At 44.2% G+C, this 56,635-nt stretch overlaps 2 protein-coding genes across 2 annotated transcripts; both read left to right on the plus strand.

The window, feature by feature from the left end:
* The first annotated feature begins 10,867 nt into the window (after positions 1-10,867).
* LOC146340531 (prostate stem cell antigen-like) lies at positions 10,868-17,001 on the plus strand. The gene is made up of 4 exons (XM_084808143.1): positions 10,868-10,921; positions 11,606-11,705; positions 12,547-12,666; positions 16,102-17,001. Exons 1-4 carry the CDS (start codon positions 10,910-10,912, stop codon positions 16,218-16,220), a joined length of 351 nt encoding a protein of 116 aa, XP_084664269.1. The 5' UTR covers positions 10,868-10,909; the 3' UTR covers positions 16,221-17,001.
* Positions 17,002-38,594: 21,593 nt separating this feature from the next.
* LOC146340532 (nucleoplasmin-like) lies at positions 38,595-53,461 on the plus strand. Its single transcript, XM_084808144.1, has 9 exons — positions 38,595-38,621; positions 38,928-38,949; positions 41,220-41,308; positions 41,419-41,504; positions 43,855-43,974; positions 44,244-44,337; positions 48,015-48,211; positions 51,170-51,233; positions 53,396-53,461. The coding sequence occupies exons 2-8, from the start codon at positions 38,930-38,932 to the stop codon at positions 51,218-51,220; spliced, it is 657 nt and encodes a 218-aa protein (XP_084664270.1). The 5' UTR covers positions 38,595-38,621; positions 38,928-38,929; the 3' UTR covers positions 51,221-51,233; positions 53,396-53,461.
* Positions 53,462-56,635: the final 3,174 nt, after the last annotated feature.

The following is a 56,635-nucleotide window of genomic DNA, read 5'->3' on the forward strand; positions in this document are numbered from 1 at the left end:
ATTCTCTGCTCCTTGGGGGTGGGGGTGGTATTGTCTAATAATTTGTTTGCCAGACCCAGAGGCAAGGGAGGGACAGCATTGTTGCTGTTTTCCAACAACAGTAGGCTCCACTCAGCACCCGGTGCCTAACACCAATGCTTCTGTCTGCCTTGATCCTGCTGGGAGCTGTGCCAGCAATTTCAAGCCTCATTGGAAATGCTTGCATAACAGCCTCATGCAGCCATATTAATGAGCTATGTATGATGCCATTGCACGTATATGTCAGCGAGCCGTCTAGGATGCTGTTGCATACCTTCATGGGGATGGAATAAATTCACTGCTACAAGATGCAGGGACTGACAGGCATTCGCTTCAGTGGCTTTAAAAAGGAATTAGACAAATTCATGGAAGAACTGTCTATCAACGCCAGTTAGTCATGATGGATATATCCACCCTCTAGGTTTTAGAGGTGGTATTTCGCTAAGGGCAAAACTACACACTATGTTAAATACACAGCATGTTGGTCATCCTAACTTTTTGTTTTAGTTTAGTCTGAGTGTGCGGGCCCCCAATCTGGATTGGGACGACTGTGTGCAGGTTGGGGGGGGGGTTAAATCTTCCCACTCACCCGGTCCTTCCCCCCTAAATTTTCCCCTTGGGGGCTAAAGAAAGAAAGAAAGAAAGAAAAACTTCATTGGTACCCAATCCCCACCTACATGTGGTGGTCGCAGTACAGACTGGGCTCACACCAAAGTAAAATAAACATTAGGATCACCTACAGTTGACACGTTTATCATAATGTGTAGTTTAGCTCTAATGTACCAATTTCTAGAGCAACAGTGGGAGAGAGCTATTGCTTGTGGGCTTCTCAGAGACATCTGGTTGGCCACTGTGGGAAAGTACTGTACTAGATGGACCTTTGGTCTGATCCAAGAGGGCTCTTCTTATGTTCAAGTATTCTTAGGGCTCTTCTTATGAAGAATAAGTAATTAACAAGTTAACAGTTGTTGTTTTGTGTATTTTTTTAATATAATAATTTCCCAGTTCAGAGATACCAACTGTCTCTGTCTCTACTGTAAACTTGTAGGTAAATGTCTACCATCATCTCTGCCTGTCTGTGCCAGAATGTGACAATCTAACTGTGCAACCCTATGCACGTTTACTCAAAAATAAGTTCAGTGGGCTTAATCCCAAGTAAGTGTGCATAGGATTGGAGCCTAATTGGAATGACAATGGAAGTCTTGTGGAATTACATTATCTAATGTATGGAATGTGGACTGGATACTCTACATATTTATATTTCATGTATATATCATACTCCTTTTGGTTTGAAAAGCTCAGCTTTTCAGCCATTCTTTAAATAGATGTCATAGTGTACCATCTAAGGCCATGAGTTCTACCAATGTCCTGCACTATAGCCTGGGTTGCAGGGATCTGCTATGGATCAGTTCCTGAGCAGGGTTCAGGTTAGGTCAGTTTTCTCATGTAAACAACATGGAAAGAGATCAGCACCATGGAAAGCTCCAAGTGGGGCAGGAAGCCAGGCAGGGTTGTCTGTATGTTGCTCAAACAAGGAGCAGAGCAAGTTGTTGTTGTTCAGTCGTGTCCGACTCTTCGTGACCCCATGGACCAGCGGTTTAAATAAGAGTGCAGAAGAATTTAGGCTGGTTGGAGCTGCCTCCATATTGACTGAGGCGTTGTCTCTTAAATGCACCTGGCCTGTTTTAGCAATCTCAGGCTGCAATAATGCGAGAGCGGCTGTGGCATGCTAGTCTCCTCATGGCCCAAGTCCTCAGTGTCTGAGGATGGTAATGAAACCTCCTCTGAACTCAGGGAAGTTGGTCCCTGGGGTCTATCTGGAGAACTAGATCTTAGGAAGTCTCATAAGGCTTTCTGTAGCCTAGTCCCCTCCCTGAACCATCAACTCTGGAGCCTCTTCTTCTGAGAACAAGGGGTCAGAATTCTCTGAGGATGAGGCTTCAGGGTCTTGGTCCAAGACAATATGTTGTATTCAATATTTCCGGTGCCAGATATCTTAGGTTCAATTTCATGGTGACTGAGCATTAGAGGATGCCAATTTAAAACTAGCCAGAATGTTGGTCCATTTAACTAAGTATTCTCTACACTGAATGGCAATAACTCTCCATTCTAGCACTGAGCTATAATCCTTGCCTTGTCTTTGTGTAAGAGACAGCAACCATATCCCTGACAGTGCTTCTGAAAGATCATACTTAAATGTACAATGATATAAATGTTTTGTTTGTAAAAAAACCAAAAGTGTTGATTAAATGCATAATATTCTGAACTTGGAAAAAAAGGCAACTAATTGGCAGGATGTATTGTACAGAAGTCTACTGCTTTTGTTTCTATGGACTTGTAGGAATCCAACTTTATTGCATTGACAAGTGGAGGATCCTGATAATTTCTTCCCATTGCATGTGCACTTGGAAACAAATCACAAGGGAAAATAGTTCTGGGCAGCCCAGCTTGAAGGAAGCATAGTTGGGGAACGATACCTCTCCCCATTTTATGAATGGGCAAGCCCCCTGCCCCATGGCAGCCATTTTGTAAGACTGCACACAATATTATCTCAACATTCCAAATGAGGCCACCAACTCAAAAAGGTTGGGGACACCTGTATGCAATTCATAATGTCATGTACATATTTTCTCCATCCTCATTGACCAAGTTAGTAATAATATACTGGATTACTGGATTCCAGCTTATCAAACTAGTGATATATACATACATCTGTCTGTTTTGCTTTCTCTAACATTTGGATTTTTTCAATCACAAGTTTGTCCCATTTCCTCATCATTGTGCAAACTTAAAAAAAAAATCAGATGTAAATGTGATGTTTTGGTACACATTTGTCCTGATATACAACATTTTCCCTAATATATGAACTTTTGGCAAGCAATTTCCCCTAATTTATTCATTTTGCTGTTTTCCCTAATATAGGCATATTTGTACACTGTTTTTGAATGAAGAAGTGTATCTCAAAATTCTCATAAGTGTGAAAACAAAGGGATAGTTACACTCCACTTTGCACATTGAGGGCACAATCCTATGCATGTTTAGAAAGAGAAAAGGCCTACAACTCCCAGCGTGCCCCAGCCAGCATTGCTTTTCTCTGTCTAAACATGCATAGGATTGCACCCTAATTCAGAAAATGCAAATTTGATCAGTTCTTCCCACACTGTGATCTGAACAAAATTCTTACCCATCTGTATGTCAGACTAGTATTATAACTTTGTGGGTTTCTCAAAAGAGTTATTAATCTAACCATGTTCAATTGTTTCCAGATTTTTCTGAATAATTTGCTTTTACTTGGTTTATTACTTTTCCAAGTTTTTGCAAAAAACAAAAACAAGAAAAATTGTTTTTGAATGATGCAGAGCATCATTCATCCAAGTCAAGGAGCATAGCACTAAAAGCCAGCCAAGTTATTCTGGCACTTGAGGCAGAAAATCTTGTAAACACTTCTCCCATATCTGGCAGTGAAACCACGATAATAATAAATGAAATAACTATTTCCTGCCCTTCCAAGTCACCCCAAATCTGCTACTTGACGCAGCCACCTCACTATGCCTAATGGTAGGTCCAGCATTGGGAAATCTCAACAACAGGGTGGTTCTGTTGGGCCTCTGTCCTGATCCATCAGAATTCTACTACCAAGAGGAGATGACAGCTCAAGCAAGGTAGAGACAGGTAGGCCTGGGGCTCCAGAGTGACCAGGGTACTGAGGCAGAACTCAGGAACACACTTAGCAATTCTGCAGCTGAGATAGAAGGAACACATTGTCTCAGTACTAGCCTGGAACATCTGCCAGAGCTTTCTAGACTGGGCCAGGAGTCAAGACTCAAGCTCCACCTTCTGAGTGCTGCATCTGGCTAGTTAAAGTGCCAGTGCCTTTTTATGAAGACATTGCTGTCTGCTAGGCCAGCCCTTTCCAACCTGGCACCCTCCAGATGTTTTGGACCACAACTTCCATCACACCAGCCTCTGGCCATGCTATCTGGGGATGATGGGAATCACAGTCCAAAACATCTGGAGGGTGCCAGGTTGGGGAAGGCTGCTCTAGTCAGTGGGGTTTCAGTTTGCTGGGATATTTTTGGGGAAAGCTCCTCAGGTGTTTCCTAGTTCTCCCAGGAGTCCAAGCTTCAGTCATCAGAATCCAGTGGCAGAGATACATCCTTGGGGTTCAGGGAACAGAGTGAAGAACTCTGGTGCAAATAGACCCACTCAAGAAGGACCAGGGAGTGGATCCATCTTCTCCTCGGAGATACTATTGCATGAGGACATGGCAACTGAGGATTCATCACCTGGGCCCATGACAGCTTCTTGCCCTAACTCAAGTTCATGTAGCATTACATGGTCTGATGTACAGTGTGGGCTGGATGATCTGCATATCCATTCCAGGCCCTGGGAATGAAGATTCATCCACCTCCTGTGCAGAGCTCCAGAGAAACCATCACCACCACACTTGGGACGTGAGCTTTGCTCCCAGTCCAGCTCAGCTTAGCCCACTCCCACCAGTCACCATTAAGAGCTGGTGTTGCTGGTGGAAAGGAAGAGCACTCTAGGGCCGGGGAGCAGAGATCTTTCCACCCTCTGGACTTTGCACCAGTGGCACCATCATCTCCAAATCTGAAATGGAGTCTATTAGTCAATGTAATAGAACAATGCCACCCTATAACTTTGACTAGGGCCAGAATCAAGAGGTGCAGGGGCATAAACTGAGGGCAGAAAATGGGAGCCTATGCCTGCAGAGGACCCCAATAGTATTTTTAATGTGAAGTGTGCTGATTACAATCTTTCCTTATTGTTCCCTTAACAAGCATGCACAATTTCTGCACTATTCTAATTTTATGATCATAAACTGCCCCAAGGGCATTTGTCAGTTGGGTGGTACATACATTTAAAGATATAAATAAATAAATTTAGAGAGAAGGGCCTTAAAGGGACTTGCCCAAGTCTAAGTGGCTGTGGAAGGACATGAGTACAGGTCTGCACATCAAGACCCAGGCTGTGTTTCCACGACAATGGAAGGGTGAAGCAAACAGAGGAATACCAGAGTTTTCATGGAATCAGCATGGCTCCGGGCAGGGCTCCATGAAGGACTGCACCACACCATTATAAGTTGCTGACAGAAACATAGTTCTGGGTGGGGTGGGGGGACTGGAAGTGAACGTCATCAGACTGGGGGGGCCTGCTCAACCAATAAGAGAGGCTCCCCCTCCAGGCTCTACTCCCCTTAATGGCAATCTCAGGAACAAGCCTCACTGACCACAAAAGGAGTTACTTCTGAGTAGACTTCTTGGACCAAAGCCCCATTCTGTCCATTTCCCCCCCTTTCCCTCTAAATACCAGGCTACCACATTAGCAGGCACCCCTGAATACATGTGCTATCGCATGATAGCACAAATGTGTGATAGACAGTGCATTTTCAGGAACAATCCTCATCGACTACAACAGGAGTCAGCAGGTGCCCCTGAACTAATGCGCTATTGCGCAATAGTGAAAATGCGCGTTGGTGCTATTTCATGAGAGTGTTAGCGAGATGCTGACATAGAGGGTATGCATATTGATGGAAGATCTGTGCAATGGTGTTATAATGAGATAGCGCCTTAGTGTGTAATACGAAAGCTGAACTATGAAGCTTGTGAAACGGGGCCGAAGGACACAAAGGAATATTAGCTCTGTATCCTCCCCATGTGTGGCTCTGGGGAACTGACCTGAGATAACCTGATTTTCAGGCTGTAGTGGGAGTACTTGCTTGCCTGCAATAGCACGCTTATACGCACTAGTGATGTAGCTCTTATTTTTGGTGTTTTTTAAGAAGTTGCTTCCTCGGCATCCTGCTCCAAAACAACATGGAAACTTCTGGAAAACAGGGAGGGAAAGTGTTGAGTCAGTGAGGACACAGGCAGGTGAGCGACACCCCCCATGGGCAGGGCTACATGCCCCCATGGGCAGGACTATGATACTGATGCAAGTGCCGGCGATGGAACACTCCCCGACAGGACCGTAACTGAGCTGAAATAAAGAGGAGAAGCTAGACTATAACCAGTCTCAGAAGAACCGTTTTTCTGTGATAAACTCCAGGATGCCTGTTGGATGGCCACGGCGTGATGTAAACTGTGTGGCCTCCACATGCAGCCAGGTTGGAGTAAATTGCTGGCGGAAACCCCACCCCACCCAATCCATTATTTAATGAACCATACTGGCATATAGTTAATCTAAAATGCAGGTTACCAGATACTAGTTTGTCATTATTAGCTGATGGACCCAAGGCTAAACTAGCCCACGGTGTCACTATATGGTCAGCATGCATGGTCCTCCATTTGATGAGGATAATGATCATTCTTTATTATAGTGTGCTCCATAGTTCCATGATTTGGTTGCCCACACTGTGGATGTTCTCTAGTGAGAAACTGATTTGATCAAAAGCAGCTTTCTGTCACTTCGGGGACATGAGCAGAAGGGTATAATGCCTCTGTCTGAACTTTGTGAAACATCAAGGGTAATTTTAACCACTATTAACCAGTCACCAGTGGGAGGTGCTTCTGGCTTCTACTACTACCTGTGTGAGATCCTCAGGTCCTTTCCATCCTGCCCTTTGTGTTCTGGCTCAGCGTTAATGGCAGAAACATTGCGCAGTTTCTGATGACTTCAATATAAATGGAAGCATCACCTTAGCTAAAGGAGGGATAGATTTTAAGCCTTGAGTTGTACCCCAGTTTGGGATTATTTTACAATGAAATGTGGGTAAGACATGTCTTAAATAAACAATAAATAAATAATCATAGCTTTGAGGGAACCTAAGGCACACTAGGTGGTAATTTCCACTGAAATTTAGGATGCAGATTTAGAAGATTCTCTTTTTATTATTTTAATGTATGAACTCTGAAAGCGTGCTTATGTATCATATATAATAGTACAAGAAAACAAACAAAAAGGATAATTTAAAGTATCAACAAAACATTAAGAGTATCTTAGGTGATCCAATAAGACAAAAATGATTAATAACATTTTTTTGCTCTTCCCATCCACAGATAAAGGCAGTTAAAAAAGAGAGACGGCGTCTTGTTTAACCCCTTTTGTATGCAATGCAAAATATTGCTATAAGAATTCTGAGAAATTAGGTAAGTAGTGTCTTGATTTCATTTTGTATATGCAGTGTATTTATGAATTATAAAGTTTGAAAAATCTTCTGCCTAGGAGTCAATGGAAGGCAAATACTGAGATCTGATGTCCCATTTAATAGGATTAACTTCTTGGCCATCAAAGCTGTCCTCTGCCTTGCACATTTCAAGTGACTGAAATAAATCCTAAGAGCAGAGGATGTCTGGGAAAAGAGAAGAGCATTAATATAATTCAATGGCTATCAATGACTTCTGGCCATGATGGCTATATGCTACCCCCAGTATCAGAAGCAATATGCCTAAGTACACCAGTTGCCTAGGAACATGGGTGGGAGGGTGCTGTTGTACTCATGTCCTGCTTGTGGGTTTCCCATGGGCAGCTGGTTGGCCACTGTATGAACTGAATTCTGGACTAGATGGACCTTGGTCTGGTTCAGCCTGGGCTCTTCTTATGTTCTTATAATTCAGTCTGCATAATGGCTTCAGCCCAGGACACACTGGACAGTCAGATAGCATATGGAATAACATAGCTTGACCTGTGTTTCCACTGCCCATTCTTAAGTTTAGCTTTTGTGTGTGCCTTTGCCTTCTGAGGCATGTTTGTTGACAACACACAGAAGGGCTTTCTCTGTGGTGGAGTCCTATATATGGAACTTCCAGCCAATTCAGTTACTTTCCTCTCTATTATTCCACTGGCATTTGAATATATTTTCTTTCAACAAGCCTTGGATACTATGGTTGCTTAATTGTTAATTCATTTTATTGGTTGTTAGTTTTGGCTCCTTCTGTTCTCACTTTTTGATGCTGCTTTTAGTCCGGTAATTGTGTTTTAATGATGGATTATTATTATTATTATTATTATTTCCTGTTCTTATATTTTGTAAGATATTTTGAGTGACTCATTTTTGACAGGGAAAAGAATGGTATAAATATTTGTATAAATAAATACATCTCTAACACAGAGCAATATCCAACAGAGTGCTTACGCCCCAGCTGCTTCTGTTGTGCCCTGCCAATTCTGTTGAGCAAGTGGTGGGTCCTGGTTATTCCATTGTACAAGCAGGATATACCATGTGCACAATGGAGATTTAACACTTCCTAAAGGAAGCCCCCAAATTAAGAGAAACGTTCATTTCTGGATCAGGACTGGTCAGTGGAGCTCCCTAAGGCAAGCTCCACTGACCTGACCTGTTCCAGAGACAAGTGGTTCTACTAATTTCCAGTTACCCCCGGCAGCAATAAATCTTCATTCTGCAAGTGGTGGGTGCAACAGAACCAGTGGGGTGCAACAGAAGGGAATCAGTGGGGTGCAACAGAATCAGTGGGTGTCCAATGTTGTGGTGTCCAATTTGTGTGCTTTAGTAACCAGTGTCTTACCTACCTGAGAATAAGGTTTAATACGGGGAGTTTAGTGAATCTCCTACCCGCCGTCTACTGGGAAACCACAAATAATCAGTGGTTGTGGAAAAGGGGGTGGGACCAGGGGCATGGTTTTGTGGCGAACACCGGAGGTTTGGATTGGGAACCCAAATGGGTCAGATTTGACCCAAAGACCTGAGGTTCTTTACCTCTGCTGTAACCCCCGCCCCTCGCAGATGGAATGAACCCAGACTTAATTGATTTATAAGGAGCCTGGAATACAGAATTACAGTCCCTGTTGCCACAGGATAGAATCTAGTCTCCTGGATTTCCCTCCCAAGGTCTATGGCCTCCTGTGCCTCCTCAGATACCACCTAGGGACCATATGATTGCTCTCTACATCTTCTAATTTCCATGGCCACATCTCAGAGCTTCAACCTTAGCTGGTCCCTCCCTGACATCCTACATGGCAGATGATGGACACTAGCAGCCTGGGTGAGGTTAAAAGGTACCTCCATCTCTTTGGGTCATTTCCTGGGCTCCCCATTTTGTCATGAGCCACCAAAGGAAGGCATTTCTGTTTTTAGATGTGCCAGTTTTCCCTGGAGTACAAGGCAGACTTGCCTCAAATTTGATAGTCACAGACCTGATCCATTTCCAAAGACGTAAGAACTGGGGGATGGAATGCATGCAATGAAGGCACCAGACACACCTCGGAGGGGAGGGGATTCTACAACCTCAGGGATACCACAGAGGAAGCCCTTTCACATGCTGCCCTCCAAAAAAACTCTGAGTGCTGTGGTATTGATAATAGGGCCTCCCCTGCTGATCCTAGCACCTGGGCTGATCTCTATAGGTGAGGAGGTGCACTTTTAAGACTTTTAAAGGCTTTATTTAATTGCTGATAAAACACAGGCTCTCCCCCATGTCTGTCTGAAATTTGGCAGTTCTGATCATGTGGGGTTCTAGTAAAATGTCTTAAAATTTCATGACAATTAGATGGAAAATACAGAAATTACAGGCAGCAGAAGAGCAGCTTGGATTCCCATTGAAAGCTATGAGCATAACAAAAATCGATGTGATTTTAATGAACAAATAAACTAAATGAAATTAATTTTAAAATATAACACAAATGAATGGAATAACAAAATAATAATGATAAAAGAATCCCACAACTTCTTATTACCCTACATAATAATTCCTCTTGTCAGAGTGGTCATGACCCCCCCCCCCCAATAGTGATGTTTGTTGGAACCTACTGATTCTACCCTCACATGCATACACACAAGCAAAGATGTGTAAACTGTAACTGTAATATAGCTGATCTATTTTGTATGGAGAAATCTCTTGAAGCAGAAACAACCAATCCATAAAACCAATGAACAGATGCAAACTTCAGGAATTCTTCATGAAGAATCTCCATACTCTCTCTCTCTCTCTCTTTCTCTCTCTCTCTCTCTCTGTGTGTGTGTGTGTGTGTGTGTGTGTCTCTCTCCCTCCCCACTCATAGGAGGAAATATTTTGAACATACGTCGAGGTTGCTCCTCATACAGCCAAACCAGAGTAAACTTTAAAAATAACTATATACAGTGTAACTGGTGCTGCAGCAGAACAGATTACTGTAAAAAATACAATATCTGGCTAAGAGCATTATGTAGCTCGGCTTGGGTTTGTTGGAGCTGCTCCATTCCTACAGCTCCCAGTAGCATAATCAATCCATGACCATGTGATTTTCTTCCAACCACAGCGCAGGATAAAACAGAAGAAAAAGCCTCCCACAAGCTGTAGCCATATTAAGATTGCCATTTAAGCTTTGCCAAAAAAGAGGACAAAAGAGGACACAAATTTGCATAACATTTGCATATGCCGCTTTGTATGTATAGGTGCAAAGTTAGAAATGGTAACTATAATTTGAAAAGAAATAGAATGCATCTCACCATAGTGGAGATGACTGACCTGTGTCCCTGTTGTTCAGTCTGCTGTCCGGATGCTAACCGTGGTTGGGCAACTTCAAGGCTCCTGCCCTCCCTCCATATGGTTCTTTGACTTTAAATCAGACTTGAACTAGATAGCCCATCTGTGAAGATGGGAGACAAAGGGAAAAAAAGGTCAGGCTTAGAGGCCTGGACTTTTTGGTGGGAGGGGGGGTCTCCCTGAGAGGAGTAGTTTCAGTTCCCCAGTTAAGTTTCAGTTTCCTTTCCCTAGTTAAGTTTTATTTCTTCAGGTATGAAATAGTACTTTTGGTTTTGAGGGAGGAGGGTATAAAAAGAGAGAGTCAGGAAGAGCAGAGGCTGAAGAGGGGGCAGGAAGATGCAGGAAGAGGAGCTTTCTAGGACCTGGGAGTGAAAATCCATCTAGTTCTTGGCCAGAGCTCCAGAGAAACCATTAGCACCACACATAGTACTGATCTGTGCTCCACAAACATGTACCCAGGGGTACTTATCCAGCAAGGGAATCTATGTTCTCAGGTTGCCAGTCGGTTGCTGGAGTGGGTTATCTATGCTCACAGGGGATTTTGTGCCTGTTTCCTTGATAAGTAGTTTTGGTGGGCAAGCTCCAACTCTTGGTGTTCTTCTGTCCCTGGGCACTGATATTATCACACACCTGCACACCTGCCTGTGGAGTTTCAGAACACTCCATGGGAGTGACACCATGCTGTCACTCCCAGTGTAACGAGCTGGGAGTGGGAGAGGATGGCACCAAATGTGGTACCCATTAGCACTCCTAATTCTTATCCTAATCTTTTTTCAAATCAGATCATTATGGACATTTATATGTTCTTGGTTTGCTGCTTCAGAGTTTTACTGGAGATTCAGTAAGAAAACTGCTAACTAGGAAGGTATAGCGGGGCACAGAAGAAACCTGCAGTGCATCAGCTTCACATCTTGGATGATACATGCAGAACTATCACTGTCTCTGCCAGCCCCAAGACAAATTCTCAGTCTCATTGAGGATTGATTATCCCAGGAAGTATTGTAGGAAGGACTTGCTCAACCTTATCCACAATCCTATTGCTGTTGTTGTTGCTGTTTTCAATGCACAGCGACCACCATCTGACTGAACTCGGAAACCTTTATCATTGTTGTTGTTTTTACTATTATTGTTATTATTATTTTCAGACTGAACTAGGAAGCCTTTGTCTTGGTTTAAATCAGCAACAACTGAAGATGGACAAGCTTCTAGTTTTTGGACTGTGGATGCTTCTCAGCCTTTCCACTGGTAAGTGGGCTCATATGCTTGTCTACTCAGAGGTAAGTCCCGTTCAGTGGGGCTAATACCCAGGTAAGTGGGTATAGGATTGCAATGTAAAGAAAAACCGGAGAAGCAAAAGGAGTTTTGAACCAAATTCTGAACATGTTGTAAACAGTGAGAGCATTTTCACACATGAGATTTTAATTAGCTTTTTCATTTCCTGCATCTTAAAATAATAATAAAAAATATTTGGCCCTGATCCAACTAAACTATGTCATGACTAAGATTAATACCATTCATGAAAAATCTTACTAAGTTACTGTTTGTGGAGGAAAAAAGGTAGTTCAACCAACTTCTTCTATCAGTTTCACTGGGGACGATCAGATGTATCTTTAGCTGGATCAAAGCCTATTTTCCTCCATCAAGGACTGAGCAGTCATAACTAATCTGTTTCAATATAGTCATGTTGTGATTTTACTGTTGTATATTGATATTACTTGCAAGCCATCTTAGAAAAAATTGTTCTTAAAAGTGCAGTATAAATATTTTAATTAATTAATTAATAACAACACACAACAAATTTACTAGTGAGCTTAAAGTATTTTCACATTAGGCTTAACTTGATTTTGGACGTCTCATGCAGCCTTTTATGTGCTGGTACATTTATGTATGATTGTTGCTAAAGTGGGTTAGAAGCATTTGTAAAGCTAGTGAGCATTCCCATCAAGGTAGCTTTGACATTCCCATAACAAACTGATATAAGGAAATAATGTTTTACGCCTCATGTGTGATCATCCCTTGGCTTCCCAGTTTTTCTCTCCCACCCTTCATTTCTGTTTCTATCCCCACACTCCACCATCTTCTGCAGCAAATGCCCTCTGGTGTCACCAATGTAACAAGCCAATTCCAACAGAGAAGTGTCCTGTGATACAAGAATTCTGCTGGGGAGGCCCAGGAGCAGGATGCTACACAAATAACCTCTATCTTGGTAAGTGTGCAAGGTACATTTGGAATGACAGCAGTGGGACAGTTTCTAAGCAGTCTCCCAGCTCTGAAAAGGTGATGTCTCTTCCTCTTTTCAATGGAAAATATTCTTTTCTGAAGTAGGGCCCCACTGATTCTGAAGGATTTACACAAGCTGTTCATGCCCTAGAAATGATCTCCTGTATGGAGGTGTTCTAATTCAGGGGTGAGGAATCTCTCTCAGCCCAAAGACTGAAATGAATTTCCAAAAAGCTCTCCAGTAAGTGGTGGGGCCAAAGGCAACAGGATTGGGGTCAAAAATACCCCCAAATACCAGCATATTTTAGCTTCAAGCTCTTACGGCCAATAACCAAGTCTTAGGAGAGGCATTTCAGTCTTCTGGAATGTGGAAAAACTGCAAAAAAAGCCAGGAAACTACCAAATGATTAGTTGTTTGAGGGGAAGGTATGGGGTCAAGGGAATCATAGAATCATAGAATAGCAGGGTTGGAAGGGACCTACAAGACCATCAAGTCCAACTCCCTGTTCAATGCAGGAATCCAAGTCAGAGCATCCCTGACAGATGGCTGTCCAGCCTCACCTTGAATGCCTCCACTGTGGGAGAGCCCACCACCTCCCTAGGGAATTGGTTCCATTGTTGTATTGCTCAAGCAGGAAGATGGTGTGGATTCTCCAAAGAGCCAGATTGGGACACAGAAGGGCTGAATTTGGCCCCCAGGCCTGAGGTTCCTCACCTCTGTCCTAGCTAAACCAAGAGTTGACTGAAATCATTGAAAGAAAGGGCAAGGCTGGAATTAGGGATGTCCGTTGCTGTGAAATCTGGCCCTCTTTAGGCTTGACGGGCTCCTGCTGCACACCTGACTTGGCTCACATTTGCGGGCTGAGTCACGTGGCTTTTCTGAAAACTGGGAACTTTTCCAGTTTTTAAAAATTTGTGTAAAAAGGAATTTGAGCAAATTGCAGCTGCAGTTTGTGGAACTTACACAATTTTCAGCCATAATTTGCACACATCATGCACATTATGGCCGAAAATTGCATGAGTTACACAATTTGTACAATTTGCACAAATTTCTTTTTACTCAACCCTCCCCTCTGGAAAATCCACAAAGTGGCCTGACTCGATGCAGATCGAGTCGGGCAGTTCCCAGGGAAACGAGCTGAAGCCCGGGTGGCTGAGCGGATGAAAGCTCGGTGTGCTCCATCCCCCAGATGGATTCCTCTGACATCCCTAGCTAGAATGCATATCTCTTTTAAGTCTGTATTGGCTTTTCTCTCTTTGGTGACATCTGCACTATCAGACCCGAGCTCAGTTGACGGTCAGAGCTTCCCGCAGGAGACACTAGAATTGTAGCTCTGTAGAGTCAGGAGGCATGTTGGCATAGAGGGGCATGGCTAGCAGGCATCATCTTGGCCCCCTCACAATTCACTGCATGGGTGTGTGTTGGGGCAGTGGCTTTTGCACAGAGCTTTGGACACCTAAAAGAGTGACAGTGGGCCTGTTCAGATGTCACGCTAAGCCATGGTGGTTAGGCTTTTTTTTTTGCTAACCACAGTGGCTTAGCATGTCATCTGGGGGGAGAAAACCACGTTCCACATGGTTACAAACTACGCCGGGTAATCACCCCCTACAAAAGGGTTAAGGGCCCCTGGGGTGGCTTACCGTCACATGTGGCAGGCTCCCTGGTGGCTTAAACGGGCTCCAGAGGACCTCCAGGCCATGAACATAGAGTCCACCGGCTAGAGTGTTTGGCACTGCAGGTGCTGTTCTAGCCGACATGGACTTTTTCTATGGTTGTGCGGCCATTCGGGCTGCTGGGGTGGTTGCTGGGAGCCTGTTTGTGCCGCAAAGGATGTCGGGATGAGCACAAACCACTGAGGTAAGCTTGCCTGGTAACTATAGGAGGGGGGTAGTGGAACCACACAGATCTGCATAGTTCCCAGTTGTCTGACGGGCCCGTGTGTTGTGGTTTCACTACCCCACTCTGTAGTTACCTTAACCACCCTCCCGCCATGTGTGTGAATAGGCCCAGTATGTTCAGAGAGAGTGGATGGGATAAATAGAGTGGGAACTATCTATGTTTTCCCCCTTCTTTCTTCATGGTAATGCAGAGCTCTAATTACTAGTTCCCCTCTGAAGTACCAGTTCCCCTCTACTCAGCACTGGTTAGGCCTCATCTTGAGTTCTGTGTCCAGTTCTGGGCACCACACTTTAAGAAGGATGCAGGCAAGCTGGAGAGGGTTCAGAGGAGGGCAACAAAGATGATCAGGGGAATGGAAACAAAACCCTATGAGGAGAGACTGAAAGAACTGGGCATGTTTAGCCTTGAGAAAAGAAGACTAAGGGGACATATGATAGCGCTCTTCAAGTACTTGAAAGGTTGTCACAGAGAGGAAGGCCGGGATCTCTTCTTGATCATCCCAGAGTGCAGGACACAGAATAATGGGCTCAAGTGACAGGAAGCCAGATTCCGGCTGAACATCAGGAAAAACTTCCCGACTGTTAGAGCAATATGACAATGGAACCAATGACCTAGGGAGGTGGTGGGCTCTCCCACACTGGAGGCATTCAAGATGAAGCTGGACAGCCATTTGTCAGGGATGCTTTGACTTGGATTCCTGCTTTGAGCAGGGGGTTGGACTCGATGGCCTTGTAGGCCCCTTCCAACCCTACTATTCTATGATTCTAAGTTTCCTGGGAAAAATACTTCCAATTTTTCTTCCTATTTGGTTTTTTTCCAGAAATGTTCCCTCCCCCCATTCTGTACCAATGTGTGCTGAATTAAAATGATCTGGCCACACTGCATTCAAGTAACATGAGGTTGATGTCAAGGAAGATTCCAGTACAGAAATAGAGATATATTAATTCTTTCAGTCAACTGAAACAACAATTATGAAACAACAACCTGTGCTGGACTTTAGATATTCAAAATGTAATGGTGTCCATCAAGAGCTGAGATCTCAGGACATCAAGGAAGATAAGTAGCTGAACAGAGGGAACCAACAGTTTTGTAATGTGCATGGCCTATGATGTTCTCTTAGGGATGTGCAAATCAGCAAAACTCAAGTTAATCGCAGTTCTCCGAATTTCACCTCAAGGCTTATTCCAACTGGTGACCGTATCAAATTGTGACCTTGGTCTTTTTCTTTTGCATGAAAATGTGTGTGTATTTTTGTGCACATTTCCCCAAATGTACTCCTTGATTGTGCACATTTTGACATTAACACGTTTCTCCCATCGATTCAAGCTCATTTGTGTGCATTTTTCAAAAGTACACATTTTTCTGGTGCATTATTTTGTGTTTCACAAAAAGCATTGCAAGCTCATAAACATATCAACTTCAACTGCAGATTTTGTTTGATTTCGGGATTGCACACAGGTAAAAAAAAGAAAAGAATTGAACAAATTTCTCAGACTTCCCTCTCTCCTTTTCTTTTCCCAGGAAACAGCTTGATCCGTTCTGAAGTGGGTTGCATCCAGAACTGTGAGGATAACAAAGCCGACAATTTCTTCATGTGGCATGAGCACTATTGCTGTTTCACAGACTATTGCAATGCCTAGCCTCAGGCAGGCAAGGGAGAGGAGGTGAGAAAAAGAGCGTCAATGTCCTGATGTTAGAGTGCTCCTACCACTCTCGCTTTCTTTCCCAGCTTACCTTGTCACTCTCCAAGCAAAGTATGCAGCTGATACCATATCATCCATAACAAACAACATCCCCCTTTTTCCCTTGTGCTTTGCTATCATATCAGACAGAGCTTTGGGGCCAGGGGAGAGACTATGGAGGAGTTGTTCAGGTGTCATTTCAGATATACAAGCCATTGGCACAGCACCCTGACAATTTCCCCATATTTCATGAGTAAACATGGAGTGGCTGGCCACCTCAGATGCTGACCATTCCTCCTTGAGCATGGCTTTTGGCAGTGGGGGAAACATGATAGCTCCTACTATACAGCCTCACTATCCTACAGAGCTCCTCAGCCCTGGAACCTGTTCTGGGACCATGTGCCTAGTCTTCAGGTCCAGCTCTTGGGAGGGCTCCAGCACCCACATCTTTTTCTCCATGTGCAGAAAAGCAGCCAGGAGAGAGGGTGCTGAATGGGGAAAAAAAGCTGGTGGAGAAAAGGGCAGAGAAGATTCTTTCCCTACCATTCCTCTGCTCTTTGAATTGGTTTGACTGAATTAATAACTCCTGAGTGTGCTATTTGTTATAAAATAATCAAAAGCATTGGGGGAAGTAGTCACCTGACTGCATATCATCTCTAGTTTGGACCAAATTATTGATTTACTTGTTTATTTCTCCGGCAATACATCACTATGATTAAAACCAATTACAGTTTACCTGAATCACCAAAAGTCTCAGATTGTTTCTTTGTCTTTTATAAGGAAGTTAAATAAATAATGGGAGGTGAAGGCTGCAAACTTAGGTATGTATATTTTCTTGTGTCCTCCCACTGAATTGAGGAGTTTGTTCTATTGGAGTCTTCAGCTTTAGCATGCTGTGTCCGACCCCCACTAGCCTACCCACACAAATAACTACAAGACAAAGATTTAAAGTCTGAAGTTTGTGGGTAGGTTCTTGTCCTCAGACCCTAAATTAGAGGGTGCTGTTGCAAGGTAGGTTTGTTAGTCAGCTGAGAAGATTAGCTGCTTATTAAGACATTCTTATCTGACGAAAGAAATGATTGCCTATAAGATTACATCTTGGGTGTAAAAAGCTGAATAAAACCACTAATTATAAGAAACATGAAGGAACTTAAAAGAGCCAGAAATGTCAACACTGAGGAGGAGAGGGTGTTATCTAATTCTAAGCAAACCAAAATGAATCACTACTTCCAGTCATCAAATAATAACCAAACCTCCTTCAAGTTTACAATCCCTGTGGTGAACCGGTTCGAACCACTGCCCTAGAATGCGAATTAACAATCTCACTGTGAATTTAAAACAGAAGGGAAGGGATATTTTCTTGCCCTTCATCCAAGGAGTTTAGGGCAGTTTACATACATCAGGGCAGCTCCAGGGGCCGATTCCAATCCCCTAGAAACCTGGAATCCCCCAGAATCCCAGAATGTCCGAGAACCCCGCTACCAGTGTGCATCCTAAAAAGGCAAAATTTAGCACTAAAACAAGGTGTGTGCCTTGTTTTAAAGCTAAATTGGCCCTTTTTAGGGCACCATCATGAATTGTCGCTGACTGCTTAACTGCTACTGCCACGGCTGAGGCAAATTTGGGAGCAGCAGTGGGTGGTGGGAGCAGCAGCAGGGACCACATTTAAGGTCAAGGGGCTGCATGTTGCTGCAGACGGCATGTTGCCTGCTCCTAATTGCATGATCCAGCTCCAGGGTTGTGCCTAGAATTAAGCGAAGTTAGGCAGCTGCCTCAGACAGCCGATTCTGTGTCATGATAGAGCAGCAGACTGTACATTTATTGTTCTGTTTTTTAAACCAGGGAGAGGGGAAACTGCGCTTCTGGGATTTTCTGCCTCAGGTGTCAAAGCAACCTGACCAGCCTTAGGTACGATGCACCTTGATTTTTTTTGGGGGGGGGGATTTGCTGTTGGGCCAGTCATGCCCACCACTCACGTTATCCTCAGACGACCTTGTGAGGTAGTTTAGACTGCAATATAGTGACTTTCCCAAGGTCACACAATATGTTTTTGGCTAAGAAGGAGTTTGAACACAGATCTCTCAGATACATCAGAGGAAGAAGACCTGTCAAACTCTGTGGAATTTCCCTTTGAGGACACTTGCATAAGATGGGGCTGTGGAAACACATCCTACTGGAACCATGTTGACACAGGTAGGGTAATCAGGGGCAGAAATCCAGACCACCATAGGAAAAGATGCAAGTCAGTTTACTTCCACAGTACATTCATTACAAGTACAAAACATTTTCCCAGAAGGCTACACTACAATATATCAGCACACAAGGCTCCGAACACAACCATGAATAATTACTAAATGATGATGGCTTCACTGCATCGTAATGTATAGGGCTTGGCCAACAATTTCAGCCAAGATTTTTACATCCATTTTTTGGGAACGGGAGGACGTCCCAATGTTTTGGGAGGCAAGCATTTTGGGGCAGTGCACTTGGCTACTAAACATTTTATGAGGCTGGTTTTATTCCTCCTTGTGTACTTAGGGTACTGAAAATGACTGTATGTAATCCTGTAGCATAATTTCTTTCCGACTTCCTCTCTGTTCTATTTTCAAAATGGCAGCTGGGCTGCCAGTCTTTCAGCTTGGATCTGAATGGTTGAATCCTGCAGTGCTCCTTCCCTCTGGAACTCCCTACGCTAGGAGATCTGTATGGCTCCATCACTGCTTGCTTTTAGGAGGGCAGTTAAGATTTTTCTTTAAACCAGGCTTTTCAGCCCTCCTAGATATTAGGTCTCAAGGAATGGAGTGAAATAAAAATAAACAAATACAAGAGGTGGTTCATGTCAACCACCTCACTTTCAATGCTTGCAGGGGATCTCATGTCAAACTCTCCCAATGGTATCCCTGGTATGTTACAGTAGCAGTCAGTCCCCAGCTTGGGGGGGGGGAGTCAGTGGGTACATTTAAAATTTTGAGGCAGTGTCATGGGTGCTTTCACAAAATGGCTGCCATGGGAGAGGCTTGCCCATTCATAACACAGCTGCCATGGAGGGCATGGCTGGTCACAGATCACTCATTTCCCATAAGGCAAAGCGGTGAGAGTAAAAGAAAAGTAACTTGCCAAAGAACATAAGTAGAAGTTGATGGTGACCTGAGCTCCAAAACACAAAACCACTCTTTTGAACCCAAATAGATATGGTCTTGGAGGGCAGCATTTCTTTTTGTCAGGTCTAGCCCAAGTGCTCCTGTGGGCCCTGTAGTTTTAGTGTCAGAATTTGATTTCAGAAGAGGATTGGGAAGGTTTAGAACCCAGTTCAGTTGTGAGAAGCTCAGGGCCTGAGGCTCTTGCCTTAGCTATATGATTTATGAAAATTTGTAATAATTAAGCTTTTGCCATGAGATTTGCTACAATAAAAAAAGTTTCACAGATTTGAGTATTCTGTGACAGAATGCCAGAGTGTATGCAAGAAAGATGGTCCATGACACTTTGCAGCATGCCAGTCTCCCAATTGGGGGTGGGGGGAGTTTTCAAAAAAAATTCTTAAGAAAATAAAAATCAGGAGAGGCAGGGAGCCTGGGTGTCAGGAGCGCCCTAGCTGCCTCTTGCAGTCCCCACCAATAGCCAACTCAGGACACAGATGACGAGGAATTCTTTCCAAGACTTTATTCCTTTATGACTCTTTCAGAATACTAATCACTAGTGACAAAGCAAGGAACAGCACTGGGGAAAGATAGCTGAGTAGCCTAAGCTCCAGGTAAGGCAGTTGGTCCCCATTTGAAGGAGAACCACGGGAAGACCCTGAACTTATGGGCTAGGGAGAGATCCTCCCTCTTTCCCTTGGGTCCTCGGGATGCGACCGTTGTTTGCGCGCCAAGCGAGCGCTACACCTCCTTTCGGCGCCCTCCATCTGTCGTCGCTCCCTGCGTCTGTGCTGAGCATCCAGCAAGCCCCCCTCCAGCGCTCTCTCACTGCCAGGGTCACTATCTCTCCCAGGAATGCTGGCAGGAGGAATCTCTGCCAGCTGCTGTGCTTGTGAGAGATGAGCGAGCTCCTCTCCCATAGATTGCTGTTCCTCCTCAGAATCAGAACTGCTCTGGGGCTCTATGGGCTCAGTTTCCACCCTGACACTGGGTACCAAAAGCGGTGTCCATGGTCACAACGGAGACCTCAGGGTTACAGTATTGTAACATAGCTGCTGGAGGGATAGGATAGGAAGGGCCCTGTAATAAATGCAAACTCTACTCTCTGTCTGGATGTAGGGATGCATAATACTATGTAGATACACACCGAGTATGCACATGGGGCTATTGATCTAGCAAGGGAAGCTATGTTTTCAGGTTGCCTCTTGATTGCTGGAGTGGGGAATCTATTCTCACAGGGAGTTTTGTCTGTGTTTCCCAGATACATGGTTCTGGTGGGCGAGCTCCAGTCCTTGGTGTTCTTCTGTCCCTGGGCACGGGTGTTATCACACACCTGCATGCTTGCCTATGGAGGTTCTGCGTTATCTATGGGGGTGACACCATGCTGTGTGCCCATCACGGTGTACAGGGAGTAGGAGAGGAAGGTAGAGAACATGGTGTCTGCTGGTGCTGCTAATTTTTATCCTAACATTTTTCAAATCAGATCATTATGGACATTTACACACTTTTGGTTTGCTGTTTTAGAGCTTTATTGGAGTTTCAGGAAGAGAGCTGCTAAAAAGGAAGTTATGGTAGGGCCCAGGAGAAACCTGCAATGCATCAACTCCACATCTTGGATTATGCATACTGCACAATCACTGCATCTGTGCTGCATGAGAAATCTACCATCTAGCTGAGGATTGGTTGTCCCAGGAAGTATTGTAGAAAGGATTAGCTGAACTGCTCCTCCTCCTCCATCATCATCATCTGCACATAAACCATCATTTGACTGAACTAGGAAGCTTCGGTTTAAAATAACAACAACTAAGCTTCTAGTTTATGGGCTGTGGATGCTTCTCAGCCTTTCCACTGGTAAGTGGACTCATATGCTTGTCTACTCAGAGGTAAGTCCCATTGAGTTCAGTGGGGCTTATACCCAGGTAAGTGGGTATAGGATTGCAACGTAAAGAAAAACTGGAGAAGCAAAAGAAGTTTTGAATCAAGATCTGAACATGCTGTAAACAGTGAGAGCATTTTCACATGTGAGATGTTCATTAGCTTTTGCATTTCCTGCATTTTAAAATAAAAACGTTAGCACTGATCCAGCTAAACTATGTCACAAATAAGCCCCATTATTACTCACCTTGACAAATCATAATAAATTACCGATTGTGGGGGTAAAAAGTAGTCACAAGTTCAATCAACTTTTTCCCACTGGAGGCAACCAGGAGTACCATTAGCTGGACTGGCACCTATTTTCCTCTCTCAAGGCCTGGGAAGCTACAAGACAATCCAAAGCAATACGTTTCAGTATTGTCATATTGTGATTTTACTATTGCATTTTGATCTTATCAGGAAGCCACCTCAGAAAGGTTTGTTTTTAAGACACAATACAAATAATGGAGTCACATATTAATAAATAATTAATTTGCCAGTGAGTTTAAAGTGTTTTACATTGGAGTCTTAACTTGTGATTGGACTTCTCACACACTCTTTTATGTGCCTATACATTTATGAAGGATTTCTGTTAATCTGGGATAGAAGCACTTGTAAAGTAAGCAAGCATTCTGGCCATAGAAACTCTGACGTTCCTGTTACAAACTGTTTTAAGCAAATAGTGCTTTAAGCTGCATGTGTGATCATCCCTTTGCTTTGATTTCTTGCCTCTCCATTTTTCTCTCCCATCCTTCATTTCTGTTTCTCCCCAGCCAAGTTCTGCAGAAAACACCCTCTGGTGTCACAGTTGTGACAAGCCAGTTCTAACAGGGGGCTGTCCTGAGACATCTGAATTCTGCTGGGCAGGCCCAGAAGCAGGAAGCTACTCAAAAAAACCCTACATTAGTAAGTGTACAAGACAAAATACATTTGGAATGACTGCAGTTGGAGGCACTTCCAGAGTGGCAACACAGCTCTGAAAGAGTTATGTGTGTCTTCCTACTGTCACTGAAGATATCCTCATTCTTATGTAGTCGCCACTGATTTGGAAGGATTCACATGAGCTGTTCATGCCCTAGAAATGATCTCCACCTTATTTATTTATTTATTTATTTATCTATTTACAATATCTGTATACTGCTCCACATCAGAAGATTTTGGAGTGGTGAAGAAACAAAGATAAAAGAATAAAACACCAGGTTATAACAGTTAAAATGTTTTTTAAAAGACAAATTCCAATAAGATCGACTTTAATAGATCATGGCTGGTCACCTAAGGATGGCTTCCTGAAATAACAATGTCTTCGGGAGGTGGTGGAAGGAACACAATGTTGGCGCCTGCCTGACCTCCAAAGGCAGAGAGTTCCACAGGAAGGGGGCCACCACACTGAAGGCTCTTTTCCTGGTGGACTCCAACCAGGCCATAGGTCCATTTTGAACTTCCTTGGAGATGTCCTAGCTCAGGGGTTTTGAAGCTCTTTCAGCCCAAGGACCACATTCAATTTCAGAAAAGCTTGTGGGGGCTGCATTCCAGTGGTGGATAGGGCCAACGGCAAAAGGCCTGGTGCCAAAAATACCCCAAATGCCAGCATATTTGAAAGTAAAGGTCTAACTGTCAGCAACTAAGCTTTAGGAGAGGCATTTCAACCTTCTAGAATTTGTAAAAAACATACACGGCACCATCACTGGAAAACTACCAAAGTATAAGTGGTTGGGAGAAAGGGGATGGGACTCCCTGGGTAATTCTGGATTTTGCTTCTGAGTGGGCCTGGAGTTGAGGTTGCCCACCTCTGTCCTAGCTACACCTGCAGCTGATTGATTTAAATCACTGAAGGAAAGGACAAGGCTGGAATGCACATCTCTTTTAAATCTATATCATGTTCTCTCTTTCTCTTTGGTTACACCTACACTATCAAACTGAAGCTGAATTAACCATCAAAGCTTCCCCCAAGAGACACTGGAAGCTGTAGTTCTGTCATGTCCCCATCCCCACCCCTACAATTCTTCTTGGAATAATTCTTCTCAGTCCTATGTCTGCTTATGGCACTATGGCTTTTATTCCTTGGGAAAAAGTTATGACAAACTAATTTGGGTTTGGAGTGTAGACATGCTCTTAGGGCAAGCCAGTTATGGATGTGTTCTAAAATTCATACCTAAATCATGGAGCAAGGGGTGCCATCATTAAACTTCACAAGACTATAGCCAGGGGTCCATGGTCCCAAGACATGGTCTGAAGGCACATGAGGCAGCCACCTTGCTGAAGCTAAGCAGATCTGGGTCTGGTCACTGCTTGGAAGGAGAACCACCTGGGAACCACATGTAGCTACCTTGAGTTCCACAATGGAAGAAAGGTGGGATATGAATGTAATAAATACATAATAAATTACACACACACACACACACACACACACACACAATATCATGGGGCTTCTATAATCATCAGTATCTAATACATTTGTCTTAATCACTCTAATTATTAGGAAACTGCATTTTACAGTGACAGGCAATGGGTTTTAGCAGGGAAAGCAATTATACTAGAAAGTCTGTGAAGTGCTGCAGCGCGTTGGGTACTGCAGTCTTGCAATCGGCTCCACACTCAGGTCCAGAAGATGCAAACTGGGTAAATCCTGGTCTATAATAAACTCACACTAATTTCTCATACATGTCCTCTCTTTTGCTGTTTACAGGAAATAGACTGATCCATTATGAACTGGGTTGCATTCAGAAGTGCCATAATTCCAAACCACCAAGTCGTGCCAAGTGGGAAAAGGTTATGTGCTGCTTCACAGACTATTGCTATGCATAGGCTTGGGCTGGGTGGGGAGAGCAGCTTAGAACAAAACAACCTTCAGTGTTAAGATGCGCAAAGCAGGATGCTTCTTTCCACCCTTGGAACCTCCCACATGACCTACAGTCCCATCAACGCTGCACTGCGGAAATGGAGCAGCACGTCAGTAACTCCCATCAGGATTTTCAAGTGAAGTTGTCATGTTTAAGCTCCGTAGTGGCTTGCTGCTGAAATTCAGTGGTGTGCTGGTGGCAGATGCCATACCAGAGCACATGGGGGGCATGTGGGCCACATTTTGCCCATGCCTGCTCTAAGCCAGCTCTGCAGCTGGTATGGTATCAACCGTAACAAACAATGTCCCCCTTCCCCCCCTTGTGCTTTGCTATCATATCAGACAGAGCTTTGGGGTCAGGGGAGAGACTATGAAGGAGTTGCTCAGGCAGGTACAATTTCAGATACACATGTCATTAACACCACATCCTGATAATTTCCCCAAACAGTTTATTTCATGAGTAAACATGAATGCTGACTGTTCCTCCTTGATCTTGGATTTTTTTTTGGGGGGGGGTAAGGGGCAGGAAAAAGTTCTAGCTTCTATTATACAGCCTTGCTGTCCTAAAGGGCTCCTCAGCCCTGGAACCTGTTCTGGGGCTATGTGGCTCGCCTTCTTGGTCCAGCTCTTGAGAGGGCTTGGGTACCCACATCTTTTCTTCCATGAGTGGAAAAGCAGCCAGGAGATGCTTGGAGGAGAAAAGGGAAGAAAAGATTCTTTCCTTGTCATTTCTCTGATATTTAAATTGATTTGACTGAATAGCTCCTGAGGTCACTCCTTGTTTCAAAATCATTGAAAACTTTGGGGGAAAGAGACATCTGACTGCATGCCATGTCTAGTTTTGACCAAATTATTGATTTGCTTGTTTATTTATCTGGCAATATATTGCTTTGATTAAACCTAACCAAGGTTTACCTGAATCACCTAAAGTATTTGGCTGTTTCCTTGTCTTTCATTAGAAGGTAAACTAGTGATGGGAAGTGAATACTGGAAACATAAGCAAAGAGAAAAGACAAAACCTAATTTTATTCAACAATATAATAATTGCCCACAAGGCTACACTTCAATATATGAGCACACCAGGCTCCAACCACAACGGGGGATAATTACCAAACGATGGTGGCTCACTGCATCCTAATTTACAGGGTGATTTTTACATCAAATTCAGTGGTGGGTGGACCTCTCCACAGTTAGGGCGGAAGACACAGGGCTCCTTCACATGGAGCTTTTATCCTGCGATTGAGATTGCCCCTTCATAGAAGTTTGTGGGCTCTTTACATGATGCCGTGACCCTCCAGGGCATCTCCTGCACTAAATGCCCTTTGTTCCATTTTTAAGTAGATTGCAGATAATGAGCTATCGAAATACCCTGTTGTGTTCCGCTTCAGTTTCCTCCATGAAAAGAGTAAAAGCGGCAAGAAGAGGAGCGAGATCAATGAAAGATAATGGCAGACTCAGATATGGAGAGAAGGAAGGGGGAAGGGGAGGGGGGGGAAGGAAGCACATGTAAAGGGAGTCAGTTGTGATCCTACATTTAAAATGGAGGCAGAAAGCCCAATTTTAAATGCAGCATTTTAGGCTGGTATAGAGATGCCTAATGTTTTGGGCATCAAATATTTTTGGGTGCTGTATTTAGCTTCTTAAAGCTTTACAAGGATGGTTTTATTCCTTCTTGTGTACTTCAGGCCCTGGGGATGATACTATGTAATCACACAGCATAATTTCCTTCCCACATCCTCTCTGCTCCATTTTCAAAATGGCAGCTGGGCGGTCAATCTCTCAGCCAAGCTTTGAGCTGCGGTGTAGCTTTTCAAAATAAGAAGGAAAAGAGGAGGAAAGAAAACTACATTCACCATCCTGTAGGAGCTCAGTACCCTCCAGCCAAACCCAAGGGATTTTTGCCCCCACTGAAAAGTCCCCAGTATTGTTCCCTCATCTTTGCAGGGGGATGGAGGCGATGTGATGTGATGTGTGTGTGTTTAGCCCTGCCCTACTAAAATACACCTTCAATAAAACGATCTTCAGGCAGAAGCAAGACCTAAACTTTTTCTGGTGAATCAACAGCAAGGCTTCACTGATGGAATTGCATACCAATCCTGGATGTACTGACCAGGCAGTCTTTTTCGAACTCTGAATCAGGGCCCTACGTGAAGCAGTCAGACTGAATATGTTAAGACACAGGAAGGTGATGTCTACCAAATGGTACCAGTTTCACCCATGTACCTCATGATGTAAATAACAGTCCCCTTTTTGGTGCATTTTGGTGCAGTCCAAACAACGTTAGACTGGACAATTTGGAATTATATACACCACTCCCCAACAGGTTCTGTTTATTTCATTCATTTACCTTATGATGTAATTATTGGTACAAATAAATTATTGGTACCCCCAAAGTGCCACCCCTAAATTCCCCACATATGATTGGTGGTTTTGGAGGTGCCACAACTTCTGTAATATGTCCAGATAGCCAGACTGTTTGTACTTTATTATGTAAGTGCTTTGACACAGGCTCTTGGACTATATATCTGTTCATAAGCAAGGCCCAACCCAGCTGTTAGAATGAAGGGAGAGCAATTCCAGCCAGAGAGCCTAAAGCTTCTGGCTTATGTCCCTTGTTTAGAAATGGAGTTTGTTGTTTATTCATCCAATCGCTTCTGACTCTTCGTGACTTCATGGACCAGCCCACGCCAGAGCTTCCTGTCAGCCGTCGCCACCCCCAGCTCCCTCAAGATCGAGTCCATCACCTCCAGAACCTCCAGAATATCATCCATAAGGAAAGGTTCCTCCTGTGCAAGCACCGGGTCATTACTGACCCCTAGAGGGACGCTGCTTGTGCTGGCGTTTTCATGGCAGACTATAGCGGGGTGGTTTGCCATTGCCTTCCCCAGTCATGACTACCTTTCCCCCAGCAAGCTGGGTACTTATTTTACCGACCTCGGAAGGACGGAAGGGCTGAGTCGACCTGAGCCACTTCCGCTGGGATTGAACTCAGGTCGTGGGGAGAGTTTTAGTTGCAATACTGCCACCTACCACTCTGCGCCACACGAGGCTCTTATGAAACGGAGTACTGTTATTCTTATAGGCTCAGTTGTTGGAAAGGAACACTTATGAACACAGGAGATCCCATGGTTTTGTCAGTGTTTCCAGATAGGTGGCTTCAGTTGGTGAACTCCAGTCCTTGGTGTTCTTCTGTCCCTGGGTGCTGATGTTATCACATACCTGCACACCTGCTTATGTGGGCTCAGGATAATCCATGGGGGTGACACCACCCTGTGTGCCCATCATGGTGTGCTGAGTGTGGGAGAGGCAGGTGGAGAATGTGGTACATGTTAGTACTCTTAATTCTTACCCTAGCATATTTCAAATCAGGTCTTTATTGGACATAATTGAGTTGCTGCTTTACAGCTTTACAGGTGATTCAGTAAGAGGGCTGCTGAATAGGAAGGTATAGTGGGGCACAGAAGAAACCTGCAGTGCATCAGCTTCACAGCTTGGATGATTGAGCTCTCACTGTCTCTGCCAGCCCCAAGACAAATTCTCAATCTAGTTGAGGACTGATTATCCCAAGAAATATTGTAGGAAGGATTCGCTCAGCCTTATCCACAATCCTATTGTTGTTGTCATTGCTATTTTCAATGCAGAGCGACCACCATCTGACTGAACTAGGAAACCTTCTTCATCATCATAATTGTTGTTTTTTTTACTATTATTGTTGTTATTATTATTGTTATTATTATATTCAGTTCTCAAAGATCATCATTTGACTGAATAGGAAGCATTCGTCTTGGTTTAAAACAACAACATCAACCTCACACCTTGGATTAGGCACACTGTACTTTCACTGCCTCTGCCAGTCACAAGATCAAGCCTCAATAAAGTTGAGGATTAATTGTCCCAAGAAGTACTGTAGGGGGGATTTGCTAAACTTCCCGCCCACCCCACCCTCCGGGCCAATTCACTTAAACCATCATTGGCCACAACTAGAAGCCTTCCTTGTGTTTTAAAACAACAACAACAACAACAAACTGATGATGAAGAAGCTTCTGCTATATGGGCTATGGATGCTTCTCAGCATGTCCACCGGTAAGTTGCTAAAGGAAAACTGGAACAGTAAAAGGTGTTCTGAATCTCAAACCAAGATCTCAGCACCGTGTAAATGCAAGGTTTTAATTAACATTGCGTATCTTGCATCTGTAATCAAACAAATTTAAAACTAACATTTAATTTAAAAATATGTGTCTCTTTGCTTTCTGTCCTCCATTAGTGACATTCACATGCATGAACAAATGGCACACATATGGTTGAAAGTCACTTTTGGTGTTATGTGTAAAGATACACTAATGTTGATGGGTTGATGTCTTTTTGGTTGCCATCTATGGACCAGGGCATACGATCAGTTGAATCAAGTGATAAAACTTTTATTGAATTCTAACAGCTCAGGTTGAAGGTGGTGGTGGGGAGAGAGTTGCATGTTGAAATGATTCTCTACAGAAAAAAAAATCCCACTCTATGCATAGAAAACCAAGATGTCTGGAAAAAGTTTTCTGCTAATCTTCTTCCTGAGGTCCATAAACATGTGATGCAGGTGGTCCGATATCAAATAGGGATACTTGAAGCTTAGTCTTCTAGATCACTGCTTCATGTAGCTCATTATTGTCTGTCTTGACTGGCAGCAGCTTTCCAATGTTTCAGACACAAGTCTTTCCCAGCTTTACTTAGAAATGCCAGGGAATGAACCTGGGCCCTTTTGTATGCAAAGTGAGAAAAAAATTGCCATTGAGAAAAAAAAAATCTCCTTGGTTGCCAGATTGCCTTCTCTGATATAGACCTATTCAATCACTAAGATCACTGGAGGAGGCCAATGATCTTAGCAATCATTGCCCCAACACAGCCCTGCTCTGGGGCATTATGGTTGAATTACAATCTGCAAATTGCCACCTGGTACCAACCTGGAAACAGGCCTTCTTGATTGTGGCACCCGCTTTGTGGAAAGCCCTGCCCCAAGGTATGTGGGAGGCCCCAAACAAACAAACAAACAAACAAGCAAACGAATTCCTTGACTCTCAGATCCCCCCTCTTTTTTTCTATTCCTCTCCCTCTTCTGCAGCCAACGCCATCTGGTGTTTCCACTGTAATAAGCTGAATGGAAAAGAGAATTGTCCCATGAAAAAAGAATTATGCTGGGCAGGCAAAGAAGCAGGGTGTTTCACACTGAACCTCTATATCTGTAAGTGTGCAAGGAAAGTTATACAGAGATTGATTGCAGTGAGGGCCCTTTAAGATCGGCCTCACAGCTCTCAAAATGTTGTGCCATCACTCATGGAGTGAAAATACCCTTCAAAAGAGCCCCATTTAGGGTGCCACCTCCAGGCTGGAGGGGGCTCTCTGCAAGGTCACCCTCCTGCATCAACAGGGCCCTATAGCAGGCTTACGTGGTGGGGGCAGTAGCAACAGCACCACTCTAATAAGTACTGAGTGGTCCATAGTGGTAGTCTGAGGGCTGCCATTTTTATTTTCCATAATGCCCCAGAGCCGGGCTGTGTTGGGGCATGTAGGAAATTAAAATGGTTTAAGGGGGGCCAGGACAGGTGTCAGCAGTGGGCCCTGCCTGAGATTGTCAGGTGCTTATGCCAGGCCTGTCCACTAACTTCAGAGGAGCAAATACTGAATATCATGGATGCAAGATTCACTGAAGCTGTTCATGCCCTAGATGTTGTCTCTGCTTCTGGTGAGATCCCCTCTAAATGAACAGTTTATTGATGAACAGCAGGGGTGTTGATCCTCTTTCAGCAAGAGAGCTGAATTTCATTTCGGAGAAGTTCTTGGTGGGGGGCACATTCCAGTGGTGGGCAGAGCTGAAGGCAAAAGGACAAGGTCAAAAATGCTAGCATGTTTTAGCTTAAAGCTTTTACATCAGTAACAGCCTTGGGAGAGGAATTTCAGCTTTTTAGAGGGGGAGGGGGAAAACTGCACAAAAGCCAGCAGACCACCAAACGATCAGTGGTTGGGAGAAAAGGGGATGTGGACAGGGGAAGGGGGGATAGTCATTTGGGGAATCCTGGAGGGCTGGATTGGGATGCTAGGAGGGCCAAATTTGGCCCCAGGCCTGAGTTTCTGCACCCCTGATTTAAAGCATAGAGGCCAAGAATAGAATGTGTATGTGTATATTACAGCTTGGACCTTGATATCTGAGGGAGCGCCTCTCCCTATATATACCTGCCTGAGGACTCAGATCTGTTGGAGGTAGGGATGATGGAGAATTCTGCCATGGATTTCAGTGAGGCCGAATGCCAGTGGATTCGGCCCCCCAAAATCCATGGCAGAACAGCCTCCTGCCCCCTCCCCCCCACGGAATCCCCCCGGGATGGCACTTACCTGGGGCGGATGCGGCGGATTTGGTGGCAGCGGTTCTGGCGGTGGCGGCGGCTCCAGCAGCAGCAGCAGGGGAGGCGGCTGGTCTTCTGCCGCTGCCATTGCCATCCTTGCAGCCATGGTAGGCTACGTAAGAATTTACATAGCCTATCATGGCTAACACCCCCCAACCTCCCCCCAGCATACGCAAATGGCGGCGGCTACGGCGGCCGCCATTTGCGTTCCCTATTTTCGCCGATTTATCTTACGTAAATATTTATGTAAGATAAAGCGGCGAAAAATAGGGGAACACGAATAGCATAGCAGGCGCGTTTTGTGTTCCTTTATTTTTCGCCGTTCTAGCCTACGTAAATATTTACGTAGGCTAGAACAGCAAAAAATAAAGGAACGCAAATAGTGCCCACTATGCTATTTGTGTTCCCCTTTTTTTTGTTGTCTTATCTTACGTAAATATTTACATAAGATAAATCGGCGAAAAATAGGGAACGCAAATGGAGGCTGCCGTAGCCGCCGCCATTTGCGTACGCTGGGTTTTGGGGGGTGTTACCCATGATAGGCTATGTAAATTCTTACATAGCCTATCACGGCTGCCTGGCTGGATGCAAATGGCGGCTCCTATGGCGGCTGCCATTTGCATCTGCAGCAGCCCGTCCACGGCTGGAAACCCGGCTGCGGACAGCCCGGACCCGGCCGTCGAGGACTCCAGGGGGGAGGATTGGATCACCTCCCCCTTTGTTGAGGATTCCAGGGGAAGGGACGGAGCGCCTCCCCCCCACCATAAAAGATTCCGCGAAAAGGTAAGTGAGTTTCGTACATCCCTAGTTGGAGGAGCCCTCCTCTGCATCCCACCAATGTGAGAAATACTCTATGGTGGGACGTGGGAGAGGGCCTTCTCTGCTGTGGCACCCTGGTTATGGAATGCCCTCCCCTTGGAGGCCCGATTGGCACAGGCATTGCTTTCATTTCAGCACCAAGTAAAAACATGGCTTTTTACCAAAGCCTTTGAGGGATAAATGCATCCCCTAAAGAAGCACCCTGTTTTAACCATTTTATTGTTTCAGGTTTTAATTGGTATTAGCTTGTTTAATAGTTTAATATGTTTTTAGTTGTTTAAATTATTTATTGTTGCATACTGTTTAAATGGATTTCATCTGTACACTGCCCTGAGATCTTAATGATATAGGGTGAGATACAAATGTTTTAAATATATATATAGTCAGCCAATGATCTCACACCTTTTCTGAAACAGCCCTGCCCTTGGTCGTCCAGCAGGCTGGAGGCTTAAGTGTCTGAAGTGAAAGGTGGAGTGAACAAACACTCTCAAAGCTCAGTCAATAACCCCATGCCTTTTCTGAAACCACCCTTCCCCTGGTCTTCCAATATAACAGTCAGGGCATTCCCCAAGAAACAATGGAAACTATAGGCAGGGCTGGCATAAGACATTTTGGCAAATGAGGCAAATGACAAATTGGCACCTCTGCTCTATTCCACATACAAAAGCCAGCTGGACTGACAGTTGAATCTTACTTACATCAACACTGGTAAAGGCAGAGGGTTGTCACCACACCCAAGGGCAGCAGGTTATTTTAGAGGGGGCAGGACAGGCCATGTGGTGCATACAGTTCTGTCCTCCAAGAGAGGGGCATGGCTGGAGGGCTCAGGAGGAACATTTAGGAGGCTGCCACTGCAGTCTGCCAGTATCTGCCATCTGAGGCAGTTGCCTCACTCTGCCTAATGGTAGGGTTGGCCCTGTTTGTAGGCTTCCCTCCCCTCTTAGAATTCTTCATAGGGCTTTGCTACACAAGGCATTTATCATTCACTCCATTCTGTACACACACTCGTTTACAGGTCCTTTAGATGATGTTGTGAACTCCTAGTTTCACTTCTGTGTCTAACCAGCACTTTCAGTGAGTTTTTTTTTTTTAGAGCAGGGAAAACGCGGCACTTAATTGTGACAGGGAAAGAAAGTGCAATTTCCTTTTTTGTATTTGCACTCTTCTTCTATACCACACAGTGCCACCTATTTATTTATTTATGTATTTATTACATTTATATCCCGCTTTTTTTCCTCCTTAAGGAACCCAAGGCAGCATACATAATCCTCCCCCTCCTCCATTTTATCTTCACAACAACAACCCTGTGAGGTAGGCTGGGCTGAGAGTCTGTGACTGGTCCAAAGTCACCCAGCGAGCTTCCATGGCCAAGTGGGGACTAGAACTCGGATCTCCCAGCTCCCAGTCCAACACTCAAGCCACTATACCACACTGGCTCACCTAGAGGTTATGTAGCAGAAAAGCAGGAAAGGAAACCCTCCTTGTGTAGTGCTAGGAATAGGATTTCAATTCTGTGACAAAATCTAAAGTAGATGCAGCAGATTAACAGCCTTGTGTAGGAAAGCTCCAGGTCTGCTTATAGCACAATTGTTTCCAGGAACTGCTTGTCATAATGGTGTGCAATGGGTTTAAGCAGGGAAGACCTCCAGAAAATGTGTGAAATGCTGTGGTGTGATGGGTACCACAGTATCTCCCTGCTCCCAATGGTTCGCTCATCTGGAAGTCATGGGGAACATCTGCAGCACTGTATTTAAAGACAGTTGAGTTACAGAATAGGGAAAGCCCACTTGCGTAGAGGCTAAATCTGCTCCTTGCTCTTGGTGAACCCAGCCATATAGCCCCAAGACTGCTTTTATCTCCATAACCCCACCCTGATGACTATTTCTTGAGCCCTGTTCAGAAGACATTCTCCAATGAAAGTACAGATGTACATGCACACACACACAGATCTACATGCGTAGGTCCCCTTTCAGATTTACATCATTTGCATGGCCACCAAGGAGGCCAGTGAGCATATAGTCATGAAGGGAACATGGCTAGTGGGTTGATTCTGTTCCTCACTCATGCTTTCATTGAATGTGTCTCAGTACAATCCTACACATGTCTTTTCAGAAGTAAGTCCCATTGAATTCAGTAGGAATTACTCACAGGTACTTGTGTATAGAATTGCAGTTGCAATGTATTTTCTGAATGGGGTTTTGTGCAAATTTGTGCTAAAATTTCATTATTTGGCTATGCTGCATTAAAATGATATGGTGTAAATGTAGACTCCATTATAGAACTGGAGGATATATTGATTCATACAATCTACCAAAGCACCAAATATGGTACCTATAATTTCTAGTGATGGGCAAATCGTTCAGCTCATTGCTCATCTCATGCCTAAGATTTGCACAAATCAAGCGGTAAGTGAACAGAAGGTTTTCAGAAATCTCCCCAAATTTGTGCAAATTTCCTCCAGAGAATAAAGCGAGGCTGATTCATCCTACTGAGGGAATTTGCACAAATTGGGGAACTTGCACAAATCAAACTGGGGATCAGGAACAAGACAAATGCAAGCACATGTTCAACAATTTAAAAAAATGGTAGACACATGCTCGTGCTCTCATTTGGGGTTTCAAACAGGGCATGCTCGTACGTTTTGTGATCAAAAATGAAATTCTCATACATCCCTAGTGATTTCCCACTCATGAAAAAATGGAATGTTCCCCACTGTGATTTGAGACCTTAGGGTATGATGAAAGATCAGCAGCTAATAGAATGGCTTCATATTGTACATGGTCTATGACAGTCTCTCTCTCTCTCTTTCTCTTTCCAGCAAATTCCATTGTCCATGCAGAATCTGGCTGCATGCAGAAATGTGATGATTACAGAATGCACATTTCTTTCATGTGGCATGAGGTCATTTGCTGTTTCACAGACTATTGCAATCTATAGGCTTGAATGTGGAAGGGAGTGGAACTTAGAACAACAAGAGCCTCAATATCAAGATGCCAGAAGTAGGGATGTCAGAGAAATCCACAACGGAATCAAATTAATTTGGAGTTCTATTAATCTGACCCATGGATTTGGCAGCAGACTGGCTTTTCCTGAGTCATACGGATTCCGTGGACTTGCAGACAGTTTTTTGTTTTTGTTTTTTACTTTCTGGAATTTTACGCAAAATTGGTCATAGAAAAATACGTAAAATAAACACCAGCCAAAAATGCACATTTTCCCCATAGGCTAAAGCATAAAAATGCACATTGGGGGGAGGAGGATTTGTGCATTTGAGGGGGGAGGATTTGTGCATTTTCACAAGTGTAAATTTGTACAAATGCATATTTGTGCAAATTTGGGAAATTGGAAAAAATCCAATTCCATCATGAGTGGATGATGGAATGAAAGGCACCTGACAATCTGCAAAACACAGATGGAACAGACTTTACAAAACCCATACATCCCTAGCCAGAAGAACAGTGCTCTCACCACACCTGCTTCTTTCCCCTTTTATCTTGTCACTCTCTACAAGCAAAATCTGCAGCTGCAATCAACAACCACAATGCACAGCTTCTTCCTTTCTCTCTTGTCCTTTGCTATCCTAATCAGGGAGATTGTGGGATGAGAGACCCAATTGAGAGTGTATGAAGGACTTGTTCTGGTCAAGGGTGTTGCTTGGTACTTGGAGTCTAGGGCTGTAGGACACAAATCGGCATAAAACCTTCACATGCAGATTGATATCTGTATATGCAAATTTATACATAATTATGAGGTTTTATTTAAATTTCACAAGAGGCAAAGCTAGCCAATTAATTTATCATGTAAATACTCTTAAATATAATACCATACATTCCTCAGTTAATTTGCATCCTGGCCCAAACCAACCGAAAACAGTCTTTTTCTCAGCCATGCAGGGGAAGATTTGGGGTGTGTGTGTTGCAACATGCTGTTGCAATCTGGCAATTAAGCAGAGAAAAATATCCTTCTATTGGCATCAGTACACGCTCAGGGCTTGTGGAATAGATCCAGGGCCCTTTGAAATAGATCCAGGACCTGGGCCCCATGACCCAGGCCTTGCAATACCCTGTTTCTAGTGTCCTTTTATATAATATGCCATCGGCACTATATCCTGACAACTTCCTCCACTAAGCAGGACTAGTTGGTTATCTTAGATGTTGACCACTGTTCCTTTCTTTTTTTGCCAGGAAAAAGTGTTTTCTAGACAGATAAGTAGCTCCTGCTGTATAACTATCCCACAGGGCTCATCAGCCCTGAAACATGTTCTGGGACAGGGAACACAGTCCAAAAGTAGGGCTACAAGGTCCATTTTTGATTAAAATGAGAAACATTGGAGGAAAGACACACAGGAGTAAAGTGGTGTCAAAAACTGGGGAAATTGCTCATTTGTTTGCTTATTCCTCTGGCAATGTATTGCTTTGATTAAACATCACCAAGCTTTATCTCAAGCAACGAAAGTCTCTACACATTTGTCTCTCTGTGCAAGTCTTTCATAAGGAGGTAAACAAACCATGGGAAACTAAGGGCACAACCCTATTGAGATAGATGGTTGCCTCTGACTACCTCTGAAGTTGGACTGGAGGCAAGCACCTATCCAGGGCAGCTGAAGCACGGAGGAGAGGATTCCTTCTGTGCTCCAGCTGCCCTACAGTTTGCCCTAGATGCCTGATTTTGGGTTCTAAGCACAGTTTTGGGGAGGTGGTGGGAACGGGGCTGCAGATTGCATAGGAAGCTGTCTAAAACAGCTTCCGTGGTCCCCTCCCCTCCCCTCCCCAGGAATGCCCGCTTTTTGCCCTGGCCGTGCTCTGTGTTATCAGCATGGACAGGCATAGAGGGGTAGCCGCCATGGTTCTCTCCATCCCAGCTACGAGGGGGAGGGGGCAGGGAGCATGGCTTCCCAGCTACAAGCTCCTAGCACTGTCTATGAGCTCAGAGCTGGGAAACCGAAAAATCCTATCTCCCCCAAATGCTGTCTAGGGGACATAGGATTGCTCTCTAAGACTGCAGTCCTGACCATATACTGTATAATATCTCACCATTCATCCAAGGAGCTCAGTGCAGTCTATATAGCCCCCCTATATGGTCACACTTTATCTTCACAGCAACTCTGTGAATTGATTATGCTGGTGAGAGAGGGGTTGGCCCAAGGTCATGCAATACATTTGAGGCTAAACAGAATTTCCAGGGGTGGTGTCAAGGGTAGGCATGGTCGGGCGCCTGGCAAGGGCCCACACCCAAGCAGGGACCTCCTGGCAAGAACCTCCTGAAGTTTTTCTCTTCACCTTTGCAACCCAATTGTTTGCCTCCCTCTCACTCTGGCCCAGGCAATGGTGGTGGTGAGAAGGAGGAGCAGTAGATGTCTTTCTGCCTGTCAAGCAAGCTCTCTGTCACTGGCTCTCCACTTGTCAGGCAAGCAAGTGGTAGCAGTGATGAGAAAGAGGACAAGGAACAAAAGCAGCTGGTGACAATGGTGGCAAGAACTGAAGGTAGATTCACTGAGGGAGCGTGTCTTGCCCAGAAGCAAGGAGCTGAAACTCAAAAACCTGGAGCTGGCACTGAAGATTTCAAACCTAGATCTTCCATTTACTTGGGAATAAGAAGACCTCACTCTGCAAGCGTATCTTCACTCAGAAGTCTATCCCGCCATGTTCAATGAGGCTTACTCCTGTGCCAGGTTCCCAGTCTCAATTGGGGCCTCATCTCGCCTATTTCTGAAAGAAAAAATCATGCACTCAAGGGCAAAGCACATGATTACTGTTATGTGTAGTATCGTCCCAAGCGGCTTCTTGTATTTCTTTTAATGCATAAAGGGGAGGATTTCATCATTTACAGCTTCTCTTATCAGAGGAGCAATGGTTTGCGAGGGAAATAAATATCTGCACCCTCAAAAATGGCTGTTGGAGGGCAAAGACCCCTCTAAGGATACTCAAAAGGTTCCTTTACTCTTCTTCACACAGACCATAGTTTAACTACTGATTGTGATACTGGAGGTAATATATAGCCATTGTGACTAGCAGCCATTAATTGCCTTATATTCTCCATGAATTTGTCCAATCCCCTTTTAAAGCCATCCAAGTTGGTGGCCATCACTATGCCTTCTGTGTGAAGAAGTACTTTTATTTCTCCTGAATCTCCCACCATTTAGCTTCATTGGAAGACCCTTGATATTATACCTGTCCCCTCTTAAACTGGCCCTCTTCTACACATCTGTTAATAGTCAAGTTACACTGTTGTGCTTTACATCTGGTCTCATGAGCAAGAAATGCAGATGCTTAATTAGGGGAATCAGGTGCAACAGAGAACAACTCTCTTTATGTTATAGAGAAAGTGTGGTTTGGCAGATGTGGCTTCTTACACAATTATTGGAAAAACCTACTAAAATGTCCTCAATCATTAAAGATACAGAAACCCTGTGTATCTGCTCACCTCACCCTTCCCCTGCAGCTCTGTGACAGGACAAGAAGCTGTGTCTTGCTGGCCTTCACTCTTAAGGGTACAGAAACCCTTCCCTCAGCCCCCAAATAAGCTTTTTCTTCCTGTTTTAGCAGTCCCACTGCAGTTTATGTTGCTTGCTACTGCTGCTCGTAAGTGGGTGGAGGATCATGGTCACAACTCTGCATCCAACAAATCCATTTCCAGAGTTTTATAACTCTCTCGCCTGTGTAGCCCAATCCTGGGGGTGTTGATTCAAAAGAAAGCCTCACTGTATTCAAACCTATGTACACATAACTGAGAGAAAGTCTCATTGAATTCACAGGCACTAAACAGGCATAGGCTTGGATTGTAAATTAGACTTTTGACAGTGCAAGCCTGTACCTGCCTACTCAGAAGTAAACCCTATTAGGTTCAGTAGGAGTTACTTGAAGGCTAGTGGTATAGGATTACAGCTTGATTCAGTATTAGGGTAGTAGCTATCATATGCTAATCATATTGTTGCACTGCCCTGAACTTGAATCTTCTCATTTAAAGAGCTTCTGATATTTTAAAGGGCTGTCCCTTAATTATGGAACTGATAATGACCATCTTTCTTATTCTGCTCTCTAAGGTGTACGTGATCTAAGTATCCCTAATTCTGGAAATATCTGTGATGCGGTGGGTTGGATCACCTGCTCTCTTTGGCAAAGGAGGATTGGTTCTCTTTAAGATCAACATTTTGGCTCTGGTTGGCCCAATTGGCCCAAGGGGTGGTGGTAAGCACTTGTTACCTTTGTATAAAGGGTGTGTCTTTAGGGCAGTCTTTGCTAGTGACATTTTTTTTTAAAGTTTGGTGAGTTATTTCATTTGTTAAGTGGCTTTGTCTTTTTTTGAGAACTAGCTAAGGGGGTGGGGGAGGAGATGTGAAACGATTTCATTTGTGTTTAGGGATAACAAGCTTGCAAATGACTTGCTATTTCTTTATTTAAAGCATGTTTACCCAAAGGAAACAGGACTGAAGGGGAAAACCAAACTTGGATGTTAGTTCTTATTTATAAGCTTTACTGGATCACAGGGCTGCATTCTAAGTATAATGGAAGGACTAATGCCTTCTCTCTCTCTCTCTCTCTCTCTCTCTCTCTCTCTCTCATAACCATAGGAATGCAGCTTGAGAGCCAAAGGTAGGGAGGCTGTCTACTGGAGCTACAGGGTATTTAAGGTGTAGGATGATTTCCTTTGAGAACCCTTAAGTGTACTTATTTTGTAGTGTGTTTTATTGAAGCAAATTTGTCCCAAGGAGGTGGTGTTTGGGATCTTATAGGTCTGTCTATAGGTAAGGTGCTCTTCAACCTGTTTTCCACATGATTATCATGAGGATAAAAGAAAAGCAGCTGTAGTTATCCTTTCTGAACTAGGACACTGAGGGTGACTTGGGATTAGAGACAGGATAAGTGTCACCCTTTCTCTCTCTCTCTCTCTCTCCCCTCCCCCCCCCCCCGGTCAAGGTGTGTAGTACTGGAGGCCAGCCAAGTTATTTTGGCATCTTAAGCAGAGAATTCCACATAGGCCTCTCCCCTTCCTGGTAGTAAAAATAAATACAACAGTAATAAATTAAATAGCTAACATTTTATCAAGAAATAACAGCTCCCTTCAGACAACCTCTTGAGGGATTACATTGAGTGTGTAGATGGAGCAGGGATGGATGATGTAAATTTGGCACTTGACTTAGCCCAGCTTGCAAGCTTTATTAAACTCTGATGATCTCTAGAACTCCATCAGTTTCGGGGCTTAGCAAAAGAAATTAGAAACAATAGCTGTATGTAGAATGCTTTTGTTATCTATAAGTCCTTGCATCTGTAAAGCTAGCTGCCTGTAAACTAAAGGATGGTTATGCTGCTTAGGGAAGTATTATTGGTTATTATAGTAAGCAATATGACTGAACTTTCAGGGGTCAAGGACTCAACTAAAGTACGGTAATACTTATTCCTTGTAAGCCGGGGATTTCTCTCTAGCCTTGGGAATGTTATTTATTTATTTACCGCCCAATAGCCGAAGCTCTTCTAAGAGTGGATAATACTTCTAAGAGTGGAGAAAAATGAGCCATTTCTTAAGAATGAACTGAGGGGCTGACAGAGAGAGATCTAGGAGTTACTTGTCTTCCAGTTGGCTGAAATAATGGATTTCTTGGAAATGACTGCAGTTTCCTTGCTTCCAATAGGCTCTGTTTTAGAAATAAAACCTCTTCACCATTACATTCATGCAAACAGAGGTAGTTCTTTTCACTGTAGTAAAACAGTCTGTGTGCCCCAGCTCTGCCACAGGAGGAGGGAAATTCCAGACAATTTGAAGTTCTATGTTACTAGATCTCATTGAATAAGATTTTCCTCTTCTCTCCTCCCATCCCCTCATTATAAGAAAAAAAAAAAAAGATATTCATGCTGCTCAAAAACAATGAGAAAATCCAGTTAAAACTGGCATTTAAGCTTCTGCCTGCTTAATGTCCTCCTCTTGGTGTATTCTGTGTTTATGATCTTCTAGTCTCCCTTTATCAATAAATTTCACTCTGCAAATCAAACAGTGAGAATCAAAAATGTACAGAAACAGAGAATCTCCCCTAATTAACTGTAATGGTGCAACATATTTTACTGTGCACCATCTGGGGGAAGTGGGAGAGTGTGTATCAGGTGTATAGAATGTAAAGCGTTCAGCTATTAACTCAGGAATCCTTCTCATGGACATAAAAAATACCACTGAATAAAACTGCACTAAGGCCCAAACTCCATGTGACATTAAATGCATCTTTGCATGTAACCTTCAGGCTTTTAAAAATGAAGATGGCACCAGATGGAGGTGGGGCTGAAAATGTAACAAGAAGTGGGAGTGCAGGGAGACTGCAGCAGGGAAGGAAAGGATTAAGCCCCCACCATGCCTCCCCTGAGCCTGTTCATTATGAGGCCCCCAGGTGGTGCAAGTTGTATTTGTACCCCCCCCCCCCGCAACTGCAAAAATACATTTTAGTATGACCTCTGATTTGCCTCTCAGACTTTGTTCTTGCAAAATATTTAAGCCACCTATTCAGATGGCTTTAAAGGGGGGTTAGCCTTCTCCTCCAGGTATTTATCAATGGCTACTAGTCTGGATGGCTATGTGCTACTTCCAGTATCAGAGGCAGTAAGCTTATGTACTCGCATTGCTGGGCAACATGGGCGGGAGGGTGCTGTTGCACTTGTGTCCTGCTTGTGGGTTTCCCGTGGGCAGCTGGTTAGCCACTGTGTGAACAGAATGCTGGACTAGATGGACCTGTGGTCTGATCCAGCATGGCTCTTTTCATGTTCTTAACTGAAAATGCCAAGGGAGGGTGGTGCCTCTTAAATGTCTTATACCCAAGTTGTGAGCTTTAACTGGTCCTTGTTAGAAACATACATATTTCATGATGTACCTTTCTTCTTAGAGCCTTTCTTCTTGGAGCAATGGCCCTGGAAGGCAGCTCTGCCACCAATGAAAGCTGCCAGTCAGACAAGCCTGTCTGTCTAATCTGGGGTAAGAAAAGTCTTCTCTTGGGTGTGCTTAATGGAGCATCTGCTCTAAGCAACTGTCTGGAGAGGGAGAGATAGACACACAGCTTCCTGACTCCTGCTTTACATATACAGGGTGTCAGCTAAATGGTGAGAATCCATCCTACACTTTTGACATCCCAGAGGAGTGGTCCTATGAACAGCAGCTGGCTCTGAGAACGGTACGTGACTGGTTAATCTTTTCTGATAAAGTGATGGGGCACCTATCAGGTTTTGTGTGTGTTTCAGAGAGAGATTCTCCAGCACTGTGTTAAGTATAGGGCAGTTTTCTGTAACCTGATACCTTCCGGATGCTTTGGACTACAGTTCCTGTTATCCCTTAGATCTACTGGGGCTGATGGATATTGTAGTCCCAAACATCATCATCATCATCATCACCACTCTAGTTTTGTATGCTGCTTTACCAAAAAATGTGCCCGAAGTGCCTCATCCTGACCCAAGAACAGCAATACAAAAATAAGAATGCATATCAGGACATTAACTGGAGTGATACATCATTACAATAACAACCCAAACAATTGGTTTCACTAATATTAACATAACATTTTAAATCATAGAATCATAGAATAGTAGGGTTGGAAGGGGCCTACAAGGCCATCGAGTCCAAACCCCTGCTCAATGCAGGAATCCAGGTGAGAGCATCCCTGATAGATGGCTGTCCAGCCTCGTCATGAATGCCTCCAGTGTGGGAGAGCCCACCGCCTCCCTAGGTAATTGGTTCCATTGTCGTATTGCTCTAACCGTCACGACGTTTTTCCTGATGTTCAGCCGGAATCTGGCTTCCTGTAACCTGAGCCCATTATCCCGTGTCCTGCACTCTGGGATGATCAAGAAGAGATCCTGGCCTTCTTCTCTGTGACAACCTTTCAAGGACTTGAAGAGTGCTATCCTATCTCCCCTCAGTCTTCTCTTCTGAAGGCTAAACATGCCCAGTTCTTTTCAGGCTCTCTTCATAGGGCTTTGTTTCCAGTAAATTAATGACAAGAGAGGCAATCTCAGCCATTAAGACATGATATTGATCTATATTTATTAGTAGTGCATAAGCCAAAGACAAATATAGCAAACCTTTCTAGGCATTAACAAACACACAGCCAATAACTACTTCCCCCTCAAATGCCAAATGCAGGAAATAGCAACCAGGTTTCTTAAAACCTGCAGCCACAGCTCTCTCCCATGCCTCACACTCCCATTCTGGTGCAGTTTATTTATTTTTATTTATTATTTATTATTAAATTTATTAATCGCCCATCTGGCTGGTCACCCAGCCACTCTGGGCGATGTACAACATACAATAAAAACAGTTTAAAACAATAAAGTTCTACAATAAAAACATTTTCTAAAATACCCTAACCCACCCCAAATGCCTGCCTGAACAACAACGTTTTTAATGCACGATGGAAGCTCATTAAAGAGGGGGCATGACGGAGTTCCCTAGGGAGGGAGTTCCACAGAGTGGGGGCCACCACAGAAAAGGCCCTCTCCCTCGTCCCCACCAGTCTAGCTGTCCTGGCTGATGGGACAGAGGGAAGGCCATCCGAGGCTGATCTTGTTAAGCGGCCTGTCTGGTGCTGCTGGAGGCGCTCCTCAAGATAGGCTGGGCCGGAACCATATAGGGTTTTAAAGGTCAAAACCAACACCTTGAATTTGGCCCGGAAAACAACTGATAAGCAGTGCAACTCCTTCAGCACTGGAGTGATGTGATCTCGCCGGCGGCTGCCTTTAATCAGGCGAGCCGCCACGTTCTTAGCATTTCAGCAGAGACAAGGAGAGTGGGGAGGTGATGTTTAGTCTCTGTGCTCTGGATGTCCCTGCTACTTCCAGAGGGCCTGTGGAGACTGCAGAGTAACACCAGCTACTCTGGAGACCAGAAGGTACTATGTCGAAGAACACAGAGGGCACCATGTTGAAGAAGGCTGGTACAGAGAAAGGGAAGCCTCTTAACCAGGACAGAGTTGACCTTGGCTTCTGGGGACTCTTTGGCAACTTGGCATAGGGGTGGAGAGCAGAGGCACAAATTAAGAACCTGCCTTGTAGAGTCCCTTGTATACAAGGGGCTCTAGAATGTTCTCTCATTTGGTGCAGCTCTTAGCAATGCCAGAGTCTGATGGTCCTTCCTACTTTGGAGTGACCCAGGCCCAGCCTGAACAAAGGTCATGCAATATTGCAGCTTATTTTGGCCTGGCTATGTTGGAGAGGCTGTCTGTTGATTTAGGAAATGCTGAAGTAGGGGAAGATGTGACGATTAGCTAGACGATGGAGTGGTGGAAAGCTCAGTCTCAGTTGGGAAGATCCATTTCCTGTTTCTCACAGCTGTTGTCCGTATCCTTCAGCACTTCTAGAAGTTCTGATGGCTAGAATCCATTTTATAGCTAAAATGAAGGCACCTCTTGGCTAGATGGTAGAATTGCCAGGCATCCTACTGATGGATCTCCACACCACTCTACATTCAAAAATGGTGGTCTTGCTAGGATTGCTTTTGAGGCCTTGATGGCTTTGACCTTCTCTCCAAAGATCTGCCTAGGGGCAAATGCCAAGGATGAATTCAACATTGTGGAGATCATACCTCCAAGGGATAGCAAGGAATGGACTCCAGTGCACATAGCAACCTTGAAACTTTCTGTGCTTCCAATGGTGAGTGTCTTTATTTACAACAGTCTCATTAGGGCATTCAGAGTTATCTCTGCCTCGAAGACCTTCTACCTTGCTTCATCATGCTGTTTGAGCTTCCCAAAACATTTGACTGGTGATGCTCAGCTAGACAGGGCCTTGGTCTGCTTCAGCACAGGCCATAATAGGCTTTGTGAGCCAATCTGCCAAATCAGTATAGAAGTTGATATAATTATTACTTAGAACAGAATGTGTGGGGTGCATGTCTCAGAACATGAACTTTTTCTCCCCAGGCTACTTTAGCAGGGCTTGATCTGACTCCCCCCGTCACATTCAGGCTAAAATCAGGGTCTGGACCAGTCTTCCTTGCTGGGCAACATGTAACAGGTAAGGTCCAAAGTATGTGATTCTGATGAAACAATCCAAAGTTGAACTCGGGATCTGCCGAGCGTGACACCTGGCAAATCCTGGGTTTGTTGCCAAAGACTCCAATGGAATCTGTTTTTCTTTTCATGTAACCTATGGACGCACATTTGGCTGGTTGCTTAGCTTGTATCTATGGCTGTTTCAACATGGTGACCTGAAGATGAGTTTATATACAAGGTCATTCATTTAGCCCAGACTGGATGCAGACAGAACTGCAAAATCCTAGCAAACGGCTAGTTCACACATGTCAATGTCTGGACTGATCAAAACAGTTCGTTCTCTCTCTCTCTCTCTCTCTCTCTCTCTATATATATATATATATATATATATAAAATGCCACCTCAGATTCAGTGCTTCTAGGAGGCTTGGTTCAGAGAAGTAAAGGAGTCATAAAGTAATATGCACATATGTGTGAATCTGCCTGAACTTTCATGGAGCATGGACACTCTACACAAGAATGCATTGAAAACCAGTTGCTAGGCAGGTAGGGTATGCCAAAGGCTGGCTAGCATTTGTAATGGAGATAACTAATTAGTATTAAGTGATCCTTCCCTGAGGGCATATTATCAAGAAATGAGAGATGTCACTGCAGTTGTACCCATTGCCAACATCCTGTTGGCAGTAGTTGCGGTAAAGCATACATTGATCAGCCATTTCCCTCTCTGGGCCAGCCCGCCAACTGGACAAGATTATTTTATTTGTAAATGTTGTTACACTTTTATCCCACCCCTTTTCTTCTTTGCAAGGAACCCAAGATGGCTCACATGGTGGTCCTCCTCTCCATTTTATCCTCACAACAACCCTGTGAGGTAGGTTAGGCTGAGAGTTGGTGTCTGGCCCAAAGTTATCCAGTGAGCTTTCTGGCCAAGTGGGGACTAGAACCTGGATCTCCTGAGTCCCAGTCCAAAACTCTAACCACTACATCACAAGGGCAAGTCTTCATTTCTGAAGCAATGGAGAATCTGGTATCCCTAAAGCAGAGGCAGGGAACCTCTTTTTTGTTGGGGAGCACATGCTGGGAGTGTGTGGAGCTGAAGACAACAATGGGTGGGGCCAGAGCCAAATGTGAGTGGGCCGGAGCCAAATCTCTCTCCCCCTGTCTTTCTTCCCACCCAGCAGGATGCTGGGGGAGGGACAGATTGCTCTTGCCAGAGGTCTGCACTGATTCATTTCATCTGTTACATTTTCTACAGCCCAATAGCCAAAGCTCTCTGTGTGGTTTACAAAGATTACTTGTGGAGGACTTTTGAAATTAAGTGAAGGGCTGGATGTAGGATAGAACTACAAGCAGCCAACCTCTGGGTGCTTCCAGACAACACATTTATGGTGCCATGATTGCCGTGCCTTATTCACAGAATTTATGTGATGATGGTATCTTCCACTCATAGCCCTCCTGTGTTTCCCCATCACTTCCATCTTTCTCGTTACTGCAGAAAATCTGTTAAGGAAAGAGATGGAATTTCTGATTGATGCCTTCTGATTATTAGCAGTAGGAGCTGTCTGTTTGGAAACTCCCTAAGAGAATATCCCCCCAAATAGGGCAACCATGTGGCTAGCTCCTGGTGATCACCCATCTGTGCTACTGCTTACCAAGATGGCTGATCCAGCTTACGACAGAGGTTCATATTTATTTGTTAAATGCATACCCCACCTCTCCAGAGTTTATTCAGCTAGCGCAGCACTGGGCAACATCTGGACCTCCAGATGTTTTGACTTAAAACTCCCATCATCACTCACCATTGGCTATGCTGTCTAGGGCTGATTGGAGCTGAAAACATCAGGAGGACCACAAGAAGTTGCCCACCCTGAATTGGGGAAGGCAGAATCTTGTACCTAAAGGAGGCAGAGTCTGGAACCTGCTAACATGAACAACTAACAGCCTTGGGTAGGCATGGACCTCTACAATCTTTTCAGAAAACTATGAATTACAGGTCGTTTTATCCTCCATGCTCTAATCGTGTTGGTTTGAAGAACATATCTACTGTAGGCAGTCCTGATCAGACATAAGTGCTCCAAATTTGACTGTGTTGGGTGAGTCACAGATGCTGCTTCTCAAACCCATATAAACTTGCATGGGTTTTGACCCTTCTAATCTAGGGTTGTAAAACCTGCCTTTGGCCACATTTCCTTGGGGGGAATGACAAATCTGTTGGCCACATGCCAGAGGTAGGCATGGGACAGAGCTGGTGGTGGTCATCAGGACCACCCCTTTCTCGCTCTTTCACCCCAAATCAATTTTTCCCTCCACAAAGAGCTTCATCCACCCAGATCTTCTATTAATTGATTCTCCCAAAATTAGTACTCTACCCAGAAATCATCCCAAATCATCCCCCACTCCAATCATAACCCTTTCAGACCTAGAAACAGGGATCAGTCTTTGAACTTCTGAAGCAAGGTAGGAAGGAGGTGGTGTGTGTGTGTGGGGGGGGTGGGGGGTGGGCGGGCGGCGGCACCTGCTCCTGACCCAGTATGGGAATGAAACAGGTCGCCAGTGTAAGTACATATCACTCTGTCCTTGCTCTGGCAGCTCATTTGACTTCTCTGCTGGGTGTGTGGAGAGGCTTTTCTTCCTCCCTGCCCACAAGAGAAACACAGATAATAGGTCTGAGGATGGTATGCTGAGGCCTGGTTGGTTTGTCACCTCTGTTATAATGTCTGGAAATGTGAATTGAATGACTGATCTGGCAAAGAAGAATATGATTATGGGCTGGAACTGTGGGTGAATAAGGGCTGGGACAAAAAACCATGAGGACTAGAAACCAGCTTTCAAAAATGAATTAGGATTGGCAGGAGTGGTTCTTCTGTGGCATGTACTGATTTTAAGAAGTGGGTTCTGTGTGTGGAGAACTGCAGCTGAAGTTTACATATCAACAAGAAATGCATGCTTACTGAGGTTGCTTTCAGACAAGGCTTTTATTCTGTAATCGCCCTGCCTCATTCATGGATTTTTATGGTGAGGGTGAGACGGCATGACCTTCCATTCATAACCGTCCAATTTTTTCCCATCACTACCTTCTTTTTTTCTTACCATGGAAAATAAGTTAAAGAAAAGATAGAACAGCTGCATGCTGCCTTTTAATCATTAGCACTAGGACCCCTCCATCTGGAATTACCCTATATTCACACAATTTATGAGAGCCAGTGTGGTGTAGTAGTGAGACTGTTGGACTGGGAGCTGGGAGATCCGGGTTCTAGTCCCGACTCAGCCATGGAAGCTCACTGGGTGACTTTGGGCCAGTCACAGGCTCTCAGCCCAACCTACCTCGCAGGGTTGTTGTCATGAGGATAAAATGGAGAGGAGGAGGATAATGTAAGCCACCTTGGGTTCCTTGCAAGAGGAAAAAAGGTGGGATATAAATGCAATAAATAAATAAATATGTTCATTTATTATTTCATTTGTACCCAGCCTTACTACAAAAAAATGGCACCCAAGTTGGCTAGTTTGCATTTAGTTTGCCCTGATTCAAATTGGCTTTGATGAACCTTCCTGCATTGAGCAGGGGGTTGGACTCGAAGGTGTTATAGGCCCCTTACAACCCTACTTATTCTGATTCTGTTATTCTACTTGGCTCATGTACCTGTGGCTCACATTCCTAGTAGTTTTTTTACAGCTTCATGAGCCACCTCTTATCTTTCAGTTGGCTTGCGCTGGAATGGGGATGATCATCACGAAGAGGAAGAATCGTCCTCACAACCACCATCCTCACAGGAAGATGAAGAGGTGGAAAGCTCTTCCAAGGAAGAGTCTCCTGTAAAACCTGCCAAGCATCCATCCAGCAAGCGTGTATTTGCAGCCAAGAAGGATCATGAGCAGTCTGCTCAGGAGCAATCCCTGGTAAAGCTAGGAAGAATGGATAGGAAGAAGCCTCATCTATTAGAAACTGGAACTTACTGCATTTTTTCTCTCTGACTTCTGTCTGTCTTCCGAAAGGACTCCAGGTGGTGACAGAGAACTGCTTAGCTTCAGCAAAGTGTCTGCATCATGTGGCTTTTGAACAGGGCTGATACCAAGTTTTGCAGGACCCTTAGCATCCTTCCTGGGTTGGGCTCTGCAGTGACATCCTTCCCTCTCCTTGAAGGTAGCAGGCGAATACAGCAGAAGCACCAAAGAAAAAAGCTGGTCTAGCCAGCAAATGCTGCTGCCCACCATTATAATCCTCCCACAATGCTTCTGAGCCCCAGTCTAATATTGCTCTATGCTGGGGCCCCAGGGGCATTGTTGGGAAATCGCAGTGGCAGGTGCCAGCCACAACCATTGGCATCTCCTTTGGAAGGGATTACTGGGCATAGATTGCTAGGGATGAGTGAGAATTTGATTCAGTTTATTTATGGAAAAGAACTTACCATAATTCTTTGGAACTCCCTGCCCCTGGAGGTCAAGCAGGCACCAACGCTGCATTGCTTCCAGCACCTCCTGACAATTCTGCTCTGGGAAGCATTCCTTAAATGAGCAGCCACAATTTTTATTGGCATTCTGTTTTTAATAATTTTAATATGGTCTCTTAATCTTTTATCTCTCTCTTTTTTTTTTTTTTACTATTGTACCTCTTATGTTCACTGCTGCAGAATCTGGTTTAGGTGGGGAGCAGTATACAAATGTTGTAAATAATACATAATAAGTCATAAATTTCTTTATGGGACAGACAGAACTTCAGGGATGGGTGAATTTGGTGTTTTTGCTTTTTCCAGCTTTTGAATTTTATAGTTCTCAAGTTCTTTCTCTCCAGAATATGAAGAGCTTTGTGAATTTTGTTAAATACTCTTCAAAACGAACTGAAACAAAAACTCATGCATTTTCACCAGCCAAACTCAGTAGGTACAGCTATTCCTGGCGTGACCATGATGTACCTGCCTGCCATACAGCCATTAAAGATGAGGAACCTGACCGAAAAACAGAGATAGCAAGTCTAACTAAGCATTAATATGGTGGAATACACAGATATTCAAACCCAGACTTTTAAGAGCGAAACACTCAAACCTGGATGGACAAATCTGCCAGTTTTGGTTTATCTCACATTAAAATAAAATCTCAAGTTTGTTTTTGACCCAAGTATGGAGAACCTTGAGAACTCTTGAGATTTTTGGTAAATTCCTATCAAAATCAAGCAAATGAAATTCTCACCCATCCCTACTTAAGTTTTTTTTAAAAAAAATGAATGTGGGAGAAAGTGAAATGGACAGATTTGTCCATCTCTACAGATAGCTATGGCCAGCATTTTGAGCTGGCAGAAGGGGAAGGCAGTGGCCCCTTTGAGGGCTTGAGCCATTGCAACTGCCCAATGATCCAGATGCTGCACCTGTTTTAGACCATGTTTTTTTGTGGGTCTGGCTGGCTTTCTGGTGGAGCAAAAATGTCATGAAGAAACTACCCATCAATTTTTTTTTCTCCCCCTCTCACAGTACTAGAACCCTGAGTCATCCCATGAAGCTGATTGATTAGGAGGAGATTCAGGACAGATAAAAGGAAGTATTTGTTCGCACAGCACATAGTTAAACTATGGAATTCACTGCCACAAGGTGTAGTGATGGCCACCAACTTGGATGGCTTTAAAAGGGTGTTGGACAAATTCATGGAGTCTAAAGCTATCAGTGGCTACTAGTCTTGATGGCTATATGCTACCTCCAGTATCAGAGGGACTTTGCCTATGTACATCAGTTACTGGGGAACATGGGCAAGATGGTGCTTTTGCACTTGTCTCCTGCTAGTGGTTTCCTGGTTGACAGCTGGTTGGCCGCTTTGTGAACAGAATGCTGGACTAGATGGACCCTTGGTCTGATCCAGCATGGTTCATCTTATGTTCTTAAACCGAGATTCATGCTCTGCTTTTGACCTACCAGTATATCTAAAAACAGACCAGTTAGAATAGATAGGCTGCTAGTCTGACCCAGCAAGCTCCTCTGGGTTCTTTTCAAAACCCAATCCATAGTTTGGGAATCAAGGGTACATCAACAGTGTGGGTAGTATCCAATGTTAGTCCTATGTAGAGTAGACCCATTGAAATGAATTAGACTTTTGATGAACTTAAATTGCATTCATTTCAATGGGTCTACTCTACATAGCACTAACATTAGATGCTACCCTGTAGTCCAAAGCAGGTGTAATAAGAGCCCTGAGGACTTAATTTTATGAAGGGCAATGGGGTAGTGGTACTGGGTTTATAAGCAGAATTCTCCGCACCATCCTGAAGCTGCAATTCCCTAGATTCTTTGGTGGGAGGAAGGAGAACACATGATTGTTAAGCTGGTAAAAGCAATATGTCTTGTGTTGTAGGTAAGCCCAAACTCATTTCCCTTCTCAGCATCTTTAGAAGAGTATATATGCCTGTCTATATAACCTGGGTGTTATATCCACTTCATGGGCACAATATTGAAAATAGTGGATATGGAGATTGTTTTTTTCTTGGGGTTTGGATAATCATCCCCCAGCCTGTTGAAGATTGCAAGTTACAACAAACTAGCTATCTAGTATCTACCAATAGGCCAAACTGTTCTATAATAATTTGCATGTAGAGTTTTATGGGGTGGTGGTGTTGTGTCATGTCAAACTTGCAACATCTTTGGTCTAAAAATGGCTGAATTACATGGACAGAACAACTGTAAAGTGTTTTGGTGTGAGTGGTGGCAGCAAGGGCAGATCCAAGACTTGGTTGCCCCAAAGACTCTGCCCTGAAGGACTCAAGAGATCTATCCCAGGGCATCCCAACAATACCTTTATTGTTGCTCCTAAAATATGCTATCATAGTGTGTATCTCTATGTCCATGCAAATATGATCTGTTTAACTTGGTTCTACAGGGGAAAAGAACAAGAAGAGGGAGGAAACTGAAGGGAGAACTAAGGATATGAGCTCTGATGGCAGGTGAGGTAGAAGTGGCCTCCTTAACATGGTTTTATGAAGGAAGAAATCTCAGGACATCTTGTACAAACACAGTTTTCATTCTCTTAAAAGCAAAACAAGCTAGCTAGAATATGGGTGGAGGACCTCTCTAAGGCAGTAGCAACAGAACAGGACTTGCAATATGGAAGTGTCTGATCCCTCTTAGTTTCTGGCCTAGTGGGGTCCTTCTCTCTGGACTTGTTGGACTCCAATAGCCCCTCCTTTACTTCATAGTAGTGTTGCAGCTTTTCCAAACACGCCTGTTCTCTATGTTACTAATGTAATACTGTAAAATTGGAACTGCTAAGGTGTATTGTAGGGATGCAGAACCTCTCTTCAACATGAGGGCTGAATTCCATGTCAGAGAAGCTCCCAGGGGGTGCATTCCAGTGCGGTGTGGAGGCAAAGGGAGGGGGGATATCTGCATATTGTAGCTTCAAGCGCTTACTGCCGGTAGTAGCTAAGCCTTGGGAGAGGAATTTCAACCTTTGACAATGGGGGAAAAATAGCATAAAAGCTGGGGAATCACCAGACAATTAATAGCTGGAGAAAGGGAGTGGGGCCAGTGGAAGGGTGTGTGTGGCCATCTGGGCAACTCCAGGTGGCCAGATTTGGCCTCTGGTCCTGTACCCCTGGTGTAGCAAGTAAGGACAGGAAAGGAAGGGAAGGATAGGTGATCTGGCATGGACTGTACATATTCTGCTTGGTGGCTAATGGCTTAGATGGGCAAGGAAGTATTTGACTTCTGGGACTGCTCTCGGTAGTAGCTGTGGAGGCTGGTGGCTCCAATTTTGGTGGGGCTGTAATACCATTCTGGGTTTCACCAGCCAGATCTCTAAAGGAGCTATCCAAGGTGCTGAACCCATTTGCGGGCTAGAGTTCAGCACCTTGGATAGCTCCTTTAGAGTTCTGGCTGGTTCTGATTGAAACTCAGGATGGAATCACAGCCCCACCCACTCATAAGATCCATTCAAGGGAAAATTCAAAACACAAATAATAGAACACAGAGATACAATTCCTGGGATTAATGTTCCTAAACTGCAGGGATCCTCTCCATAGCTGAACTGAACCCCCACTTAACAATGCCATTCCAGACTTAACCTGCAAGACTGCATTACTTGAGATGAGTTGTTGGTTAGGTGTCATTCCTTACAGCCATGACACACTTGCACATGTCTCCTTTGCTTGTATTCTTGCACATTAGTGTTTGATGTACATGCTCTCTAGTTCTACAACATGACATTAATATAAATTAAGCTCGACCTTCCTTCAAAGTACAGAGAGTGGTGCACGTGTTCTATCCACTTACCCTAAAAACTCTGTGAGATACTTACTAGGTGATCTTGGGCCAGTTACTAAGTTTTCAAAAAAGCAAAGGTAGCTGAGTTGACCCTAAGGAAGATTCTAAAATTCTTATTGTAATATCTTTATTAGGCCAACCCAAAGGCTGAGAAGAGTTTTGAACCCAGGTATCCCTAGACCCAGTCAAACATGCTAGCTACTACACTGGCACTCAGTACTGCCAGGGTGCAAGCTTGGAATACCTTGTATCACAGTGTATTGAGATGCCACAGGACTCTAGAGTGCAATTCTATGCATGTTAAGATGGGAAAAAAGTCCTACAACTCCAGCATTCCCCAGCCAGCCATGCAGGAGTTGTAAGACTTTTTTCCCCCTGTCTCATCATACATAGGATTGCACCCTTAATTTCATTTCACTATATTGTGCTTGGGTCAAACCAAACATCTTCTCTGAAGAGTTGGGGTGGGTGGCTCTTGTTGGTATCTTCCCAGGGCATTAATGCTTTTGTCACAGGCATGGGTGTGCCTTTCCTGGAAAAGGAGCAGATGCTGAGTGACTACTCTTTCCAAATCCAAGAGTTTTTGCTTAATGTATACTTGAGAAGCTGGTTGAACCAAAATCTTTCCCCTCTCTGGCAAGAAGAGACCCACCCAGATACTGCAAGATCCTTCCTTGTAAATCCATGAGTTTTTGGAACCTTGATGCATGCCCGAGGGCCCCCTTTCTGGCACAGAGATGAGCATGATTCCTAATGCCGAGGAAGAGGTTTGTAAAGCTTCCTGTACCTCAAACGCATGTCTTTGTTCTGGAAAATCCTAACTGTTGCTTTTCCTCTCTTGCAGAAACTGTCACAAAAGAGCTGGATCGACTTAGTGCTGTTTGAAAGGAATAAAATGTGTATATTCCCTACTCTTGAGTCTGTCCGGTTGAAATCTGCCCGCTGTAGCACATTAAGGATGTAATCCTAGCCAGATGCCCATCAGCCTCTGAACTTAGAGGCTGATGGGCATCCTTTGCAGAGTGGGAAGGCCTGGACACAGTTGTCACCTCTGTGCATCTCCCACTCTGCATTTTGCTAGATGGGCAACTAGGTAGGGCTCTGTGAAGAGGGAGGGAAGGAGGCTGGGGTGGGCTGAGTGTAGCTCATATCCCTGCTTCCCCAGTCTCCTCTCACGCCACAGAACTGCCCCCTTTCCCTCCACCCCGAGGTTGCTTTTGAGAGCTTGGAGTGGTAGCCAGCATGGTTCTGTCCGTGGGAGCTGCAAAGGGGAGGGGGCAGGGAGCTTGGACTCCTGGGACCAAGGCCTGACCGCTGTCTCCAACCTCAGATCCAAAAATCTGAACTACCCAAGCCCCCCCCTCCCCCAATGCTGCAGAGCCCATAGTATTGCTCTCTAAGGCAACCCTGAAGTAGCATGCTGCATTGGCTGGTCTGTGTCTTGGCAGTTCCTGTGGGGGAGGAAGTAACGGAAGGGACTGGCACCTCCCAAGACACTGACCTTCAGAGGATTTTAAAAGACGCTGAATAATTTCCCAGGTGACATATTAAAAAACTTTCCATGTAAAAGCTATTTGATACTAACCAATCACTAATTTCATTGGCTAGTTCATTTTTAGAAGTTCACCCCTTGCCACCTTAGGTTGGCGTAATGCCTGTCAGAAGCCCATGCCAGCTATGCTGGCTCTTTCATTGGCTATCTGTGCAAAGAAACAGCAAGAGGGGAAGGCACTAATGTGTCTCCCCAAAAGAAGAGCAAGATACTCCCAGGTGCCTGAAAAGACTTTTTATTACACCCCATGCATTTCAGAAAGGAATTTCCTTCCTCAGGGGCCACCTAACTTTCTCCAAATATGCCACAGAGAATCTTACCAAGGCTTCCTCTGTTTCAAACTGCTCCATTCTGAAACGTAGGAAGCATTGGTAAGACTATCTGTGCAAAACCAAAGATAATAAAGAAATACGCAAAGAACTTGCAGCATGTATTTTCAATGGCCTCCTCCACTACACTTTTTGCACCACTGGTTTGATGGCTATATATCAGAACTATGCAAGCTGGCCGGCTTCAGTTGGATTTGCATCATTATAGGGCAATGGTGATGGACAGACAAGTCAGGTTGAACTAAGTATCTGCAGTTACTTAGTAAAACTAACTAGGTAGTACCCAAAACATCCATAAGTGTAATAATGGAATGACTGTCATTTACAGATACAACAAATGGGACCTGCAATAAGATTCCAGCCACTCCTCAGTTTTCCATTTCCTCCCCTCCCCCACAATCTGTCAGCATCTATTTAATTTTATATCCCAAATTTTATTTTATTTCTGCCAAAGAAGGTGCTTGAGGCAGCTCCCAATAGAATCTGGGATAAAAACAAATCTTAATTACAAACAGAACATAAAAACCAAATACATTTAAAATCTAGGGATGTGCCTATAAGCAAAACTCAAGTTCATTGAAGTTCTTGAATTTCCACCTTGAGGCTCATTCTGTCTCATATCTGTATCAGATGGGGAGCTTTGTTTTTTTCTTTTTTGCATGAAACTTCATGCGTATATTTCCAAATGTATGCATCTTTGCCATGTACATATTCTTCTCAAAGTACTTTGATGTGTACTTTGACATGTACGCATCAAAGCAGTTTGTGTGAATTTTTTTTCAAATGCAAGCATGCCATCAAACACATTTATTTTGGTGTGCGAATCCCATTGCAAGCTTGGAAATGTACAGACTTTGACTGCAGATTGTGTTTGAGTCCATGTTCAGTCTGGAAGGCGTGAACTGGGAAAATCATGATAAAAAATGAACTGAAACAAATTTCTCATACATCCCTATTAAAACACAACAGTAAATAGAGAGCCAGTGTAGTGTAGTGGTGAGAGTGACGGACTGGGAGCCGGGAGATCCGGGTTCTAGTCCCCACTTGGCCATGGAAGCTCACTGGGTGACTTTGGGCCAGTCACAGACTCTCAGCCCAACCTACCTCACAGGGTTGTTGTTGTGAGGATACAACGGTGAGGAGGAGGATAATGTAAGCCGCCTTGAGTTCCTTGCGAGAGGGAGAAAGGCGGGGTATAAATGCAATAAATAAATAAAATAAATATAAATAAATAAGCAGCACTAACCATTTTTTTTTTTAAATAATAACCCTAACCCTGAATAAAGGCCTGCTGGCGGAAGGCAACAGAGTGAGCACCAATGTAGCCTCCCTCGGCAGAGAGTTCCAGAGGTTGGGAGTGGCCACCAAGAAGGCCCTCCACCAAACATGTCTGTGATGGTGGCAGTGCTGAGAGAAGGGCCTCCCCTGCCCCCATGTTAGAACCTGGGCAGGCTCCTGTGTGTGGGTGGCACTTCTCTGGCTAGATAAGGACCGGCACACAGATAGTTGAGATTGGTATTGTAATGGGCACATAATGCCTCTTCATCAATATGTAGTGAGCAGTCACAGGCCACTGAGTATTAGTGTCATATCAAGAGAGAATACTTGAAGTATCACCACTAAGCTCTGAGGCATTTCAAGCCATGAAACATTTTCTGGAACTGTTTAAAAAGCACGCTACTTTTAGGAGGCATTTTCCCTTTCCATCCTTATCACGAATTCCCCTTTCCCTTCTCTGTAATATTCCCTTTCCTTTTGTGATGCATCTTTCAAGGCTGGTGTTTAGTTGCTGCCCCAGCAATCCTGTCTGTCAGCATTTTTCCTAATGGTACCAATGGAGACATAGGCGTGGCGGTTTTCATTCGCAAAACAGTGAAGGGGAAAGTGTTAAATGCCCCCCCCCCCCAGTGCAAGGGGTCTGATTTGGATCTCCAGTTCCCCTCTTCACTTGGTGTGATTTCTATTTGCCAAAATCGATAAAGCGAGGAGATCTTTATCACAGGTCATCATCTCATGTAGGTTGGCCTTGAGAGAGGGAAGTATGAGCAGGGGGTTGGACTCGATGGCCTTGTAGGCCCCTTCCAACCCTACTATTCTATGATTCTATGAGTAGAAAGGAGGTCTACTATATTTTCCGGGCTTTGAAAGTTCAGTCACATAATACTTTGGTGACACCCAACACCACTGCTATGCCTTAGAGCAG

This window comes from Heloderma suspectum, chromosome 6 (assembly GCF_057233095.1).
Source record: "Heloderma suspectum isolate Gila_16-S chromosome 6, 16-S_ref, whole genome shotgun sequence".
Taxonomy (NCBI): Eukaryota; Metazoa; Chordata; class Lepidosauria; order Squamata; family Helodermatidae; genus Heloderma; species Heloderma suspectum.

Coding starts and splice junctions, on each gene's coding strand:
- LOC146340531 (XM_084808143.1), top strand. Junction 11,706..12,546: donor GCTTCTCAGCCTTTCCACTG/GTAAGTGGGCTC, acceptor CATCTTCTGCAG/CAAATGCCCTCTGGTGTCAC. Junction 12,667..16,101: donor CACAAATAACCTCTATCTTG/GTAAGTGTGCAA, acceptor TTCTTTTCCCAG/GAAACAGCTTGATCCGTTCT.
- LOC146340532 (XM_084808144.1), top strand. CDS start 38,930: ATGCAGCTTGAGAGCCAAAG. Junction 41,309..41,418: donor GCCTGTCTGTCTAATCTGGG/GTAAGAAAAGTC, acceptor TTACATATACAG/GGTGTCAGCTAAATGGTGAG. Junction 43,975..44,243: donor AACTTTCTGTGCTTCCAATG/GTGAGTGTCTTT, acceptor TTTTCTCCCCAG/GCTACTTTAGCAGGGCTTGA.